Here is a 72089-nt window from a genome sequence, read left to right on the forward strand (position 1 = left end):
TCGACGAGTAGGTGCGTGTTGGGCAGTTTTCCGAGTTTTGTTGCTGGAAATCGGCTAGAATCGTTATCCCAAATTGTTTTGGACTTGTAAAATCTGTTTTTCAAAGTGGTAATGATTATGTTAACCCATTTCAAATAAATATTATCAATTTTCAAGTTTTATATGTGTTAATATGATTTCTTGAAATTGTTTGATATGAATATTTGTTCTTATGAGTTTTAGAAGACCATAGGAATTGTGTGTAACCTAAATGCTTGTTTAATTCATGATCTTTATGCTAATGATGGTATCCATAACTTGTCCTCAAGTTATGGATAACCAAAAGTCACTTCTTTAAAAGTTGTCATTAAAGAATAGGAGGTTTCATAAAATGAAGAGTCTTTAACTTTATGAACCATTAAAACTCATAAGTTACAAATTGAAGAGTCTTGAAATAGTTTCAAAACTTGCCCTCAAGTCTTGGTATTTGTAAAGTCTCACACATTAATACTTTAATTCCAAATAGATCCTTGGAATTTTAAAAGTTTACTTCTATAATATTAAAAGTATAATTATATATATATATATATATATATATATATATATATATATATGAAATTGGTAGGCCTCATTCACGAAGCCGGTCTATAAGGGGAGTATAAGGTTACTGCCTATAAAATGGTGGTTTAATGGGTGTCCACTCTCACCCACCGCTTCCTTGACTGGTGGTGGGTCATTAGCCGTATGGGTAGGATAAGACCTAAATCTTCATTAAAAGTATAATGAAATTATAAAGTAACTAAACCTTTATTAATGCCCAATCTTAGTTACCTTAGGAAAAATGTGAAATTGGTGCTAACCCATGAAAATATGCTTTGTACCTAGCCAAGTCGTTAGTGGAGCACACTAACAAGGACTAGTAAGAGTGACAAAGGGTGACTTAAGTTTTATCATAGATCGATGGAGCGTGTGTGGTTAATCGAAACATCGATTACGTGATAAAATTAAGGGTACCAAGTCAATTTTCATGGTTATTCACACCTTGTTTGTGATCCTCGGCATCCCAGTCACAAAATTGAAAGGGCACAATCGAGATTCAAACATGCCATTGAAAGTTCAATGTATCTCAAAGATCTAGGAGTTTCAAATCCAATTAAAACTTAATAATTCATTTTTTTTCGTGGTGAAAATTGGTAAATCGTCATTTACCTACCTTCAAATATTTTATATCTTGGATTACAGCATCCCTCATCCAAGTTATGAAATACTTTGTAGGATTCATCTAATTAAACTTGTCCTTCTTTCTTTTCAGATGTCAAACAACACTGCTGCTGGCTCAAGCCCTACAGGGTCCTTTTCCCTCATGAACTTATGTGGGAAAGTCACTTTTGATGGGTCTAATTTCAGTGAATGGATTAGAAACATCAGGATGATTACCTGCTATGAGGACAAGGAATATGTCCTTGATAAGGAGCTTAAGGTCATCAATGAGTCCACTGCTACTCCTGAGAAGCTTGCGGAGTACACTACACATGAAAGGGATGCTACCAAAGTGTCCTGCATCATGTTGGCTACCATGACTCCCGAACTCCAGAAATCCTATGAAGATTTCTACCCCTATGAGATGCATTTGGATCTGATGGAAAGGTACCATCAGAGCGCGCGTCAAGAGAGGTATGAAATCATCTCCTCTATGATAACAACAAGGATTAAGGAGGGTGAATCGATCACCGGTCACTTGCAAAAGATGCAAAGGTTTGTGGATCGGTTACTAAAGGTTAATGTGGACTTTCCAGAGGACATGACGATCGATATAATTCTCCATTCCTTACCTCCAGTTTATGATCAGTTTCGCATGACTTATCATATGAACAAGGAGGAAGTTACACTTAGCAAACTCCAAGGACTTTTAAGGACTGTTGAGAGTGAGCTTAAAGGTAAGTCAACTGTTATCTCTACACTTACTCTTACAACAGCCCCTGTTCTGGTAATTGGGCAGGGAAAAGGGAAGAAGAGGAAGACTCCTTCAAAGGTTACTAAGGGAAAGTCTATTGATGTCTCCTCTTCAAGTGGGACCAAGAAAGGTCTCATTCCTCCTTCTTCAAACCCAAAGGAAGCACAGTGCGTCTACTTCCACGAAAAGGGGCACTGGAAGCGAAGCTGCCCTAAATACATGCAGGATGTGAAGGATGGGAAAGTTAAACCCACCCATGCAGGTATTTATACAATATTTTATGGTAACTCATTACATACTAACTCTTGGGTGCTCGATACAAGTTGTGGTATTCACATTTGTACTGATTTTCAGGGCCTAAGAAGTAGTGAAGTAGTGGAGCACAAGAAGATAAACCTAATCATGGGCAATAGGAAAACATCACATCTGACCAAGATTGGGGTTTATTCTTTATTGCTTAATAATGGGTTAACTTTAGATTTGAATAAATGTTGTTACTCGTCAGAAATGGTGAGAAATATTATTTCTCTTCATAGTTTGTACAAACAAGGTTTCACCTTTTCATTTGATAATAAAATTGGTGCTATTGATGCTTTTTATAATAATGTGTTTTATTTTAAAGCATTACCTAGTGATGGTGTATATGAAACTGTGTCGATTGTAGACAATTTAGGAAATAATGTGTATCATATTGATTATTCAATGAGCATAGATAAAGCATCCTTGTGGCATTGTCATCTTGGACATGTTAACAAGAAGCGCATAGGCCAACTCCAGAAGGCTGGAGTTTTTGAGTCATTTGACCTAAAGTCAGATGATAGTTGTAAGTCTTGTTTACTTGGAAAAATGGCGAAGTCACCCTTCACTGGTTCTTGTGAGAGGGGTGAAGGTTTGTTGGACCTCATACACACCGATGTGTGTGGACCCTTCAAGACTGCCACAAGGGATGCTAATCAGTACTATGTGACTTTCACTGATGATTATAGTAGATATGGATATATCTACTTAATCAAGCATAAGTTAGAAACCTTTGAAAAGTTGAAAGAGTTTAAGCAGGAAGTCGATAATCAGTTGGGCAGGAATATCAAGATGCTCCGATCCGATAGGGGAGGAGAGTATCTTAGCATTGAATTCCTTGACTATCTTAAGGAATGTGGGATAGTCTCACAATTGACACCTCCTAGGACACCACAGTTGAATGGTGTTTCTTAGAGGCGCAATCGAACCTTGTTGGACATGGTTCGTTCCATGAAGAGTCGAGCTTCGTTACCAATCTTGTTCTGGGGGTATGCCTTAGAGACTGCCGCCCATATCCTTAATCTAGTCCCTACTAAGAAGGTTGCCAAAAAACCTCACGATACGTGGACTGGGAAAGTTCCCAATTTGGACCACATAAAAATTTGGGGTTGCGAGGCTTTTGTGAGGCGTGAGTGTCATGACAAGCTTGAACCTCGAAGCAAGAGGTGTATTTTCATCGGCTACCCACAGATATCCTTTGGTTACCTCTTCTACAGACCCAGTGATAATGTGGTCTTTGTAGCAAAGAAGAGGAGTCTTTCGTGAGAGAGAATTTATAAGACAAGGAGACTGTGGGAGGCAAATTGACCTGAGGAGGAAACTCATGTTGAGCCGATAGATGAGTCTGTACCTCCAAGGCGTTCCACAAGGGTTAAGAACACACCTGATTTTTATTATGGTTATCACATCACCACTGAAGGTGATACATTTATCAGTGATAGTACACTGATAGATTTGGATGAACCTAATAATTACAGGGAAGCCATGGCAGATCCCGAGTCTGCTAAATGGAAGGAGGCTATGGACAGCGAGATTCAGTCCATGTATGACAATCAAGTTTGGAACTTGGTTAACAATGTACCAGGTCAAAAGAAAGTTGGGTGCAAATGGATCTTCAAGAAGAAGACCAACATGGATGGGAAGGTATACACCTACAAAGCAAGAGTGGTGGCAAAGGGTTTTACTCAAACTCCAGGAGTTGACTATGATGATACCTTTTCACCAGTAGCTAAGATTAAGTCTATTAGAGTTTTGCTGGCCATAGCTGCATTTCATGATTATGAAATATGGCAAATAGATGTCAAAACCGCTTTCCTCAATGGGAAGTTGGCTGAGGATGTTTACATGGCTCGGCCAGAGGGTTTTGTCGTTGCAAAGTACCCTAATAGGATGTGTAAGCTTGAGAAATCCATTTATGGATTAAAACAAGCATCTCACAGATGGAATCTTTGCTTCGATGAGAAAGTCAAAGAGTTTGGCTTTTCGAGGAACGAGGATAAGTCTTGTGTGTATGTTAGGGCTAGTGGGAGTATAGTTAGCTTTCTGGTGATGTATGTAGATGACATACTACTCATAGGAAATGACATCCCAACTTTGTAGGAGGTTAAGTCCTGGCTTGGGAAGTGTTTCGCTATGAAAGACCTTGGAGAAGCTGCCTATATCCTAGGGATAAGGATAATAAGAGACAGAAGTAAGAGACTAATTGGACTTAGTCAGAGTACCTACTTGGATAAGGTGTTGAAAAGATTCAACATGCAGAATTCCAAGAAAGGGGACTTACCGATCCAGCACAATGCCAAACTAAGTAAGACTCAAAGTCCGAGTACAGAGGCTGAGATAGCTGAAATGAGTTGGTTTCCATATGCTTCCGCTGTTGGCTCGATCATGTATGCTATGACTTGTACTCGCCCTGATGTGGATTTTTCTTTGAGCATGGTTAGCAAATTTCAGGGAAATCCTGTCATTGCGCACTGGACTGCGGTAAAGAATATTCTCAAGTATCTACGAAGGACTAAGGAATGGGTCCTTACCCTTGGTAGAAGTGATGACTTGAGAGTGATTAGGTATACTGATGCTGGCTTTCATACTGACATGGATAATTTCCGCTCTCAGTCAGGCTGGGTCTTTACCCTTAATAGAGGAGCAAATACTTGGAAAAGTTCCAAGTAGGAGACAATAGCTGCTTCTTCTTGTGGATCAGAGTACACAGTAGGCTGTGAAGCGGCGAAGGAGGCAATATGGCTGAAGAACTTCATCGGAGATCTTGGAGTCATGCCAGCTATACAAGAGCCTATGGAGATTTTCTGTGACGGCAATAGTATGGTTGCCTTAGCCAAGGAACTGAGAGATCATGGTAGATCCAGACATATTGACAGAAAATACCACTTCATAAGACACAAGATAGAAGAAGGACTCCTCGTGGAAAAGAGGGTATCGTCAGAAGAAAACCCTGCAGATCCCCTCACGAAGGGACCGACTAGGGTTAGGCATTTGCAGCATGCAAGAAGCATCGGGCTGAGGGACGATATTAGTTTTAATAATTAGATTTCTGAAACTTGTAAAATGTAATTGACATTTGATGATTAACTAAAAGTTGTTGTTTATTTATGATTAAAGTGTTACTATCCTATGTTGATCATTTACTGTTGTTTCAATTTGCATGTTTTGACTTCTAGAATGATTATTTTATTCGAACTCTCCACAGTCGGTCATATATCGGAAGTAGATATGAATCAAGATTGTCATGAATTTGGTTAGTAAGATTTGTCAAAGGTGCATTAGACATAGCAATGGTTGCTACAACATTCATGAGTACTTATAAGTTCTTAGTATTTGATTAAACCCACGCTTGCTTGTATCACTTCATGGAATTTATCTCAAGTGATCGCGAGACGATAATATATTATATATCTTCAAACCTAGAGATATGAGTTGTTGACTATGAATTGGTTATCCATTGATTGTACCAAAATGCATCAGTAACCTAATGTCATAAAACGTGCTTTTATGCATAATCTAACAAGTAGTTAGTACAAGCATATGAGTCGAAGTTTATCTATTCCTTCTAGCAATAGAAGCGATATTTGGGCCCCTCGATGATTTGGTTTGACCTATGTGTCGGGCCCGGTCAGAACCTAATTGATGTGTTCAATTTAGTTCTATGTCATACAAATCAGAGATCGAGAAACAAATGTTGGACAATAAGTTAGACCATGTTCCATGTGTTTGTCCAGCTGATATCTTGAGAATAGAGGAGTATATGATCACTTATCTAAAATGACGCTTCATAGTTCAACAGAGTTTTAAAGAGCTATAATTGCTGGTTGGTTCCTGAAGTTATACTTGCAATTATAGTTAACAGATGTAACGCCCGGGTTTCAGGGCTAAGCATATTTGTCAATGTAATAGTCTAGGCCAACTATTGTAACTCTTTTTTGAAGTAATAAAGATGAAATATTTGAGTATTATGTGAACTATGTGTATTTATGTGCTTACAATTTAATTATAAATAAAGAATAAAAGTAAGCGTCAAAATTAAAGTGTTAGATAAGCCCGATATCTTTATATAAAGTTGTAGTGGTCGAAACAAGGATTCTGGGGATATAAGGAATGCCAAAATCCGAATTATAACGAAGAAGTTATGACCCGTCGAAGTTTCGCGACAGAACCGGCACGATACCGGGAAACATAAATAGTGAATTTACGATAGAGCGAGATTTAGCCTTAGCGATCTAAACGAAAGTCGTAGAATATGTTAAACTAAGAACATCGATAAAAAGAACGCCCAAATCTGACTTCGTATGAGGAAGTTATGATTTTTCGAAGTTTCGAATTAGCAGTGTACAGCCCGAAAATCGAATGAGTGCATAGTTACTTTCAACTTACACATAGATATGAAGTATTTTATATAAATTACGTGCTCTGTGTGCATATTACCTGAATACTTGCTATCTATGTTGGATGAACGTTTTATACACATTTTTAATGATTTAAACTGTATATGTATTTTCTATCTACAAAATGTGTTGGGTAAAACATGGGTAGATGTAATAGTTGTTGTGTGATAAAATAAAATAATGAGAGGCCTCGTTATAGATGTTATTGATGATCCAATCATCTAGCGGAGTATAGATGACGACCACGAACTATTCTTGACAGTCCAGTGGAACACTAGCAGGCTCGCAACCTGTAGGTGTTTATTCGAACTGTGTGTTTATTTGAACTGTGTGCTCACCAGATGTACTCCATCCCCCACATGGTTGCCTTAAGGACATTTATTGCTGAGGAATCCCCTTAGCAGTAGTGTCCGTCCCGATGATAATCCTTAGGATAGGTCCCTTATGATAGATGCTTAGGGACGTAATGTGAGGATAACGGGAACGAGTAATCGGGTTATTGTTGATTGATGAAATTAATAAACTTATTTATTGTGGGTTGAAAACCCTATGTGCTCACCAGGCTCCCAAGCCTGACCCACTCAGTTTTATGTATTACAAGTAGTGGCGCTTGAGCATAGATATGATGTTGGACGAGGGATTACGGATATAGGCCTGTAGATATGAAATAATGTAGTAAGGCTTATATTGTACTGTTTATGCTTTTGATCTGTACGAACATGACATCCCAAGTCTTTTAATGAAATACATTTCTATGGAAATGCTTTTGATAAATCTTTATCATATTTTGTTTTGGGACAAATTCCGCAACACTTTCATTTAAAATGTTACTCTGATTTTTAAACAAAGCATAAACAAACCGGTCTTTTCTGGCTGTGATTTTGGGGATTTCACAATTGGTATCAGAGCATTAGTTTAAGCGAACTAGGAATTCGTAGGATTTCAAGACTTAAACTTAGAATGCTAAGCGATGATTGTGAGGTGTGAGCACTAGCTTATTTTAGGAATTATGCCTAAAATGCTTTTATGTGCTAGATGCTTTGTGCCTGGTATGCTGTAAATTGTTCGGATCTATGGTCTGTTGCCGACCGGATCTAGAAACCTTATGTGTTTAGGATTCTAAAAGTACGACTATGATATTAGAACTAGAATGTAAACGTTTCGGAGTGATAAGGACGATTTAAACGTCTATCCTAAATAAAGATCTAAATTCACCTTATTCGGTGTATAGATCAAGATGGCAAGGACCCATAACGGAAATGTGAATGCAAATGGGAACAGAAACCAACCCCCAGTGATTGAGCAAATACCGGTGATGGAAGCCGCTGCTGAGCCAGTCACAATGGCTGGAGTGCAAGCGATGATCCAAGCGATGTTGGATCGTCAAATGGAGGAAACTAGATGTTTGCTCCAGCAAAATTGAGAGGAAGCCACTATTCAGATCGAACAGCCCGAGTTGAACGAAGGGCAGGCTGAGGAAGGAGACTACAGTGGAACTGTTGGTCAAGTCAACCCACCAATAGTTCAACAAAATAACCAAGATGACGGATTCGAGAGAAATGGATGCAAGTACAAGGATTTTCAGACTTGAAAGCCATCGACTTTCACGGGAAAAGAAGATCCAATCGGGGTCATGAATTGGATCTCGGAAATGGAGTTAGCTTTCATGACGTGCGGTTGCAGAGGAAAGCTACAGACCACGTTTGTAGTACGTCAGTTTCGAGGAGGCGCTGTACGTTGGTGGAATACCTTGGGGAAGACTTTAAGCCCCAACAAGCCCCTGGAACTGACATAGGCAGAATTTCTGGTGCAATTCAAACGAAAGTACTGCTCAGCTCAAAACCTACTCGAGCTAGAGAACCAGTTTTTAACCCTGGAGAAGGGAAGCATGTCAATCGATGAATACACGAACAACTTCACAGAAAAGATGGAGTTTGCCTTGCGTCTTGTTCCGGATGAGCTGACGAAAATTGATAAGTACGCAAAGGGATTACCATGGGAGTACGCGGTGCCAGTGCGTCAGGCACAACCTTGGAGGCAGCTATATGGGCTGCCAAGTCTGTGGAGGACATGATTAAGGGAAGAGCTGCCAGCAAAGTCAAGGTTGGCGAGAAGAGGAAATTTGAAGAGTCTACTAAACCCAACAAAAAGAAGAGCAAGTTCGGTTCAAAGAAGTTCAGGGGAGGAAATGAATTTAAATGGTGTGAGAAGTGCAATAAGAAGCACTCGGGGAAATGTGGTGAGGAAGTAACCTGCTACAAGTGTGGGAAAATGGGGCACTATGCCAATGAGTGCACCACCAACAAGAGGGTGTGCTACGAGTGCCGTGAAGAAGGGCATATTGCCAAGGATTGCCCAAAGAAGAAAGATGCAGGAAGGCCCAACATTCCACTGAAGCCGAAGGTGAGAGCCTTCCAGATGACGCTCGAGGCTGCGAAGGAGGCAGCAGACGTCGCTTCAGGTACCTTTCTTGTAAATGGTTTGCCTGCAAATGTACTATTTGATTCCGGAGCTAACTACTCTTTTGTGTCACATAAATTTGGTGGGAAATTAGCATTACCTGTAGAAAAACTAGATAATGCCCTGATTGTAGAAGTTGCCAGTGGCAAATTCGTACGTGTTAGTAATCATATTAAGAACATCGTCATCGACCTAAACAGAAACGAATTCCATGAGGAGCTATTACCCATATAGTTAAACGGTTCTGACATCGTTCACTACAAGAAAAAAGGCCTTTTACGACGCGCAAAATACGACGCTCATTGATCTATGTTACGCAAAGGAGAGTGACATTAGAAAAATGTCATCTCTTCAAAAAATTCAAGGATAGAAGACACGCATTATTGCGCGCCCTTAAATTAGTGTCTAAAAAAAACACGGAGGGCACCTATAATAAAATGCGCGTCGTCTAAGGATGTCGCTTTATAATTTTTAATGGAACGTGCGTTCCATCCTTTAACAGTAGGGGGAAATGAAATTCTGAAAAAATTAAAAATACCGCCTTCCTTTTTTTCTCCTTTCCCTCTTGCCCTGGACGCTCCTTCCTTCCCCCTCCCGACATTGACTGCTGCTTACTTCTTCCCTCACTTCTACCTACTGGAACCACCATATCTCCCACTCGATGTTGAAATTGTTAGAAAAAGCCCTAATTATACTCTCAAGTCTAAATACAGAAAAAATAGAAGATGGTGAAGAAGTAGCAGTAGAGGAAGTGGAGGATGAACAGTCGAAAATGGAAGGAATGGCATCAATAGCGTTGTTACTAGATGGGTCAATCTCGGGTCATTTTGTTCAGCTTCCCGAGTCCGTTTATTACCAGATGGGTCAATCTCGTCTTTTTGTCTCGACTTCATATCTCTCTGTAAAGCAAGCGACGACTTCATATCAAAAGTGGAGGTGGCAGCCTAAAGACTGTAATTTGCCAAAGTAAGCATACCTGAAACGTGAAATTGGCAAATTGGATTGCACAGAAACGCGATTGGGATCGGGAATTTTGGTTTTGGAACGCCGATTTGTGAAATTGGGATCAACACATCCTTTTGAATCGGTTTGTCTTCCTTTACCTCTGTACTCTCACTCACTCACTCTCTCTCTCTCTCTCTCCCTCTCTCTCTCTCTCTAAGCCCTAAGCTGCCACCATCAATAATAAAATAGTTCGATCAAGTTTAGTTCAATTCCTGATCATCGATTTGAAATTCTATTTCTGATATGACCTTTTGTGCAATTCTTTGACCTTTTAATCTTAGGGTTTATCTTCATGAAATCTAATCTCTGTGAACGAACTAATACACTTTAGGATTAGGGTTTAGTAATGGGATTCCTTCATTTTTGTTAGGGCGATGTGAGTAATGAACCAAGGAGAAACACACAACAATGTAATCAAGAAGAAGATGTTCCAGTCTTGGTTGATGCAGTACTTCCATTATCTGCAGCTGCCATGGCTTTGCCACCTTTATCTATTCGAGGTGATTTGGGAGTTGTTTCTACTGCTGGAGTTAGATATGCATATCCACTCCTAAAATCATTTGCAAAAATGGGACCTCAAGGTGTTCTTGGTGCCACAAAGCTTTTACGCCCTTTTTCAGAAATAGTTGATTCATTGGGACTCAAAGATCCTTTCATTAGAAATTGGGTGGATCTTTTGTCTTTCTTACTTGCTGGAGTGAAATCCGATGGTGTTCTTTCAGCAGAAATGGTACATAATCATATCATACATTAAAAAGTTTCTTTTAAGGTAGTTTTACTTTTTGGTATGATGGAATTGAGGAAGGAATGGAATGGGCTATTCCATTACCACATGTCCTCATCCATTCCATTCCAACCAAACAGAATCCATTCTATTCCTTCATATTTTATAGTTCTCTAAATGTCTAATCTTTTGCCTGTATATATATCCACATATTTGCAGATTTATATGTTTGCAGAATGGTATAAACTAGGTTGTAGTTTAGAATACCCTGTTGGTGGAACTGGAGCACTTGTTGAGGCTCTTGTTCTCAGATTTTCCTTCTGATAAACTTCCAAAAATGTCAGAACCTTCACAACTTATGACAGAAAATACACGTTCTGATCTTTATGTTGCACTCCCTGTTCTCAGTCAAGGAAAGAAATGGGTATTACTATACATGTAAAATTTCATCTTCATCATATTTTCAGTTTCACATTATTCTTGAATCTTGATATATCATTATCTTTTTTATATGTTAGTACATGGAGGCATGGCATATCTCTTTCAACCTTATATAGAAGAAGCAATCTTTGCCCTGGGTTAAGTCTACTGGTAATGTCTTGTCTTCAGTAACTATGCAAAATGTCAAGTTTACCCTTTAACTGAAACTTGATTAAACATTTTCAGGTTGTTGGAGATCGTAAAGGTGCAGTTTTTGGTGGTTTAGTTGAGGCACCTTTGAAACCATCAACAAAGAAAAGATACCAGGTTTGTAATTGTTTAATTAAGTTCGTTTCTCTATATGTTGACAAAAGACTTTTCTACCCTTTTTCACTATGATGAGTAAATACTATACAGGGATCGAATGATACATTTGTGTTTACAAATACACCAGGGCGTCCTGTTATATATCGCCCCACAGGTACTGCATTTTCTTGATAATATATAAAAAAATCTTTTATAATTTTAATATTTATTTGGGATTTATTATGTTAATTGTGCATTTATTAGGGGTGAATCGATATTTTACTCTTTGTTCAACTGAGTATTTAGCGCTTGGTGGGGGAAATCATTTTGCATTGTATCTCGATAGTGACTTGTAAGAGTGTTGCACTTGCATCATTCCTATTTTTCTTTTTGAGGGATAATATGGTAATTTGGCAATTTGCATATTTTTTTTCCCCAGATTGAATGGGTCAAGTTTGGCCTCAGAAACTTATGGTAACTCTTGTTTGTCACACACCCAAGAATTTGAAGTGAAGGAAATTGAGGTGCTTTCTCTCACTTATTTGTGCAAAAATTACATTTTTGGTCCTCGAGTATGGCTGATTTTGTTCAATTTGGGTCCTACAAAATTCTCTTGCAAATTTGATCGTTATTTGAGGTTTTTGTAACGTTTTTACTCTTCGTTCCAAGTAAAATGAGTTGGGACTAAAATTGAAAAGATCAGCAATACTCAGGGACCAAAAATGGTCATCTTACTTAGAACAAGGACTAAAACTCTACAAGAAATTTCAAAGGACCAAAATTGTAAGAGAATTTTTGGGGACCAAAATTGAAAAAATGGTTCGGGACCAAAAATAGTCAAATAAGGACTAAAGTTGCAAGAGAAAACTTTTTGGGACCAAAATCAGAAAAATTAGAGATTCTCAGGGACCAAAAGTGTAATTTAATATAAATAGTTTGCATAAGTTGAGTTGATATGAATGTCAATGTGTGCAGCTGTGGGGTTTGTATATGCTTCAGAGTATGAAGAGGCGATATCAATGTTGAGGACAGAAGCACCTGGGATATGTCGATGGTAGATTGACGATTATGCCCTTCATCTTGTATATATTTTAACATGGGTGTTCCATTTCCATTGCTATGTTTGTTGAAACTTGGTTTGTTCGGTTTCAACGTAGATAACTTTTTGGATTTATGATATACGTATAAAAGATTGATAAAGCGAGGGGTTTGTGTTAACAAGTTAACGGAAATATATTTTCTGATTTTGTCAATCTTTTTAAAGAGCTACTCTTTCCACTTTTCATCCTTAACAGATAACACTTTTTATCTTTTTCTTGTTTTCTCTTTCAAATGGTGTACCTTTTAACTTTTATGGATGACCTATATAATAGTGATAACTACAATTAAACAAAGTAGCGTCCACTTCTCAGGTTTATACTGCCCCTGATTCTGCCTGGTATAAAATGCCTAAGTCTACAAGGTGAGCTTTGTGGTTGGACATGCTTTTACATTGGTGTGGCTGCTGTTGCTTTTGGATGCTCTTATTATCACCTCAAACCAAATGATGGTCACCTTGTTTGGGATCGTTTGCCTGTAAGTTATATCATTCCTCATATTTAACAAATTTCAATATATAAATGATTAAATTCTCATGTTTTCTGTACTTTTTTACTAATTTACAATCACAGGGACAACAGATGCAAATGAGGAATCTTCATGATCACATGCCATTCTTCGTTCATAAATCTTGCAGGAAATGACAGAGGTGCAGATACAACTGATAATGATAAGAAAACAAGGTAAAGGTTGGAATATAGAATGGAATGGAATGGAATGAGTCATTCCATTCCATTTCTTCCCTCTCTATTTTCTCTCTCTCTTTTATTCTAATGATCAAAGTTCTTGTTTTTAATATCAGTTTCCTTGTTCTCTTTTATACTTGATGCACCTTTTATTTGCAGGCTTGGCCTGTGCGTACTCCAAGGCCTGTTGCTTTCAAGTTGTTGTTGATACCCCTCTTCTTACTGGACAGGTAAGTTTCAAATCTTTTTGTTGTGGATTTATTATAGTTTCTTTTTGTTGTGGATTTCTTATAGTTTACTTAGCTTCTTAAATCAAAGAGTATAAAGCTTTCCTAATGTGTTCTAATAATTAAGAAAACGATGTTTTTTTGAAAAATACTGATGGACTTTGCTATTTTGTTGTATGGTGTATTACCTTGGATATAATTTGTTTTTACAGTTTTCTCTTTTTATTTAATTTAAATTTGGATATAAGTTTGTAACACATGGGATTTATGATTGCAGCAAACAATCTTTCTTTTCTTTCTAGACATGATTAAAGGCATGTTTTTGGCTGTAGTTATTGGACCACCTGTTGTGGTTGCCATCATTTTAATAGTACAGGTATTATTCTATCTCTGAGAAATTTCATTTGCCATGTCATCAAAAGCTGCCAGATGGACTATTATCTTTCATGTTTGAGTTGGTTCTCAACTTGTAGAAGAATAACATAAAATATTTTGGCATCTGAGTGTAAAAAATAATATTTGAACTCATAAGTTCCTTAATAATACTTTATTGTGTTACATGTACTTTATTACTTACTCATAATATATAATTCAATCTGATTATTGATTATATATTATGAGTAAGGAGAGCATTCTAAACATTCTGGAAACTTTAAAAGAAGAGGGAAATAGGGTCTTGTTCAATGCTTTAGCTGTGTTTGCTCTAAGGGAGATCAACTTATCACAAGTAAGTTACTGTTTCACCCTTTTATTTAATATTTTTGTGATTGAATGAAAGTCTTAATGAAAGTAATTGACAACCTTTCTCTGTAAATGATGTTGTGATTGTGGGAGAGGTGTTGTGTTTTTCTCTGTTTCTAGGTAACCTTCTCAACAACAACATTCTACTTAAGCAGGTGAGTAATCAAGATTAAGGGAGACTTGTAATCATGTTTGACATTCCTTTCCAGTAAGAAAAAGAGTTGTATGATTATTTGTTAGTTTTATAGGAATGTATAACCCATGTTGCAATGTTTATTTTTGTTTAACATTTGAATGATTCTTTGTATGGCATTACAATTTGTGTAATTTATTTTATTTTTTGAGTATGAAATTTTATTTTATATTATGCAATGGATTGTATTTTTGTATATGGTATTTTATTTTTATTATGAGAAATTAAATGCAAATTTAATTTAAAAATTAATAAATATATAAATTTATTTTTTTTAAACATTTAAATTTACGATACGCAAAAATGTGTGTCATCTTCATTTATGACATGACCTTTCTTGACAGGGGCTTTCTTGATACGCATTGCGTGTCATTAACACGCGCGTCGTAAGGTTACGACACGCGAATGCGTGTCATCTTCCTTTATGACAGGGCCTTCCTTGATACGCATTGCGTGTCGTAAACGCGCGTCGTAAATGAGCGTCGTAAATGAGCGTCGTAAATGCGCGTCGTCTATAGACGACGCGCAAAAGCGCGTCGTCTCTCTTTATGACAGGGCCTTCCTTGACACGTATTTGCGCGTCGTCTGAGCCTTTTACGACGCGCAATGAGCGTCGTAAAAGGCCTTTTTTCTTGTAGTGGTTTTGGGTATGGATTGGCTTAGCGCCAACGATGCCGAGATATTATGCCGAAAGAAGATAGTTAGGATAAACCCACCCGGAAAGGAATCATTTATGGTGTATGGGGACAAACGCAGAGTGAATTCTGGAATCATCTCCCTGATGAAAGCCAGGAAATGTTTGTCCAAAGGATGTGCATCGTACTTGGCATTCGTAATCGATGCTAAGAAGGAGAAGAAAGAGGTGCATAATATACCGGTTGTGTGCGATTATCCGGAAGTCTTTCCTGAAGATCTTCCCGGATTACCACCTGATAGACAAGTGGAGTTTCGTATAGACTTGTTACTAGGAACAACACCGATAGCAAAGGCACCATACCGATTAGCACCGACGGAGATGAAGGAGCTTATGACGCAACTTCAGGAGCTGTTGGACAACGGTTTCATTCGACCTAGTTCATCACCCTGGGGAGCTCCGGTGTTATTCGTAAAGAAGAAGGATGGAAGCATGAGAATGTGTATAGACTACCGAGAGCTGAACAAGGCAACAGTGAAAAACAAGTATCCTTTGTCGAGGATTAACGACCTATTCGATCAGCTGCAAGGTTCGAGTTACTTCTCAAAAATCGATCTTAGGTCGGGATATCATCAGCTGAAAGTGAGAGATCAGGATATCGAGAACACTGCGTTCAGAACGAGATATGGACACTACGAGTTCTTGGTTATGTCATTTGGACTAACCAATGCTCCAGCAGCATTCATGGATTTGATGAATAGGGTTTGTAAACCATTCCTCGATAAATCCGTGATAGTGTTCATCGACGACATTCTCATCTAGTCGAAAAGCCAGGAGGAGCATGGCAAGCATCTACGAGAAGTGTTAGAAGTAGTAAAGAAGGAGAAGCTTTACGCTAAGTTCTCCAAATGCGACTTTTGGATACAAGAGGTCCAGTTCTTGGGTCACGTGGTTAACCAGGAAGGGATAATGGTTGATCCCGCAAGGATCGAGGCTGTAATGGAGTGGGAACGTCCAAAGAGTCCCACGGAGATCCAAAGCTTTCTAGGATTAGCCGGATATTATCGACGATTTATCCAAGGCTTTTCTTCAATAGCTGCTCCATTAACAGCTTTGACTCATAAAGGAGCTACGTATACATGGAGTGAGAAACACGATGAGGCATTCGAGAAGCTAAAGAAGAAGTTATGTGAAGCACCGATACTTTCTCTACCTGATGGAGTTGAAGACTTTGCGGTTTATAGTGATGCATCTGGAGTCGGGTTGGGTTGTGTTCTGACCCAAAGAGAAAAGGTGATAGCATACGCATCTCGACAATTGAAAGAGCACGAAAAGAACTACCCCACTCATGATCTGGAGTTGGCAGCGGTAGTATTTTCCTTGAAGATATGGAGGCATTACCTCTACGGCACGAAGTGCAAACTCTTCACATATCATAAGAGTCTCCAGTATCTCTTTAATCAGAAGGAGTTGAACATGAGGCAACGACGCTGGCTAGAACTTCTCAAGGACTACGACAGTGAGATTCTTTACCACCCAGGTAAAGCAAATATTGTTGCTGATGCTCTCAGTCGGAAAGTCAATCTTGAAAGGAAAAGGCCAAGAGCGTTAAGAATTGAAGTCGTCTCGACGATTGTGGAAAGCATCAGGAAAGCTCAAGAAGAAGCTTTAGAGAAGAATGACCGAAAGGAAGAACGTTAGTGTTCGGTACAAATAGTCGAGGACTGAAGGTATTCCAAGATCGAATTTGGGTACCTAAGACGGGAGGAATAAGAGATCTTCTGATGGAAGAAGCACACAAGACCGTGTACTCAATTCATCCCGGTAGCACTAAAATGTATAGGGACCTAAAACCCTACTACTGGTGGCCGACGATGAAGCTCGATGTTACAAAGTATGTGGCCGAGTGTGTGACATGTGCGAGAGTTAAGGCACAACATCAAAAACCGTATGGGAGTTTAGAACCTTTACCTGTACCCATGGGTAAATGGGAAGACATCACCATGGATTTTGTGACTAAACTGCCCAGGACGAAGAATGGACACGACATGATTTGGGTAGTCGTGGATCGTTTCACCAAGAGTGCACACTTCATAGCAGCCAACGAGAAGTGGTCTATGGATAAGCTCGCAAATGCTTACATGAAGGAAATTGTAAGACTTCACGGTATCCCTCTTATGATTGTACCAGATCGTGATAGTCGTTTCACGTCGAGGTTTTGGAGGAGTTTACAAGAGGAATTGGGTACGAAACTATGTCTGAGTACGGCTTACCATCCTCAAACTGATGGTCAGAGCGAAAGAACGATTCAAACATTGGAAGATATGCTAAGAGCATGTACCCTCGAATTCCAAGGGAATTGGGACGAGCACTTACCTTTGGTAGAATTTTCCTACAACAACAGTTTCCACTCGAGCATCAAGATGACACCTTATCAAGCCTTGTATGGACAGAAGTGTCGTACGCCGTCTTGTTGGCTTGAAGCCGGAGAGAAGCAGTTTATGGGCCCCGAGATAGTCCATGAGATTGCTGAGAAACTAAAGGTGATTAGGGAAAGGATGTTAGCGGCTCAGGATCGTCAGAAGAGCTATGCTGACAAGAAAAGACGACCAATGACCTTCGAAGTTGGGGATTCGGTTTTGCTTAAAGTCTCACCGTGGAAGGGACTTATAAGATTCGAGAAACGAGGAAAGTTGAGTCCAAGGTTTATTGGACCATTCAAAGTTCTTCAGAAGATAGGGAACCAAGCTTACAAGTTGGAATTGCCAGAAGAACTCAATGGTATTCATAACACCTTCCATGTGTGTTATTTGAGGAAATTCACGGGAGATGTTCCTGACATAATTCCAATCTCAGAGTTAAGAATGGATGAGAATAAGAGGCTGATCGAAGAGCCCGAGGCAATTGTTGACCGTAAGACTAAGAAGTTACGACGCAAGATGGTTGACTTAGTGCTAGTTCGATGGAAACATTCGAATGGGCCGAATCTCACTTGGGAAACAGAGGATGACATGATGAGTCGCTATCCACATCTGTTTGCTGATGCATGATTCTGGGACAGAATCATCATTAGGGGGAGAGAATTGTAATGCCCGGGTTTCAGGGCTAAGCATATTTGTCAATGTAATAGTCTAGGTCAACTATTGTAACTCTTTTTTGAAGTAATAAAGATGAAATATTTGAGTATTATGTGAATTATGTGTATTTATGTGCTTACAATTTAATTATAAATAAAGAATAAAAGTAAGCATCAAAATTAAAGTGTGAGATAAGCCCGATATCTTTATATAAAGTTGTAGTGGTCGAAACAAGGATTCCGGGGATATAAGGAACGCCAAAATCCGAGTTATAACGAAGAAGTTATGACCCGTCGAAGTTTCGCGACGATTCCGGCACGATACCGGGAAGCGTAAATAGTGAATTTATGATAGAGCGAGATTTAGCCTTAGCGATCTAAACGAAAGTCATAGAATATGTTAAACTAAGAACATCGATAAAAAGAACGCCCAAATCTGACATCGTATGAGGAAGTTATGATTTTTCGAAGTTTCAAGTTAGCAGTGTACAACCCGAAATTCGAATATTAGATCGAGCGGTTTTTAGCCGACACGACCTAAACGAGAATCGAAGATCTCGTTGAGAGTAGCATAACGAGAAAAAGATAGGCGAAAACGGATGTCGGATGAAGAAGTTATAAGGATTTAACGGACCAATCCTGTCCCGACCTGTTAATAATATACAATTTAAAATCAAGCCAAAATTAGCCGACGGAGTCTAAACGAAAGTTGTAGAGTACGTTCCCACCTTCGCGTGGATATAAAGAACGTCGAAAACGGAGGTCGTATGCGAAAGTTACGAATTTTTGAAGTTAGGACTCGAAAATGCGAAACCTGGTGCGAGACTGATGACGTGGCACAATCCCAGCCGTCGCTTGCGGCCCACGGTCCTCGCTTCGGATGATGACACCTGCCCTCGCTGTACGCCCCGCGTCCGAAGTCTATACGCCCCGCGTACCCTCCGGTCTTATCCCTTCCGAATGCGAGACAGCTAGAGTCGATCTGGCAGCCTTATCCGAGCCACTACGCCCAGCGTACCGAGGCCTTGCAGCCTATAAAAGGGTCCGAAGTCAACTCCATTTTTCACACCAAAATCACTTCTCTCTCTAATTTCTTTCTCTCTCTACAACCCCAAACCCCCCCTAAACCCTAGAAAAACCCCCTAGCACCCTAAGGAAGCCCCGAGGCTCTCGGAGTCCCGAGAAAAAAGAGTTTTTCGGTTTCGAAACGCTGCTCCAAATAAGTTCCGATTTTCGATAAAATTCGCTGTAAGTGTGCTATTCTTACGCACTTTTTAATATAGCTTTCAAATAATTATAGGAATATTATTAGGTACTTAAAATAATTATTTGGGCTATTATTATGAGTTATATTGAGTGTTATTAACGCTTATATAATAATAATAATAATAGTCAGACAATTAATTTGTCGCGGTTATCGTTAGACTAAACCCTAGTGGTATCGATACTAGGTTTTATCGAAGGAAAATCGTTTTGAGAGTATCGAAGCGCTGTCCGAGTGCTGAGTCACCACCTTTCAAGTGAGTGCATAGTTACTTTCAGCTTACACATAAATATGAAGTATTTTATATAAATTACGTGCTCTGTGTGCATATTACATGAATACTTGCTATCTATGCTGGATGAACGTTTTATACACATTTTTAATGATTTAATTTGTATATGTATTTTCTATCTACAAAATGTGTTGGGTAAAACATGGGTAGATGTAATAGTTGTTGTGTGATAAAATAAAATAATGAGAGGCCTCGTTATAGATGTTATTGATGATCCAGTCATCTAGCGGAGTATAGATGACGACCACGGACTATTCTTGACAGTCCAGTGGAACACTAGCAGGATCGCAACCTGTAGGTGTTTATTCGAACTGTGTGTTTATTTGAACTGTGTGCTCACCAGATGTACTCCATCCCCCACATGGTTGCCTTAAGGACATTTATTGCTGAGGAATCCCCTTAGCAGTAGTGTCCGTCCCGATGATAATCCTTAGGATAGGTCCCTTATGATAGATGCTTAGGGACGTAATGTGAGGATAACGGGAACGAGTAATCGGGTTATTGTTGATTGATGAAATTAATAAACTTATTTATTGTGGGTTGAAAACCCTATGTGCTCACCAGGCTCCCAAGCCTGACCCACTCAGTTTTATGTATTACAAGTAGTGGCGCTTGAGCATAGATATGATGTTGGACGAGGGATTACGGATATAGGCCTGTAGATATGAAATAATGTAGTAAGGCTTATATTGTACTGTTTATGCTTTTGATCTGTACGAACATGACATCCCAAGTCTTTTAATGAAATACATTTCTATGGAAATGCTTTTGATAAATCTTTATCATATTTTGTTTTGGGACAAATTCCGCAACACTTCCATTTAAAATGTTACTCTGATTTTTAAACAAAGCATAAACAAACCGGTCATTTCTGGCCGTGATTTTGGGGATGTCACAACAGACTTATCCAAGTGGGAGACTTTTGGATAAGGTGTCTAAGTCCATAACTATATTTGGTATCAACTTGACCCGACCCGGCATGGTCCATTTGAGTTGCACTTCACCTAACAATTTGTATGCATATACTTTTGAGAATAAGAGGTTTATGATATATTAATATATTATTAGTTATAATATATTAATTATTTAATTATTTTGATCAAGAATTAATTTAGAACTAATTTGGTGATCAAAATGTGTTAATTAAATATGGACTCTTGTTTATATATATATGGATTGGGCTACGATTTATTTAGGATGGGCTAAGAGTACATGGAGTGGCCAAGAATCGAACTCAAGCCCTCCCATTCATCAACCAAGGCCACGTCCAACTCATCTAGCTTGCTAGATGTTATATCCCTTCTCTTTTTAATTCATAAAGACACCATTTCGCACCTAATTTCGCCAATTTGACACTTTTAACCCCAGAATCAATTTCTTTTTATTTTTAAATTCCATTTTCATCTATAAAAAAAAACAAAAAAAATTCAAATATTATTTTTTAAAATCCTTTTTCAACCCAAAATTTTTTATTTTAATTTTTGACTTTTGACTTTAAAATTTTGACTTTGACTTTCAAATTTGACCTTTGACTTTAAACTTTGACTTTCTCGTTTGACTTTTAATTTCTTAAATTTAGCATTTCGGTTTGACTTTTCAAGTTTGACTTTTGAGTTTGACTTTTTAAGTTTGACTTTTAAAGTTGACTTTCTCGGTTTTTAAGTCAAAGGGAAATTAAAAAATAATAAATAAATAAAATTAAAAAAAAAGAAAAAAAAATGGGTTCCGCATCAATTCCGGTAAATAAAGTTTCATGTACTCCATCTTGTGAAACTACTATTAAATTTCTCCGAGATCAAATCAATTTATTAAAAAAAGAAAATGAGGACCTCAAATACGAAGGCTATACTCTTAGGAAAGGACAAAAACCATTAAGAGCTCAATTAGAAACCAAATTCAAGGATTTCCGGAAATTACAAGAAGATTACAGCAACAAGTGTGAAAATTATGATCACATTAAGAAAAAACTTGATGCTGTAACTGAAGAACTTGACGCTTTGAAAATAAAGTGTGGAAAAACAGATGTTAGTTTCAAAAATTACACTGCGTCAAGTAAGACAGTCGAGTCCTTATATGAAACCCAATTAAAATTCAAAGAAAATCAAAACAAGGGTCTAGGGTATGATAGTGTTCCTCCACCTTTCAATCATAACTACACATCCATCCCTATGACATAGGACGAAATTGACAGGGAGGCACATCTTCGATATGGCAAACCAGCTGGATTTGTGTCAGGAGGTATTCAAGTTAAATATAGTAATGCTTCTAATTTATGTGTAGGTAAAGTAGCAGAGGATGAGAACAAGGAGAACACCATTGAACAAACCAACATCTCCTTGAACTCTGAATCTGTTGCTTCGAACTCAACTGCTTCTGATCAACCTGCCGTTGAGAAATACAGGCCACCAATTCCAACGCAACAGAGTTCTTGTTGCAAGTGTGCATGTGGGAACAACAAGAGACAAGGCATGGATACGCCACCAAGGGTAGGAAGAAACAACTCTACAGTGAAGAAAAAGACATGCTTTCACTGTGGAACACCTGGACACATTGCCAGAAATTGTCCAAATCGCGCATACGTTCCTTACTACGCACATGGCTGGCAGAAAACACCAAGAGGGAGATACCCCAAAAGAAACCCCTCAAGTTCACGTTCAGACAATGGTGACTGGAACGCGCAGAAGGCCAATAATCAAACCCACAAGGCCAAGAATCTAAATCCCAAGTTCAAGAAGGGAATGTCGGCCAAGAAGCCAAATCCAAGAGATGCTCCCCTGAAGCCTAAATCAACGTCATCTCAACGGCCGACATCAAGTTCAAAATCAAGTGCTGAGCCACCCATCAGATCGAAAAAGAAATGGGTTAAACCCAACTTCAAATGGGTTCCGAAGGCGCAATCTCCCAAATCATCTAATGCTTCTAATATTTTTACATCTTCTGTTTTTGATAAGCAGGACATGTCACGGGAGAGAGTACCATGCAAGGATGACAAAGGTCAACCCCGTTTCAAAATGGACTGGGTTCCAAAGACCAACTGATCCCGCTCTGTGTCAGAGCAGCTACGGAGGCATATCATCAGACTTCGGTTTGTTGGTAGTGGCCGTTCCTGACACTTGATAGGGGACATTTCTCAACTATACAACATTCAGACATTTGTTTGAGAGTATGTGTCCTTTGCAGGAAGGGGAGAAAGGAAGGGATCACATGGGGTTTGTGCTTAATGACATGAAGAATTTTCGGATCTGTTCTGAGATTATGCGTGCTGTTCTCAGACCTTCTGGATGCAAATTCAATCAGTGACTTACGGTTTGAGTTTTTTTCTCTATACTCCTGAGTTGTTCTTAAGCTGATTCGCTTTACAGACAAATTTTTGTTTTAGGATAGTTTAAATTTGCGCATTTACTTTCATTTCTCTCCTATGCACAAATTTAGGGGGAGAAATAAAAACAAAACAAAAATTAGAAAATTTTTAAAAAATAAAAAAATAAATTAGAAAATCAAAATAATAATATGTTGGTTATGGAATGTGCTTGAGGGAGATGTTTTGGGAAGTGAGTGATAACAGGCAACCTGAGTCTGCGTAACGTACCCAAAGTTGAAGGGTCTATGCTCTGGTTTGATGCATCGGTAGGCACGAAAGATTCTAAATGGACTTGACTAGGCAGAGTTGAACTTAAGAAATTCTTAATCTTGACAAATTTTGACCTAGTTAGATCTGTTTAGCCTGACAATACGACGCTTGGATAGGTTGAGCATGGAGATATATATGGGAATCTACTCGTTACATTAATTGAACCCGTATCTGGAACAGTGGTTTAACTTTTCCTCCATGTGCGGATTCTGTCCTTAATTCCGGTATTGATGGGGCAACTGGTAAATTCCGATAAATTAGGTCTGTAGAAAATCATTTTCTTTCTTTCTGTCTGTTAGTCATATGTTACCTCCTCTGCGTGATCGGAAGAGATCCAACCTGGATTGTAACATATGCAACTCTATTTCTCTGCATATTATACATACATACATACATACATACATACATATATATATATATATATATATGAAATTCCTCTCATCTGTTAGCCATATGCTGTCTCCTTTGCGTGACTAACAATCCGACCTGGTACACATCATATGCACTATAAGTGATAATACTCTGAATCTGTCTTCTCCCCTAATGATGGTCTGCTCATCCGATGTAAGGAGTACTCTGGAAGTCCTTGATTATCGGGGCATATATGGAAGTGGGAAACATGTTCCAGTACAATTAAAATTGAACACTCAAAGATTGTCTATAGATCTCGCTGCTCAATTTAGGTGGATAACAATATCCCTGGTCGTCGTTAGCTGAATGGTCCTTAATATATAGTATCTAGAAACTTAGGATCATATATAATATCTAGGAACTTAGGATCACATTGTCTTGTCACTTATAGTATGTCCTAATTTTGTCACAATTTTTCGTGTTTAAGTGGACAACAATATCGGCGATCGACCAGACAAAGACGTGAAGATGGAAGGTACCGACAAGCGGATAAAGGCTGTCTAAAAACTTTGATCCCAAATCATTCTTAAAGTTAGATATCATTTTATTTTTGTTAAATTTGTGCATAGAGGAAGGGGGAGAATTAAAAATAATTCAAAAATCAAACAAAAATCAGAAAATTAAAAATCCAAAAATAGTGTTATTTCTTGTTCAGAAAATCCAAAAATCCAAAAAATATTTTTGTTTCTGTTTTTATTTTTCCAGAAAGTATAAAAAAATCCATAAATATTTTTTTTTGTGTGCTAATTTTTCTTTTAGTTTTGTTTTGTCTTGAAAAGTGATTTCAAGCGTAGATGAGACTCGTGGAGACTGTATTGAAGATCTTCTGAGCCAAGGCTTCATTCGTGAGCATCGAAGAGTTCGCATTCGAAAGAGCAAGAAATGAAGATTATTCTTTCGACATTCAATCTGTCAACCCCAGAAGCATGGTGAAGCTGTACTTGAAGATTATGTGACAGATTGCATTGAAGCCTCCTCAATCAATTTGCTGCTATCTATGAACCTGCTGAAGTGATCCAGAAGATTATTTCTCTCTGATGTTCTACCTGAAGATTCTCAAGCTGAAAGAGCTATCTTTCAAGAATCTTTTCAAGAAGCCTCCTCACCCAACGTGCGTTTAATGCTGAAGCCAAGCTCCCAATGAAGATTAACAAGAAAAAGCCAGCTACTTTTTAGGGGGAGTTTGTTGGGCCAATTAGAAAAGAAAGCTATAAACCAAGGGGGAGATTATTGGGTCAAAAATATGGTTTATACTTTGCTTTTCTAGGAAAATATTTTTTTTAAGTAATGTTGTATGTGTTTGCGGTTTGTGTGTACGGCCGTACACATGTGTGCGGCCATACACATGTGTATGGCTGGAGGTCCATATAAATAGAGGAGTGTATGTGGGAGTGTACGGTTAAGAAGAGAAGGCTAGAGAAGAGAGAGAAAGTTAGAGAGAAGAAGTGTGTGAGAGAGAGAATCTATTGTAAGGAGCATCACTCAATTTCATTAATACATCATTAGATTCATCTTAATTCTTCTTCTCTTTCTCTTCTATTGATCTGACATCATCCAATTGATTGGGATTCTGCACCATCAATTGGATCTGATTGATACACAAGCAATTTTGGGGACTTACATTTGGGTTATATTAAAAATGAAATTTTTACCCCTAATTTTTGGGTCATTACAGAAACAAGGGAGGTTGATCTCCTGATTTAAGGCATAGAAACTATGGGGACGACAAGTCGTCCCTATAGCCTTCCCCAAAACTCGCCTAATCTAGTTTCCTTCCCGCTTAACACGTTGAGACTGTTGTAGCTGTAAAAGTAAAAAAAGTTGTCAACTATATGGAGCATCTTGTCCCTATAGGGTGTCTATACTCTATAGCGACTACATATGTCGTCCATGTAGACCTCGTCTCTATAGCTACTTATTGTTGTATTTGCAACTATATAGTACATGCAAGTCCATGTTAAAAAATTATACTCTAAGATCGCATCCATTCATTCTTTTAATCTAATGAGCAGAATTTGATCATACATTCGCACAATATTTATGATTCATATTTGATCCTAACCATATATATATATATATATATATATATATATATATATATATATATATATATATATATATTGAGAGAGAGAGAGAGAGAAAGAGAAATCGTTCTCTATTACTAATTAAAGAATCAAGGTTATATGATTCAACAGGTAAATTTTGTTCAAAATTCAAATCGAGATTTGCTAGGCTTCAAGGTTTTATATATATATATATATATATATATATATATATATATATATATACATGTTTCATATTCACCGTGTATAGGCTCATATACAAACACTACTAGAAAACTGGTGCAATAGCTACAACACAATCCGTAGCTATTCCGTAGCTATAAGAGGCTAGCTACGGAATTGCTATTGAAAAATGTCTGTAGCATAATGGCCTGTGGCTAAATTATAGCTATGGAATAACTACGGATTTTTCCGTAACTACCATAGCTACGGAATAACTACGGAAATATATAGCTACGGATTTCCTACATAATAGCTACGGAAATGGATAGCTATAGAATAGCTACCAAACTAAATAGCTACGGATCCAATTAGCTACGGAATAGCTACGAAACTAAATAGCTATGGAAATCTGTAGCTATTCTGTAGCTAACTTCGTTTTATCTAAAAAACAATTTAATTTCCAATTTTTTGTCAAATACCACATTCAATTCACATTTGTCCCAAATACCATATAAAATACACCAAAAAAACGTCCCTAATACCATTTTTGACACATTCCATTCCATTGTCCAAAATACCATACAAAAGTAACCACTAACAAAACAAACAAATAATACCAAGAGTTTACAAATTCAATTGTTTCAAATACCATAGAAACTAAGCACTAACAAAACAAACTAACAATATCAACTACAAATTCAATTGTTCTAAAATACTTATCAATTGTCCTCGGGCGGATTTTCTGGGGACCACGAGGTAGACATATTCATCATCCTCATAACCATTTCCATTTGTTGTTGCTCCATGGTCGAAACTTGCACATGCAAACTATCAACCTATAAAATTGTAACACAATTCAATACTTAAACAATAATAGCAATGTACTTTAGTTTATTATAATTTATAACAATGTATTTTAGTTTATAATTATAGCAGTACACTTAACTTTAAATCCATAATTGCAATGTACTTTTGGTTAATATCAATTTAATATATAAAAACAACATACAACTTAACTTTAAATCCATAATAGCAAGGAGATTATGCTAACCTTACAACCTAGTGAGCAAAATCTAAGTACATCCAATAAGCTTCTTTCACAAACTTCACAAATGTGTGAATCTACTTTTTGGGATTTAGGTTGTGGCGGTAATTCTTGTTCCATCTCTTAAACACTCAAAACAGCCAAGTCTCGTTCTATTGTAACAGTTAATTGATTAGTCCCTACTCAAACATAATCAACTTATCAATATAAACCAAAACAAAAACCAAATATCAATAATCACATAATCAAGAAGCCAATAATCAAGATGCAATAATCATATAAACCATTTTCCAGCCAAGCCTCATTCTAATTTACAACCGATAATCAAGAAGCAAATTACAAAAACCAACAATCAATCATATGTTGAATTATATCATCAAATTGAAACCAAAATCAAAATAAACCCTAAATACAAATAAAGCCTAAATCGAAATTAATCCTAACACAAAACAAAAACCAAAGTCAAATTAAACCAAAAAAAACTTACTTGAAACACAGATGATGATGGTGATGATGATGATGATTATGATGGTGATGATGATGGTGATAATGGTGGTGATGATGATGATGATGATATATGGTGATGGTGATGTTGGTGATGGTGATGATGTGAACGTATTCATAAACATTATAGTGTTAAACCATTAAACGAGTAATGGATCCTGTATGTGCACACGACTAATTAGCTACGGATTTTTCTTATTTTCGATTTTTCGGGCACCAAACGTCGTTTTTTCGCTTCGTTTTTTTCACACTTCTAGTATACATGATTATCAATATTTTCAAAAACATTTAGCTATTAAAATCATTCATAAAGTCGTGTGCACATACGGGATCCATTACTCGTTTAATGGTTTAACACTATAATGCTAATGAATACGTTCACATACATCTCACAAACACATATACATACACATATACACATACACATATACCACAACTCATTTATGTATATAAATATACATATAAAAACATAACCTATCACAAGTTGGTGAAAAGTATAGGCATTACAATGTTAAACTGTGAAACGAGTACTAGATCTCGAAGGGAGCACGACTTTATGAACGATATTAATAGCTATAAGTTGGTGAAAATATAGAGAATTATGTATAATATAGGTGTAAGAAAAACAAAACGAAAAAAAACGACATATGGCGCCCGAAAAACCAAAAATAAGAAAAATCTGTAGCTAATTAGATACAGATGTTTCTTGTTTTCGGTTTTTCGGGTACCAAACGTCGTTTTTTTTTGTTTAGTTTTTTTTCACACCTTTATTATACATGATTATTTATATTTTCAGCAAATTATAGCTATTAATATCATTCATAAAGTCGTGTGCACATAAGTGATTCATTAATCGTTTAATGGTTTAACATTATATAGCTTATGAATATGTTCACATACATCTCACAAACATGTGTATATACACATATATACATACACATATACCACAACTCATTCATGTGTATAAATATACATATATAAACATAAACCCATCACAAGTTGGTGAAAAGTATAAGACATTACAATGTAAAACTATGAAACAAGTACTTGATCCCGAAGGGGCAAATGACTTTATAAACGATATTAATAGCTATAAGCTGGTGAAAATATAGATAATCATGTACAGTAGAGGTGTGAAAAAACGAAGCGAAAAAACGACGTTTGGTGCCCGGAAAACCAAAAATAAGAAAAATCCACAGCTAATTAGCTACAGATTAGCTACGGAATTCTAACGAAAAACATATTCAGTAGCTAATCCGTAGGTAATTAGCATCCGTAGCTATTCCGTAGCTATTTCGTTACTAAACTACGGCGTCCCATTTTATAGCTGATCTGTAACGATTCCGTAGCTAATTAGCTACATAAATTTTCCGCATCTACTTTCTGTAGGAAAACCCCATGCTTTCTAGTAGTGAAATTAATTTCTTAATATAAGAAAGGTTGTTATAATAAACAAACAAATTGAATAAAATTCCCTTGCTGTTTTTTTAATGTAGTAAATTCTTAAAAAATACAAATATAATTACTTACAACATTTTCTACACGCAAAAGTGATACAAATGACATTTATTAATGAATAAGTCAACTGAATTTTTACAACATTAACACCGTAACAACGGTTCCTTTATTTCACAATGATAAAAGCCGAATCGAGTCAAAGAAGAATATAACCTTATTCCAACACAATCCTGACTTGAGACTCTTTTGTCCTTCCGTTCCATTACCATATAACCGAGTAAGGACATAATAATAAGTAGCGATAGATCATAATATAAATTGTCCTTTATTAGGTTTTTACATCAAATTTACCACCGTTACAAAGATGCCATTATTTCGCAACGATAACAAGTAAAAAAAAAAAAAAAACTAAATCACATTCCAACACAATATTTACACAATATTTACTCAGAACTATTGTTTAGGATGTTCTTGTTTACAGATTAATATCCTTTACCTTCTAACTTAAGAAGTGCAGCTTCTTCAATTCCTTTTGCTGTTCTTTCTCCTGTGTATACGAATGCTCCCTTTCCTTTATCTGCAGCAAATACAATAATCGTCGGGAACCCTTGTATCTTATACTTTACATATAAATCCTGAGAAAAAAATAATAATAGATTAGTAATAATATGGAATAATATTAGTTTGAATTTCAAAAAAAATTTAAAAAATCAGGAATTAATACATAGTTCGCTTGACAGTCCACTTCACCAAACTTGACCTTTCCTTCCAATTTCTTTGAAACCTTCTCCCATTCAGGGTTAAGCGCTTTAACAGCTCCACACCTACAAGAAAACGTACATATATAGATACAAACTTTTATAATTTGTTATGAGAAAGTAAAAAGAATAACTATATGTAGAAATTAATAATTAATTACTTAGGTACTCCGAACATGATAAACCAAATATCTTTGCTTTTCATAACCTTTTCATCAAAATTACTTTGAGTCAATGGTTCAGCATCAACGCTATTTAAATTTGTGGTGAATGATAAAAAGAAGAAAGAGATCAAGATCAACACATTTGCCGATGGATTCATGGTTGCGTTGTTTTGTTTGATTTATAGGTGATACGTGTTTTAAATAGTAAAGATATCATGCCATGCATGCACGTAATTTGTGGAAACATGGATGGACTAGCAAATTATTTGCTGGGTCTTTATTAGCAATTGATTTGATCACGTTAATTAAGCCTATGTTAATGGAGTAACAAAGGAATGGATAGTCATTTGAAAACCGTAAATTTTTATATCAAATAAAACTAATGATGAAACAAATATATTAATTTGAGAGTATGGTTGCTTGTGCTAAATGGTTTTTCAAAGAAAAGATTTATAAACGAGTGCCATCACCCTTTTCTAAGGTTGGAAACATGGAACATATTTGCAGCAATAATGTTTGCATTCAACATTCACAGGAACAAGACGAATCCAAAACAATATCAAAAGGGGTAAATTAAATCACATTATTACATCATTACAAATCATGATTGCATATATCATGTTATTATAGCACTTAAGACAATTGCTTATGTGATGCCACATATCGTATTCTAACATATCTTAAAAATAACGATTCTAACTCTAACAAAGCATTTGGTAAACATTATATGATGAGATATAATTGTTAGTGGCTATACACATTTTTTGATAAATTCAAGTGAAGACCAATCCAATCAGTGAAGAAGATGTGTTATTACTTAATCGAAGCTTCAACTGAACAATTAGAGCTTCACACTTGGAGCACGATTCTGAAGTGAACAAGGAGAAAGTGGTGGCCGTGATGTGGTGGCAGCGCAGACCAAATGCAGCGCCGATGGAAGACGGAGGCAAGGTCTGTGCGTATGGAGACAAGACTTCAAATGTAATTAATTTAAGGGTATTATTGTTAACTTACATATGTATTAAATAAAAAGCCTTAAAAGTTTAATATTGTATTTGTATTCAAATAGACAAAGTACAAAACTTTAAAAAGACTAAGGGCATCCACAATCCATTGAACCCTAAAAAGTTTAATGGATTGCCATATCAGTGCAACATCAACATTTCATTTTTTATTCAACTATACTCTTTAACATCCACACTCTATTAAACCCTACAAAGTTTAATGAATTTATATATTTGGTTTGAAATTTAATTGAAAAAGAAAAGGTTAAATTTATTGAACTACTCAATAATCATGTAGCTCTCTCATTCAACTCTCACCCATGTCATCACTTACACTCTATTAAACTTCTATTTAATTATAGTAATTATCTATTCAAACTCTTATTAAACCCATTGTGAATGCTATAAGCAATGGCGATCTTATGGTTTAAAATTAATACGAGTCCTCAATCGGGTAGAATGAGGCTTATGCCCTTTCCTTGGTTTAAAATTAATACGAGTCCTCAATAGGGTAGAATGAGGCTTATGCCCTTTCCTTGGTCTGTAACTTTATTCAAAATTTGTTGCTTTGCTCTTACTACTTCTTTGGCTAGCTGCCGGCTAGTCCAAGTATGGCGGTGTAATTTTTATTTTAATTATATATAGTTTTCGTTGGCTAGTTCCAATATATATATATATATATATATATATATATATATATATATATATATATATATATATATATATATATATATATATATATATATATATATATATATATATATGGGAAAAGTGAATATACCCTTAAGGGTATATAAGCTTAGGTACCCAAGTACACTATACTACGTCATTTTTTATCATATAATACGTTGTAATTGTCCGATGTTCTTATAATTTAACTTCTAATTTGATTTACGTTCATAATTTTTACAAATTACACATTTATCTTCCTCTTACATAGTTTTCATTTTCAACTACAATATATATAGCCTAGTAGGTGTTCGACAAAAAAAATGTGATGTAAGAGAAAGATAATCGTGAAATTTCAAAAATCTTGAAAGTAACTCAAGTTATAGGTTGAAGTTAAAGAACATTAAAACGAATATATCAAACAAAACAACGTATTATGGTGTCTTTGGGTACCTAAGCTTATATACCCTTAAGGGTATATTCACTTTTCCCTATATATATATATATATATATATATATATATATATATATATATATATATATAGGGTTAGGTTATTTTGTTTTCACTATCTATTGTATGCATGTATGACTGATTCTGTACCAATCATTTTAGTTATTTTAAAAAAGTAATTAATACATATTACATGTTGAAGATATAATAGATATTAATTACATCTTCAGCATTTAATATGCATTAATTACTTTCTTAAAATAACTAAAATAATTGGTCCAGAATCAGTCATACATGCACACAATAAATAGTGAAAACATTTGAACCTAACTCCCTCTCTCTCTCTCTCTCTATATATATATATATATATATATATATATATATATATATATATATATATATATATATATTGGCTGCAGCTTATCCCAAATTATGGGAGTTATTTTAAGTTTTTAAAATGTAATTAACATCTCCTTAAATTTATTAATGAGACATTTAATGCACTGACCATAATTAATAGATTTGTCTGGTCGTAAATATTTTTTCATTTTCAACTAACATCTACAAGGAGAGAGTTGGATGATGTGAGATTAAACTTTATTATACTGAGATGTCATGTTGACATTCAATTGATTTGGAGTTTGATGTCTATTAAATTCTTTAATGGGAAAAAAGAAAATTTTTAATTCTTAAATATATACTATAAATTAGCTTTTGTAATTTTTAAATTAATTTTATAAAGTTCAATGCCTTGTACAAAAAAATTGATAGAGATGTATGAAATGTAAAAAAAATTATTTGGCAATCCATTGAATTGTATATAGTTCAATACATTGTGAATGTTCACAAGGCGGGTCTTATGACCTACTTTTTTTTCACAACAAGTATATATAGAAAAATTTTAAGACCTATCTTATTTTTTCTAAAAGACGTACACCTTGTGAAAAAATAAGATAGTTCTTAAATTTTTTCTATATATATATACTTGTTGTAAAAAAAAAGTAGGTCATGACCCACCTTGTGAACATTCACAATGCATTGAACTTTATAAATATTTTTTTTTTACATTTCATACAACTCTATTAATTTTTTTGTACAAGGCATTGAACTTTATAAAATTAAATTAAAAATTATAAAAGCTAATTTATAGTATATATTTGAGAATTAAAAATTTTCTTTTTTCTCATTAAAGAATTCAATACTCATTGAACTCCAAATCAATTGAATGTCAAGATGACATCTCAGTATGATAAAGTTTAATCTCACATCATCCAACTCTCTCCTTATAGATGTTAGTTGAAAATGAAAAAATATTTACGACCATAAAAATCTGTTAATTATGGTCGGTGCATTAAATGTCGCATTAATAAATTTAAAGAAATGTTAATTACATTTCATATATATATATATATATATATATATATATATATATATATATATATAGAGAGAGAGATAGGTTCAAATGTTTTTGATAACTATTGTGTACCTGTGTGCACCAATGAGAATTCAGGAAATAATAAATTATTTAAGGGCATTATAGTAATCTTGACATATTTAAATATGGTAGATAATTAATATATTTATCATCCCTTTAAATATGGGATATCAAAGTCAAGTCCAAAAAACTCTACGTTTGAAAATTACAATTGCCGTCAATCCCTTCACCCATTTTCCATTCTCTCCGACTTTCACCCAACACCGATCGACTCCGCCACCACCGTCAAACGCTGCCACCGATCAAGAATATAGTCATGCTTTCTTTCTCTACAGTTCATAGCACATGGAATTTGACTCTGGTTTTTCTCTCTTCCACTTATTTCTGTTGATTGTGATGATATAGCGATGGATCTATTTCATGTTGTCTGGATGAATCTGACCCCTTTTATGAATGATTGAAAGAGTTTGAATTTGACAATTGATTTCAATTATATTTATTCGAAACTGCAGTTGGGAATGCGACTGTACAAAGGAGAATACAACATGTTTCAGTGGCGAAAGAAAGAAGAGAAGCAATATTCAGAACCAAGCGATTATGTACGGAAGGAGTTATCAACTTCATGGATGTTTCCATCAATGACGACATGATTATTGGTAAGACTCAATAATTTTTTTTGAAGAAACTTAAGAAGCACACCACGTGTTCGATAAATTGCCTGAAAGAGTATTTCTTTTATTTTCTTCATTAAACCTTTTGATATGTTTTTTTTGTTGCTATTAACTCCTTATTTGTTAATTACTTTGTTGATTTACTTGGTTCTAATCTACTTGCTAATGTGTTGATTTTCTTTATTGCCATATACCTTCAAGGGTTCCATGTTGTTTTGCCTGTGAGATCTAAGAATGCTTGTGGGCAACAAGGGTCTTACCCGATTAAGATGTTTTACACTTCCAACATGCTTATTATTCTCCAGTCTGCACTTGTTTCCAACCTTTATTTCATCTATCAGGTATTAAACTTTTATTTATTCTTTATTTCTTTACTTGTTGAATTGAATAATTACTTATATTGTTGTTGTTGTTTCTTTTTTCAATTGTTGCACAGATAGTACTGTGGGAATTTCTTGGTTAATATGTTGGGAAAATGGAAGGAATTTGAATACTCTGTTCAATCTGTTCCAGTTGGTGGTCTTGCTTATTATGTTGCTGCACCTTCTCAAGGTAATGACTGACTCCATTCCATATTTCCATTCCATTCCATTCACGTTCCTTGATTTGTGATGATTTATTATTTGTTTGCAACGTGAATATCATCATCAGCTTGGCTGATATGGCAGCAAATCCCTTCCATGCTCTCTCTTTCTCTTTTTTTATTTTTTTTTATTTTAGTTAATTGAGTAATACTTAAAGGTTTTCAAACTTTAGCTTTAAATGGTTTCAAACATTATAATTTTTGATTTTCACCTATAGTAATATAACTTGTTTGCTTTACCAAATAAATGTTAACCTGAAAGTTCTTGGTTCCTTGGTTAATTATGATTCTCTATTGAACCTCACCCTATATATATATATATATATATATATATATATATATATATATATATATATATATATATATATATAAGCTTAGGTTATTATATTTAAACTAATTATTGTGTTATTGTATGCATAAATGTGGACCAATTATTTTACTTATTTTAAGAAAGTGATTAATATATATTAAATTAAAGATAATTGAAAAATACCATCCAATTTCATTCTAAGGGTATTCTTGACAATTAAGATATATTTAAAAAAAAAAAGAAAATTCCATATTTTTTGGGATAATTAACTCTCTTGATTTTAAAATTCTAATTTTTTTAATTACTATAATTTTAATTATAACGTAATTTTTATAATTAAAATTCTAAATTTACGAATTATAAGGTTTTTAATTCGGATATTCTAACATAATATGTTTGAGTATGTTCAAAAAGAAAAATATTCTAGAACCATAAAATAATAAAAATATTCTTGAACATATTTCTTGTAGAATAACAAATTTTCGAACCAGCAATTGCAGAATGAAAACAAAAATTATATTAATTCTTATAGAATACATATAACAATTGCTAAGAATTACATTTATTGTTAAAGGATAAAACTAAAAAACTTTCAAATCGGGAAAAAAACATCAAAGTTTAACAAATACACTAATTTATTCTAAAAGAATAATGTTACTAAGAGGCGTTGTTGAAATTTCGTGGTCCGTTCTTCAAGTATCAGCTTCTTTGGAAAGAAATCCAATGAATAAATTAGTGAGAAAATGTTCATATTCCAATCCCAGCATAATTAGAATTCATGATTCCATTCTAATAGAATTGGAATTCATTTACCAATAATTATATTAATTCGGTGTGCATTCTAACAGAATATGTTCATGACTTGATGTAATTACGATTTCAATCATAATGAGTAAACATGTAAACATGTAGATGTATAACCAGTAATGACGTGATGAAAGTAGTATACCATAAGTCCTAAGTGTCCGATCGTCTTTGAGAACTGAGAAGGCGACCTATATAGATCTTACTACAACAAAAGAGGTATAAATATGATATCAAATGAAATTCATCCCCCCACAAAAATGCAAACAAAAATCTTCCAAATAGCCATTCAGACTAGCATATTATTATCTAATCCAAAAGGATCACACAACAAAGTAGACCCATTAGGCAATCGCTCACCATCCTCTAACCAGTAAGAGCAAAGTTAAGAGCCCTATGAACATCCACCCCGATTAGGGCTTCAGCTTTCTCCAAGTTAGTTGTGGCTGAACTCAGTTTCTGAGTGAACTCATTTAGGCCTTTTTGTACCTGGGCTGGGTCGACTCGGTCAAGGGGGACAGTTTCAACAGCCAATATGTCTGCATAAGAGTTTGGGTGAATGAAAGGAAAGCCACTGCTGAAGAATAGTGAATATACTTGATCACTTATTGAGTTTGAAAACCAATTTCAAGGTGAAGGTCTACAGATTGACTGGTTCAAACACAAATTGAATTGGAACCAAATTGAGAACAAAGCAGCTGCCAAGACTAATAATATTATCTAGCAACCAATTAGTAACTTCATGGTGAGAAGTGAGATGATAACATATAACACCCCAAATCAAACAAGCTTCATTAGTGTATCTACCCATTTGAAACTTCAAATAGAACTAGCACGTTCGATGAAGTTTCAAATCAAGGCTAGATAAGGGTTGGTGATATGGAAAAGGATGAAGACAGAGTGCAAACATCTAGATGAAGTTTCAAATCACAGACTTCAAGGATTCAACAGATGAACAATCAAAATCAGAAGAATAAAAACCTGTTATAAATCGGAGCTACACTTCGCTTCTTCTTCCCGTCGAACTTCACAGCCTCCGTTTCCCATTCGCAACCGGCCAAAGACCGACGATCTCCTTTGCCCTCACTCTCTTTTCTCTTCTGTTCCTATTAATCAAAGAACTACGAAGATCTTGTCTCGTCGATTACCACCACCGGAAACAAAACCTCGGCTTCCACCAATCGACAACACCCCAAATGATTCCAGCACCCGATTTCTTGAGTCTCCGTGACATGCACTCGTTGATCTGCCTTCGTCCATCCTTGCCCGATCAAAAGGAACATGAGTTTAAAAGCCCTAATCATTTAAGTGGATCCATGATTATAGGGATTATTTTTGGTAGTTACAAAACAAATTAATATATTACCCTTATTTATTTATTTAATTATTTAACTTTTTATTTAATTTTTATTGGCCTACATTTATGCATGCATACAATAACACAAGAATTAGTTTAAACAAATGAACCTAGCTCTCTCTCTCTCTCTCTCTCTCTCTATATATATATATATATATATATATATATATATATATATACAGAGAGAGAGAGAGAGTCAAGATCAAATAAGAAGGAAAATTTTGGTACGAAGGTAAGAAGTTTTTTTTTCTACATACTTTTTTAGCGAACATACTAAATTAATCATTAGATGATTCAAGAGTAAGATGATTGACAAAAAAAAAATTCCCAAAAAAACATCTCCATGATTCATTTTTAAGTAAATTAAGAAAAAAATCACTTTTATGACAATTTTAGTGAATAACAACGAAATCATTGTATAACCGAATCATCGGTGTGTTTTTTTGAGATTTTTTTTTAGTGAATCATGTTATTTTTTATTCATCTAGTGATTCATTTCTTTTGTTCGCCAATAAAGTATGTAGAAAAAAAACTTCTTACCTTCCTACCAAAAAAAATTTCTTACCGGATCTATATATATATATATATATATATATATATATATATATATATGGAAAAGTTCAATAGAGAACTATAATTATTAGTTGTCTAAGGAACCGATTTTTTTTTAAAGTTCTAGAGCTTATTTTTTATCGAAAAAAAAACTTAAAATATCTAAATTCATAACTTAATACTGTGAATGTTAAATATATTTTTTGGATTCACCGTGTGAATTGTCAAAGATTCACATTGTGAATTTGATGAATTTTTTTTATCGAATTTGTATCATTAGAAAAATGATAAAAAATTATGAATTTTTGAATTTTTAGTTTGATTTTTTTGATAAAAAAATATGTTCTAAAAGTTGAAAAAAAAAATTGGTTCCTTGGTTAATTATGATTCTCTATTGAACCTCATCATATATATATATATATATATATATATATATATATATATATATATATATATATATAGAGAGAGAGAGAGAGAGAGAGAGAGAGAGAAAGAGAGACAGAGCTAGGTTCAAATGTTTCTAGCAAATAGTGTGTGTGCCTAAATGCACCAATGAGAATTCAAGAATAATAAATCATTAAATAAATTAAAAAAATGGTATAATGGTAAACTTACTATATCTAATTATGGTAAAATAATAATTCAATTAATCTCTCCTTAATTATCTCCTTAATTAATTTAACCCTACAAAGCCAACATCTTTAACATTAAAGAGTACGACGACTTCCTTAAATCATCGATACCTCTGTTCCTCCTTTCCACCAGAAATCGATCCTTACATTCGAGCACCACCGTTGGCCTATTATCCGCCATCATGACAACAACTTCTAGATCCTCTATTCGACTACTCTTCTTCCTCATCTTCATGTTCGTCGGCCTCTTGCTTTCCATACGCTTGCTAGACGCTAACAGAAAGGTCCCGGATTTGGATCTCATGTTTGACTGCGTTGAGTGGCCAGTCATCTTGAAGAAGTACTATTATGGCCCTAATGCAGTTGCTCGATTGTATTCCCCAATCTACCAGGTATTTAATACTTTCCCTCTTCGAATACGAATATCTGAATATTGCTATGCTCTTGTACTAATCATAACATGTTTTTTTAGTTGTATCTCCAGTTCCCGACCACCAAGAAACTGAATTGATAAGACTCTCACTATATTTTTTTTTGAAGAAACTAAAGAAGCACACCACATGTTCAATAAAATGCATAGTTGAAATCTAAGTTTTTTTTAATGCATCTTGATGTCGATCATTTTGCTAGAATGGAATTAGGTAATGGTGCTCAAGGCATCTTTATTTTTAAATATATTTGATGTTGGTGCATTTAGTTGTTCATTTCATTAGTAATATTCTACAAAGCGTGATGATTTGTGTGTGCCCTGAAGGTGTTTGACGAAATGTCTAGTAAAAATCTGTTAGAATTCATCAATGCCCACCATGTGTTTGATGTAATTACTGAACTAGGAGTACAACAAATTATCTCTATTAATATTATTATTTGTGTACTATGATGTTATTACTTAGTGATCAACTAATTGAAATATTAGAATAGCTATCTTACCTCATCATCGGGTGTTATTCTCATCTTTAACTGTTTCATTCTTTAAGAATATTTTTGCATCTAATGTATCTTTCTATTTGAATAATGTGTAAAAAGTATTATATTCTTGCAGAATCACATAGGAATGATTCTGCAGAATTGTAGTTCTAATATAATCACATAAGAATGATAATGGTAAAATTACACAAGAATGATTTTTCTAGGGTTTTATTGCAACTTGATTAATCTTTTATCATGCTTTCTTCCATAATTTATAGTTTTAATCTTTTAGAATGCACAAAATTTAGCAGGCTCATGGTGAATATATAAAATGTTACTCTTACATATTCAATTTCATGGCAGTTATTCTCATCGAATACTCGATTTGAAAGAAGTTATTCTCAAAGAATGTGTGAAAGGAACCCGATGATCAAGTGTTGGAATGTTGGATGATGGCATGTGGAATGAAGATGAACAATGGTCAATGATCTTCACAAAAAAAACCACTGACATAATAATTTACAATATAATGATATGACTATATATATATATATATATATATATATATATATATATATATATATATATATATATATATATATATATATATATATATATATTGGTAGAACATTCAGTTAGAATAATCTACCAATTGTGTTTGTTTTGTTATTAATGAGTGTTTCATTGTGATAGAATAATATATTATAATTTTTATTTTTTAAGAATGTGATGACAAAAATTTAACTTGTATCAAAAAATTTGTTATTCTTAAAAAGATCATTCAATAAAAAAATGTTGTTATTTCGTTTGAAGAATGTTATGATCTGATATTCATTCTATAAGAATATGTATTCTGTCATTCAATTAAAACATGTATTCTATAAGTCTGACATTCTCATAGAATATAACATTCTAAAAAAATATCATTCTGACAGAATAAATTCGATCATTATAAAAATACGTTGGAATTAATATTGAATGAGATTTTCAGATTTTTAAAATTACGAGATCTAATTATTCCTAAATTTTCGAAAATTTCATTTTTTTTAAGTATAGTTAATTGTCCAAAATATCTTTATAGTGAAATTTGTATGAATAAATTAATTATTTTTAATTAGTTAATAAATATAGAACCCTTACTTAAATTATCCCAAATGATTGGCTCATAATCAATTTAAGAATATTTTGCATCTAACCTAACAACAACGGTTCTATTGTTTCACAATGATAAAAGCCAAATCGAGTCAAAGAAAAATCTTATTGCAACATAGTGTTGACTCAAGACTCTTTTCTCTCTTCAATTCCATTACCATCTAACCGAGGGACATAATAATAAGTAGCAATAAGTCATAGTTTAATTCATGGTAGATACTCCAAGAGTGAAATAATTTGGAATGTAAATAATATCATACGCTTAAAATATAAATTGTCCTTTATTAGGTTTTAACACCCAATTTACCACCGTTACAAAGGTGCCATTATTTCGCAACAATAACAAGTAAGAAAAAAAAAACTAAATATTATTCCAACACGATCTTCACTCAAAACTCTTGTTTAGAGATTAATATCCTTTTCCTTCTAACTTAAGATTTGCAGCTTCTTCCATTTTTTGTGCTGTTCTTGTTCCTGTGTATTCGAAAGCTCCCTTTGATTTATCAGCAGCAAATGTTATAATAGTCGGGTAACTTTTTATCTTATACTGTACGTATAAATCCTGAGAAAAAAATAATAGATTAGTAATAATACTATTTTAAATTAAAAAAAAAGTCTAAAAAGTCAAGAATTAATACATAGTTCTCTGCAACGTTCACTTCACCAAGCTTGATCTTTCCATCCACTAACTTTGAAAAAGCCTCCCATTCAGGAAGAAACGCTTTTTGTGTTCCACACCTGAGAGAAAACATATATATACAATGTTTATAATTTGTTATGAGAAAGTAAAAAAGAATAAGTATACGTAGAAAAAGAATTAATTACGTTGGTAGGCCGAACATGATAAACCAAACATCTTTGCTTTTCATAACCTTTTCATCAAAATTTTTTTGATTCAATTGTTCAGGAGCAGCATCAACGAGATTTAAGTTTGAGGTGAATGATAAAAAGAAGAAAGAGATCAAGATCAACACATTTGTAGAGCGATTCATGGTTGCTAATGTAGAAATGGAAAACCAAAAAAGCCGTTCTTGTGTTTGATTGACAGGAGATACCTGTTTTAAATAGTAGAAATGCACGTAATTTGTGGAGACATGGACGGATTAGCGAATTATTTGCAGAGTCTATATTAGGAATTGATTTGGTCACATTAAGCCTACATTAATGGAATACCAATATAAGTATCGTAGACTTATTTTGACGCTAAATTTTTATATTAAATAATCAAATTAATCTGAAATTTTTATTCATTAACTCTACTATATTAATATAAACCTTTTAATTACTTATTAATTTTTAATATATATTCACTACAAGATATCTGCACAATAAAACCTTTTAATTGCTGCTAATGTTGACAATTGGTGGTCATGATTTGTTGTTCCAAACCAATAGCAACGATATGAATAGTGGCGACTATTTATCGCCGGAAAATTCCCTCAATATGTCGTAACTGATGGACTTATTTGCTTTGATTTGAACAAGGTTAATTTTGTGATGATTTTTTTTGTTGACTAATAAGCTACTAATTTCATGTGTATAATGCGTGACCGTGCTTAATGTTGTGTTAGGTTCCGTTTGATAGTTTTTGTCTGGGAAAGTGCTGTCTGGTAAAGTGTTGTCTGAGAAATTTTTTTGACTAGGAAAGAAACCATGCTGTTTGATTGTACATCTGATTGATTGTGCTGAATGATGAAAAAAAAAATAATAATTCAATAAAAAATAAATTTAAAAAAATTAATAATCCAATAAAGAAAGAAAGAGACGGGGTTTGGTGTATAATTGTCTTTCCAGCCCATTCAGCCAGAAAAATATGATTTTGGGGCTTTCTGGGAAAGACATAACTTACCGGGAAATAACCCTTCTTTTGTGCAAATCAAACAGTGTTTCCGGTCCATTCATCCATAAAGATCTATTTGGACCTGGAAAGATGCGTATCAAACGGGGTCTTAGTTTGCTCGGATTTTTTTTTAATTTTTTTTTATTTTTAAAATTTATGTATGTATCATCCACAATAGTTATATGTTTTTTTTTCTACAATTTTTTTAATTTATTATAGGGGAAGTACACAAAAGTCCTACAATGTTTCCAGACTTAATTGCTTTATAGAAGTATAAGGTGGGCTTTTACCTTCTTATTTAGTCTCTCTGACCTATAATAACTAATTTGGTACCACATAATCAAATTAATTAAATCCAAAATAAAGAGATGCTTCTTGATTATACGAGACTGCAAAATAAAAGAAGACGTTGTGAGCCGTTATTATACCATCGAGTAATCCCACAACTTTTTGAATTGTTTTTGAGCCAACTCTTGGAACCAAAAGACCTGCAGATTGTAATTGGTTTTAAGCCAGACAATTTACCGAACAGTTGGGTTGCAAAGTGCTGTTGAGATTTAAATTAATTAGTGTAGTTATCTTCATTTTCTTATTCAACAAGTATTAGTATCCTTATCAAATTAGCATCCTTATCGGATTCGTGTGTAAACGATTCCATTCAATACATAAAATTTCAATTACAAATATATTATGGTATTAGAGCAAAACTTGGAAGATCAATCTTAGAGTTCATTCACAATGACTGGCGGAGAAAAGCCAGAATCGTCCAAAGGTGGAGAAAAATCCGTCCTTTAAATATCTTCACCTTATTTTCTCACAAGTTCCGATCATCCCGGACAAAATTTCGTAGGAGAAAACCTCCTACGTGATGCGAACTATGGTGACTGGAAAAACGAGATGACAAACGCTCTTTATGCGAAGAACAAAATAGGGTTCGTTGATGGAACCCTACTTATGCCGGAAGAAGATTCAACCGAGTTGACCAACAGGAAAAGGTGTAATGCGATGGTATGAGGATGGCTCGTTAGTTCTATGGAGAAAGAGATAAAAGGTAGCGTGAAGTATGCTACTACCGCTCGCGACATGTGGCTGGATCTTAAAGAAAGGTTTGGGAAAGAAAATGCACCATAGGCATATGAGTTGCGTCGACCCGTCACCGATATACAACAAAACAATTTAACCGTGTCTTCCTACTACATGAAGATAAGAAGTGTGTGGGACGAAATCCATTCTATAAGTCAAATACTTACATGCTCGTGCACCGGATGTACATGTGGAATTAATAAGAAGATTGCAAAGCTTTGTGATAAGGAACGACTGTATGATTTCCTCATGGGTTTGAAGAAGAATTCAATGCAGTGAAAACTCAAATACTTAGTAGCAGTCCCCTTCCTACCCTAAATGCAGTGTATCATCTTGTCAGTCAAGACGAGCAACAACGACAAATCGGTGTGGCACGTAACGTCAACTCAGAATCATTAGCCTTCCAAGCGACTGGAAAATTCCTTCCATGGTAATCAGGTAAAACAGGTGGGCAATCAAACAACAAACAAGACAATCACAACAAATCTGTCAAATCTGAAGACAAATGGTGCACTCACTGTCAAAAGACTGGACATATGGTCGACGGTTGTTTTGAGTTAATAGGTTACCTAGAATGGTGAAACACAAAGAACACTCATGTGAAAAACCAAACAGGAAGACAAAGGACGCAAGCCAAGGTAGCTACTATTACTAAAGATATAGTTCCTCAATTGATCACTAAAGAAGATTACGAAAAGCTAATGAGAATGCTAAAGTCTGCTAAAGTCAATGAAGAAAACCGTAAAGCAAATATGAGTGGTAAGAGTAATCCCAAAGCATACATGACTGATAAGACGAAAATTCAAAAATATTGGATTATTGATTCAAGAGCCAGTGAACACGTCACCCCAAATACGAAATTATTAAAAAATGCCAAAACTGATCCGAATAACTCCTCAGTTACCATCCCTAATGGTGCTTCTATTCCTATTAAACATATGGGAGATGTTCATGTTCCTAATGGTTTCAAACTCAAGAATGTTTTAAACGTTCTAGGTTTTAATTGCAACTTATTATCTGTAAGTTGTCTTGCAAATGATCTGAACTGTTCTCTAACTTTCTTGCCCAAAACATGTTATATACAGGACTTATGTTCGAGGAACCTGATTGGGACGGGTAAGGAATGTGGTGAATTGTACTACTTGGATGCGTTCAAGGAGAGTAAGGTGGCAATGGCAGTTTTGAGTAAAGAGATGGTATGACATAGAAGCTTGCGTCACGCTTTAGAGGGAGTTTTACGAAAGTTACCACAAGTAGATGTAGGTAGTTGTAATCAATTTTGTGATTCTTGCCTTAGAGCAAAGCAAAGCAAGCTTCCTTTTCCTATTAGTTTTTCCAATACAATTGAAAGTTTTGATTTAATACACGTAGATATTTGGGGATCATATCGAAATGCTACTTTAAATGGTGAACATTATTTTCTATCTATAGCAGATGATTATAGTAGAGGAGTTTGGGTTTATCTAATGAAAACCAAGTTTCAAGCTAGTTATTTTTTTGACATTTTTTGCAACATGGTTAATACACAATTCGACAAGAAAGTGAAAAGAATAAGAGTTGATAATGGTTCAGAGTTCAAATCAAAACTTATGCTTGAATTTTTTAAAGAAAGAGGGATACTCTTAGAAATGTCTTGTCCCTATACGCCACAAAAATGGTGTGGTTGAGCAAAAACATAGGCATATTTTGGAAATGGGTCAGGCCTTACGTTTTTAAGCTTCACTACCCATTGCATTTTGGGGAGACTGTGTATTAACTACAACATACATTATCAACCGACTACCCACAAAGGTTCTCGAAAACAAAACTCCACATGAGATGTTGCTTGGAAAATTTCCTGATTATAATAATCATAAGGTGTTTGGATGTCTAGCTTATGTTCATGACATCACAGTAAAGAAAGAAAATTTCAGTGAAAGATGTAAGCCATGCGTATTCTTGGGCTATCCGATGGGTAAAAAGGGATACAAGTTTTTTGATTTAAAGGAAGAAAAGATCTATATTAGTAGAAATGCAACATTCGTTGAAGATGTATTCCCATTTAAAAGGAATTATGAAGGGGTTAAAAACCTGGATGATACAAGTTTTGCTCAAAATCTTAATGAAATACAAAAGAATGTAGTTGATTGGGATGAACGATGGCTAAAAACGGAAAATTGTTGTGTCACTAAAGCTCAAATTGAAACAAAAGAAACATTGCCAAATTTCAAGTATGGACCAGATCCAGACTAGGAACATGATTACACTGGTGAAACGAGAACAAATCAAGAAGAAAGAAATTCATCCTTTCATCCTGATATTAGAAGTCAGGTCAACCAGACTCCGCAGCAAGAAAGTCGACACATCACTAGAACCAAGACGAAACCAACACATCTCAATGATTTTGTTACAGATATGCCACCTTCTCTTGAACATTCCGACACCGTTCCTACGTTAGGTTCCTCAATGGTACATCCGATATCACAATTGGTTTCATATGATAAATTTTCAACATCTAACAAAGTTTTTCTTACGGCCATCACATCCCATGATGAGCATAAAAGTTTTTCTCAAGTTGTCACAAAATCCAAATTGGTGTGAAGAAAATGTGTAAAGAAATCAAAGCACTTAAGATAATGGTACTTGGACCATCACCTCGTTGCCACCAAGAAAGAAACCCTTTGACTCAAAATGGGTATACAAAATTAAGTATAAAATAGATGGTCAAGCCGAGCGCTACAAAGCACGTCTAGTAGCAAAGGGGTACACGCAAATTAAAGCGGTGGATTTTCACGAAACATTTGCTACGGTTGCAAAGTTGGTGACAGTTCGGTGTGCTTTAGCCATGGCATCTAAAACACAATGGTTCGTGCATCAAATGGATGTAGATAATGCATTCTTACATGAAGATTTGGATGAGGAGATCTACATGAAGATTCCTCAAGGATTTATGAAAGTATATGAGGGTCGTGTTTGTAAACTACAAAAGTCAATTTATTGTTTACATCAAGCTTCCAATAATTTGTACCAGAAGTTCACAAAAGCACTCGTTAGGAATGGTTTTCAACAATCCAAGGTTGATCATTCTATGTTCGTTTTTAGAAAAGGACACACACATCTTATTGCTCTTATTTACGTTGATGTATTCTTTTAATGGGAAACGATGATAAGAAAATTGAAGAGGTGAAAGCTTACTTACAGACTCATTCAGTATTAAGGATTTGGGAACCTTAAAATATTTCCTTGGGATAGAAGTAGCTCGATCCTCGGAAGGTTTTGTTATCAGTCAATGAAAGTATACACTTGACATACTGAAAGATTGTGGGATTCAAGGAAGTCGTCCTAGTCCCTTTCACATGGAGCAAAATTGTAACACCCCAAAAATTCGAGACCAAAATTTTTTGTTTTTAATTATAATACGTGTAAAACCGTTTGGGAACCTTAAAATATTTCAGAAGAGGTGAAAGCTTACTTACAGACTCATTCAGTATTAAGGATTTGGGAACCTTAAAATATTTCCTTGGGATAGAAGTAGCTCGATCCTCGGAAGGTTTTGTTATCAATCAATGAAAGTATACACTTGACATACTGAAAGATTGTGGGATTCAAGGAAGTCGTCCTAGTCCCTTTCACATGGAGCAAAATTGTAACACCCCAAAAATTCGAGACCAAAATTTTTTGTTTTTAATTATAATACGTGTAAAACCGTTTGAGTAAAGCATTACTGATATCACATCAAACCGCAAAAACCATAGTTAAATGTTTTCAAAAACCATCATGTCTAATAATATAGTGTCAGAGTACAATCACATGGTTCTTAAATGTGGAATCATGTGTGTGCGATGCGCTGCTGCCCTGCCGACTCCTTCCCCTTAGATGAAGAGGTACGTGAAACCAAAACTAAAAACCGTAAGCACAAAGCTTAGTGAGTTCCCCCATCATACCACATACCAATCAACATACATACTACCAGACAATTCTGGGGTGCCCAACCTACCCATGTCAATCCATTCTGGGGTGCTGACCTACCCATGTAAAGCCATTATAGGGTGCTGACCTACCCATGTCAGGCCATTCTGGGGTGCCTGCCTACCCTCCGGTCTATCTCACCCAGTAATGGGGACTATTTCATCCCTACTACTAGCACATAATAACATACCATAATCATGTTGTTAGACATATCCAGGGTGTCCGACCTACCCATCGGTCCTAACGACTGAACTGGGGGACTAATCCCCTCCTACTACCACTACCACATAGAACATATCATACTGGCACATAAAACACATCAAGTAATAGCAAACCAGACAATTATCACAAAGACAATCATCTCAACCGTAATCAGCTACTAGTGGGTCGGCCTTGGTGCCTTAGACCCACTCTACTAGAAGGTAACTCACCTCAATGTCGTGTAGTGCCTGCATTGTCCTCGATGAGAAAATCGACTCTCCTCGACTCCTCAATCGCTATACGAAAACTTTTCGTAGTTATCAATTAATACTCATAACCCTTACAAGGGTCACTCAAGTCCAAGTCAAAGTCAAGGTCAACATTAGTCAAAGTCAAGGTCAACATTAGTCAAAGTCAAACATCTGGTTGACTCGACTCGCCGAGTTGGTCCACCAACTCGCCGAGTCCCCATGTTCACAAAATGCCATAATCCCGTCCCTACTCATCGAGTCTAACAAGAGCTTGACGAGTTCGCCTTCAACAACACATCAGACCATCTTCAACCGACTTGCCGAGTTCGTCCTTGAACTTGTCGAGTTCATCTTCATCCATATGAAGGTGTTCAGTCTATGACTCGTCGAGTTCATCCTTGAACTCGTCGAGTCCGTCTTCATGTGGTTGGGACATTGCCTTGAACTCGCCAAGTTCCTCATTGAACTCATTGAGCCCTTCGATCTTCAAGTTCATAACAAACCCCTAACAGTCTGAGTGTAACATCCGGATTCCCAGGTATTATTTTCTTTTATTTTTTGGGTGTTGTGAGGAGACTCGGCGAGTTGGAGTCTAAACTCACCGAGTAGGATCGCCCACCGAGATCAGGAGTTTTCTGGGAATGGTCGGCTATTATCAAAGATTTATTAAGGATTTCTCCAAGATCGCTGTGCCACTCACCAAGTTGACTCGGAAGGGTGTTGCGTTTTCTTGGGGTCCGGAGTAGCAGACCTCGTTCAAGACACTTCGTAGGAAGTTATGCGAAGCCCCAGTGTTAGCCCTTCTGGAAGGGATGGAGGATTTTATGGTTTATTGTGACACATCGATATCCGGATTGGGAGCGGTGCTTATGCAGAGGGGGCATGTGATAGCATATGCATCGAGGCAGCTTAAGCCTCATGAGTCGAGATATCCTACTCACGATTTGGAGCTGGGAGCAGTAGTGTTCGCTCTCAAGATCTGGCGACACTACCTGTACGTGGTTCGGTGTATGATATACACGGACCACAAAAGCTTGAAGCGTTTGATGGATCATCCCAAACTAAATATGCGACAGAGGAGGTGGTTGGACGTGGTCAAGGATTATGATTGTGAGATCCTGTACCACCCGGGCAAGGCTAATGTTGTAGCCGATGCACTGAGTCGTAGGGCGGAGAGCCCCCCTTTGCGAGATGTATGTTTGAGATTGATAGTGATGACCCCAGTTTTGGATGCTATTTGTGGGGCCCAAGCTGAGGCTGTGCAGCCTGAGAGCCAGAAGAGGGAACGAGTTGACGGGCTGGTATCGGAGTTCGTTACCGATAACCAGGGGATTATGATATTTCAGGGTCGGATTTGGGTACCGTCCGTGGGCGGGATGCGTACCATTTTGATGGAGGAGGCTCATCGATCGAAATTCTCGATCCATCCCGGGACCACGAAGATGTTTTTGGACCTGAAAAAGGATTATTGGTGGCCCTGTATGAAGAGGGATGTCGCATGGTTTATAGAGAGACGCTTGACTTGTCGCAGGGTTAAGGCCGAGCATCAGCGTCCACATGGTAAGTTGCAGCCATTGGAGATTCCCGAGTGGAAATGCGAACAGATTGCCATGGACTTCATCACCAAATTGCCAAGAACCGCGAGGGGTGTTGATGCAATTTGGGTGATTGTGAATAGGTTGAGAAAGAGTGCTCACTTCCTGGCCATCAATGAGAGCTCCTCTGCGGAGAAGTTGGCGGAGATGTACGTGAGAGAGGTGGTATCGCGTTATGGAGTACCGATTTCGATTGTCTCAGATCGAGATGTACGTTTCACTTCCAGATTCTGGAAGAAGTTTCATGAGGAATTAGGTACGAAACTGCATTTTAGCACTGCATTCCACCCGCAGACCGACGGGCAGAATGAGCGGACAATTCAGACGCTCGAGGACATGCTCCGAGCATCTGTGCTGGATTTCGGTGAAAGTTGGGACATGTATTTTCCCTTGGCAAAGTTCTCTTACAACAAAAGCCATCATTAGAGCATTGGCATGCCGCCCTTTGAGCTGTTGTATGGCAGGAGGTGTCGGACCCCTATTTGCTGGGGAGAGGTAGGGCAGCGTGTGATGGGTAGTACCGAGATTGTGCTTCAGACGACAGAGCAGATCCAGCAGGTCAGACAGACGTTGTTGACGGCTCAGAGTCGTCAGAAGAGTTATGCGGACAGACGTCGGTCCGAGCTTGAGTTTCAGGTCGGCGACTTTGTGCTCCTGAAGGTCTCTCCTTGGAAAGGAGTGATTCGATTCAGGAAGAGGGGCAAGTTGGGGCCCCGATATATTGGTCCTTTCAGGGTGATCGCGAGGGTAGGCAGGGTAGCCAATCGTTTCGAGTTGCCAGCAGAGTTGGGTCAGATTCACGACACTTTCTATGTGTCGCAGTTGCGAAAGTGCATAGCCGACGAGTCGGCAGTAGTGCCACTAGAAGATATTCAGGTGGATGCGAGCCTGAATTATGCTAAGAGACCAGTGGCGATTAGAGATCGGAAGATCAAGGTCCTGAGGAATATAGAGGTGCCACTGGTGCAGGTCCAGTGGCAGCATCGGAAAGGGTCAGAGTTAACTTGGGAGCCGGAGCGTGACATGCGTGAGCAGCATCCGAAGTTATTTGCAGAGTGAGACTTCGAGGGCGAAGTCTGATTCTAGTGGGGGAGAATTGTAACATCCAGATTCCCAGGTATTATTTTTTATTCTTTTATTTTTTGGCTGTTGTGAGGAGACTCGGCGAGTTGGAGTCTAAACTCGCCGAGTAGGATTGCGGTTTTTGCACGCGGGTTCGCGTCTGGACTTGGCGAGTCCACGCTGTTTAAGGAAACCCTAATTTCTAGGGTTTGAGACCTATTTAAAGGGGCTTATGGCCGTCCTTTTCTGCCACCAACCCCAGAGAGAAACCCTTAAGAGATCTTGAGCGTTTTAGGAGAGAGAGGAGGCCATTGTTAACCTTTGAAGCATTGTTTGGCAAGGCAAAGGAGGTTCTAGCTAAGAGGAAGCAGGGGAGGTGGACATTCTTCGAATTTGGAGCTCAGAGCATCACTTTGGAGGTAATATTTTGGCTCCCTTTCTGTTGTTATGATGAACATGGAGGTTTAGGGTTTCTTGACCTCTTTCTTGGTTAGATTTGATGTCCATCTCGTCCCTATTTGTGATGAGTCTTGGAATGGGATCCATAGAGGTCCAGAGAAGCTTTATTCCTTAAGCTTTTTTTAGGATTCATGGGAGTTTTGACCATGGGTTATTAAATATGGGGCTAAAACATCATATAGGATCAAATTGATGTTGTTTGAGCATCAAGGTTTGGACTTTACGTGATCATCATGCTTGGGGAGGCCAGATCTATAATTGAATGGAACATATCTGACCTCAGAAGTGGTTTTGAGTTTATGCATGGCATGAACTCGCCGAGTCTGAAGAACAGACTCGGCGAGTAGTATGAAGTTTGCCCGTGATCACTTAGTGAGTGGACTTGTCGAGTTGAGGGAACGACTCAGTGAGTCAGGGGGACTGAGTTCAAGTCGGAACTCGCCGAGTTGTTCTTGAGACTCGGCGAGTTGAGTCGTGGTGGCCCCGCGATTCATGCCAGGTGGAACTCGTCGAGTCAGGGAGGTACTCGGCGTGTCAAGAGAGGATCTAAGAGAGTCAGTGGACACGTGTAGACTCGTCGAGTTGCCCTAGTGCACTCGCCGAGTCCGGTCAAAGTTGACCGTTGACCTTGTTGACTTTGAGGGTTGAGTACAGTTGTATTTATGAGTGTATTACTTTGTGTGATTAGGCGGAGGCTAGATCACATTTATTCCGAGTTAGATATTTACCGAGACATCGAGGTGAGTCTTCTCACTATACACTACCTAGAGTGGTATATTGTGTAGACCAGAGGGTCTTATGTGTTATGTATGAGATTATGTGCTATGTGTTATGTGTATGTTGTATGTTGTTATAGACCGGACCGAAGGGTCCAACGGTACAGACCGGGCCGGAGGGCCCAAAGAGCTATAACCGGACCAGAGGTTCCAACGAGCTACGGGACTGGAGGGTCCCGCTGAGACACATCGACCTGAGAGTCGTATTATAGCCTTGAGTGGCGTATGTGTTGTATGCGGTATTTTGGGGAACTCACTAAGCATTTATGCTTACAGTTGTTGTGTGATGTGTTTCAGGTACTAGTGATGAGTACGGGAAGGCGCCGACATGATCCGTACACACTTGAGGAGTTTATGTTTTGGATTCTGGGGAGATGTTTTTGTGAAAAATACATTTGATACAATATTTTTGGTGTTATTTTGTGAGTAAATGAATGTTTTGAAAACGAAAAATTGTTTTGAAAATTTACGTTGTTACAAGTTGGTATCAGAGCCTTGGTTTGAGGGATTCGGATGCATCTTCGGGCGTATCTGAACTCAAAGTGAGGAATTGAGGAAAATTTTTATAATGAAGTAAATTTTTTTGAAAATAGTAAAAGAGTTTTGAGACAAACAGAGCAGAGCCGTGTGTACGATCAGCCAGCGCCCGAACGACGAATTCCCCAAAAGTACCCTTACTTTATGTGTTACGAGATATGTTATATTATGCATGCTAGAGTAGGCTAAGTATACATATTAGGACTAGAGTGGCCTGATTTGTGATGCCTTAGCCTAGGAGTTTTCTGCTACTTTGAGGGCGAGTGATAGCAGTTAGGAGCTCATGAGAATATAGTACTTGTAATCCAAGATCCAAGGAGGAGGACTTGAAGTGAATGCGAATGCGGTGTGGTCAGTAGTATTGGGCCCGTACTACTGAAGACACCAGATCAATGGGCATTTCAAGTAAGAATCTTTTGGATGATGGAGGACAAGTAGGGTTGCGTCATCGAGTATGAGCATGTTCGATCGAATATCTGATAATTTTTGTTGTATTTCAGAGGCATCATGGTTGGGACTCGACACACCCCTGAGATCAGTGGTGTCAGCGACGAGGAGATCTGTCGGTTGATTCACGACGAGGTGGTTGCTGCCAGACCGCAGGGAGGTGACTCGTTGTTGTTCCGGGAGTTCAGCAACACGAAGCCACCAGAGTTCGACAAGACACAAGACCCGATTGCCGCTATGAGACGGATCTCTGACATCGAGGGATGTTTCTATATGTGCTCTTGTCCAGAGCATTTGAGGGTTCGGTTCGCCTTGAACCAGCTCCGCCTGGGAGCGAAGGATTGGTGGAAGTTCGTGACGGAGAACTTTACTTTGGCTGAGATTTCTGAGGTGACCTGGGAGAGGTTCACCGCTATGTTCCGAGAGGAGTATGTTCCCCCGGTAGAGAGGGAACGGTTGATCGAGGAGTTTTTGACCCTCAAGCAGGGTACTGATTCGGTGACAGTCATCACCAGGAAGTTCCATGAGAGGGCGATGTTTTGCCCTGAGCAGGTGTCGACTGAGCAGGCTTGTATGAGCCGTTATCTGGGTGTTCTAAGGAGACATATTCGGGAGTTCTTGGCGAACTCGACTTACTGGACATTTGCTGAGCTCCAGGCAAATGCCCGGAAGAGGGAGATCGAGCTGGAGAATCAGGCTAGGGAGGAGGCCGAGTCTTAGAGGATGGATCAGCGGCCGACTCAGTCTCAGCCGGCAGCCAAGCGGGCTAGACCCGCTGATTCGAGATCTGGGGGCACAAAGCGCCGCACTTGTGGGAAGTACGGTAAGAACCATGAGGGGTCGTGCAGGGTTGGGGTATGCTGCAAGTGTGGGAAGGAGGGGCATATCGCGAGGGATTGCCCCAAGGGATTCTTGGTTTGCTTTCATTGCAACCAGACCGGCCATCGGAAGGCCGAGTGCCCGCAGCTTCTTCAGGGATCAGCGCAGGGATCTGAGCCTGCTGCTAGGGTTATGAGGTTCGACCGGTGAAGGCCAAGGCCCTGAGCGCTCGTGGGAGAGCATTTCAGTTGACCGCGGAGGAGGTCCGCGCGGCGCCCTATGTTTTGGCTGGTATGTATTTTCTTTTCATCTTTTAATTGAGTTGAGATTTTATGCTTATATGATGATATACGTAGGTATTTTTCTTGTGAGTTTTGTGCCTGCGTTGGTATTATTTGACTCGGGTGCGAGTCGGTCGTTTGTTTCCGTAGCATTTAGTCGGCATATGAGTCTTCATCGAGAGGCATTGGATTGGCCTCTGCGAGTTTCCATAGCTGATGAGCGAGCAATGTATGCTTCGGATGTGATTCGAGGATGTGTCCTTGAGATCTTCGGGGTGGAGTTTCCGATAGATTTGATTCCGATTGTGACGGGGGATGCGTGTGTCATAGTAGGTATGGATTGGTTGAGCCGATATGGAGCTGTGATAGACTGCGAGCGTGAATTGGTGAAGATTCGAGACCCTAGTGGGGGAGTTCTTACGGTGTACGGCGAGGGTACACGTATGGGGTCAGCATTTTGTTCGGCCGCCAGAGCGAGACAAAGTCTACAGCAGGGCTTTAGGGGTTTTGTGCTTCCCGATACTGAGAGACCAAAGTCAGTTGATGAGGTCCCGATAGTGCGTGAGTTTCCGGATGTGCTTCCAGAGGACTTGCCGGGTGTGCCTCCGGAGAGGCAGGTAGAGTTCGGTATTGAGTTGGTTCCAGGAGCTGCGCCTATCGCTAAGGCGCTGTATCGCCTTGCGCCTCCGGAGATGCAGGAGTTATCCTCGCAGCTTGAAGAGCTGCTAGGGAAGGGGTTTATCAGGCCGAGAAGTTCGCCTTGGGGAGCGCCTATCCTTTTTGTCAAGAAAAAGGATGGCTCACTCCAGATGTGCATCGATTATCGTGAGCTGAATAAGCTAACGGTCAAGAACCGTTACCCGTTGCCAAGGATCGATGATTTGTTTGATCAGTTGCAGGGAGCATCTTGGTTCTCCAAGATCGATTTGAGGTTCGGGTATCATCAGGTGAGGGTGCGGGAGGAGGACGTCCAAAAGACAGCCTTCCGGACTCGTTATGGGCATTACAAATTCATGGTGATGCCTTTCGGACTCACCAACGCACTAGCGGTGTTCATGGATCTCATGAACAGGGTGTGCAGACCAATGTTGGACCGCTCGGTGATCGTGTTCATCGACGACATTCTGGTGTATTCTAGATCCAGAGAGCAGCATGAGGAGCATTTGAGGGAGATCCTCTGAGGTCTGAGATCGGAGAGGCTTTATGCCAAGTTCTCCAAATAGGAGTTCTGGTTACGAGAGGTCCAGTTTTTGGGGCATCTTGTTAACCAGAAGGGGATATTGGTCGACCCGGCCAAGATTGAGGCGGTTATGAGGTGGGAGGTGCCGAGATCACCCACCGAGATCAGGAGTTTTCTGGGATTGGTCGGCTATTATCGGAGATTTATTAAGGATTTCTCCAAGATCGCTGTGCCACTTACCAAGTTGACCCGGAAGGGTGTTGCGTTTTCTTGGGGTCCGGAGCAGCAGACCTCGTTCGAGACACTTCGCAGGAAGTTATGCGAAGCCCCAGTGTTAGCCCTTCCGGAAGGGATGGAGGATTTTGTGGTTTATTGTGACACATCGATATCCGGATTGGGAGCGGTGCTTATGCAGAGGGGGGCATGTGATAGCATATGCATCGAGGCAGCTTAAGCCTCATGAGTCGAGATATCCCACTCACGATTTGGAGCTGGGAGCGGTAGTGTTCGCTCTCAAGATCTGGCGACACTACCTGTACGTGGTTCAGTGTACGATATACACGGACCACAAGAGCTTGAAGCGTTTGATGGATCATCCCAACCTAAATATGCGACAGAGGAGGTGGTTGGACGTGGTCAAGGATTATGATTGTGGGATCCTGTACCACCCGGGCAAGGCTAATGTTGTAGCCGATGCACTGAGCCGTAGGGCGGAGAGCGCCCCTTTGCGAGATGTATGTTTGAGATTGATAGTGATGACCCCGGTTTTGGATGCTATTTGTGGGGCCCAGGATGAGGCTGTGCAGCCTGAGAGCCAGAAGAGGGAACGGGTTGTCGGGCTTGTATCGGAGTTCGTTACCGATAGCCGGGGGCTTATGACATTTCAGGGTCGGATTTGGGTACCGTCCGTGGGCGGGATGCATACCATTTTGATGGAGGAGGCTCATCGATCGAAATTCTCGATCCATCCCGGGGCCACTAAGATGTTTTTGGACCTAAAAAAGGATTAATGGTGGCCCTGTATGAAGAGGGATGTCGCATGGTTTATAGAGAGACGCTTGACTTGTCGCATGGTTAAAGCCAAGCATCAGCGTCCACATGGTAAGTTGCAGCCATTGGAGATTCCCGAGTGGAAATGGGAACAGATTGCCATGGACTTCATCACCAAATTGCCAAGAACCGCGAGGGGTGTCGATGCAATTTGGGTGATTGTGGATAGGTTGACAAAGAGTGCTCACCTCCTGGCCATCAATGAGAGCTCTTCCGCGGAGAAGTTGGCGGAGATGTACGTGAGAGAGGTGGTATCGCAGCATGGAGTACCGATTTCGATTGTCTCAGATCGAGATGTACGTTTCACTTCCAGATTCTGGAAGAAGTTTCATGATGAATTAGGTACGAAACTGCATTTTAGTACTGCATACCACCTGCAGACCGACGAGCAGAATGAGCAGACGATTCAGACGCTCGAGGACATGCTCCGAGCATGTGTGTTGGATTTCAGCGGAAGTTGGGACATGTATTTTCCCTTGGCAGAGTTCTCTTACAACAACAACCATCATTCGAGCATTGGCATGCCGCCCTTTGAGCTGTTGTATGGAAGGAGGTGTCGGACCCCTATTTGTTGGGGAGAGGTAGGGCAGCGTGTGATGGGTAGTACCGAGATTGTGCTTCAGACGACAGAACAGATCCAGCAGGTCAGACAGAGGTTGTTGACGGCTCAGAGTCGTCAGAAGAGTTATGCGGACAGACGCCGACCCGAGCTTGAGTTTCAGGTCGGCGACTTTGTGCTCCTGAAGGTCTCTCCTTGGAAAGGAGTGATTCGATTCAGGAAGAGGGGCAAGTTGGGGCCCCGATATATTGGTCCTTTCAGGGTGATCGCGAGGGTAGGCAGGGTAGCCAATCGTTTGGAGTTGCCAGCAGAGTTGGGTCAGATTCACGACACTTTCTACGTGTCGCAGTTGCAAAAGTGCATAGCCGACGAGTCGGCAGTAGTGCCACTAGAAGATATTCAGGTGGATGTGAGCCACTACCTCTCTGATATAGATGTCGGCCAACTTCTCGGCCGAAATACTCTCCTAAATCGGAATGAAACGGGCGCTCTTGGTCAACCGATGCACGATGACCCAAATTGAATCTACTCCTTGTGCGATCCTGGGAAGCTTCGTGATGAAATCCATAGTGATATCTTCCCATTGCCACAGCGGAATATCCAACGACCAGGTTTTTTCATGAGGCCTCTAGTGCTCGGCCTTGACCTTCCTGCAGGTCAGGCATCTCTCAACGAACCAAGCTACATCCCTCTTCATGCAGGGCCACCAATAATCAGAACGAAGATCCCTGTACATCTTCGTTGCCCCGGGATGGATTGAAAACCTTGATTTATGCGCCTCCTCCATCAATAGTTGGGGAACACCTCCATGATATGGGACCCACACTCTACGGTGTAGAGTCAACAATCCACAACTGTCATAATCGAAGGAGGAAACCCGACCCACAATATGCTCACTCCTGCGGTGTTCCTCTTTCATAGCCTCCTGCTGGGCCTCTCGAATCCGCTCCAACAATAGGGTCACCATCGTTATCCTCAAAAAATATCTCTGATCGGCGCTGCCTTGCAGCTAAGCGCATCGACCACGACATTGGCCTTTCCCGAGTGGTAGAGGATCTCACAATCATAATCCCTCACCACATCAAGCCACAGACGTTGCCTCATGTTTAGATTCGGCTGATCCTTAAGGTACCTCAAACTCTTATGGTCCTTGTAAATAGTACAACGAACCCCATAGTGGTAATGACGCCAAATCTTGAGGGCGAAAACAATTATTCCCAACTCTAAGTCACGCGTCAAATAGTTCGCCTCATGAGGCTTCAGCTGCCTCGAAGCGTACGCGATAACATGTCCCCTCTGCATCAATAACGCGCCTAAACCCGAGATGGACGCATCACAATACACCACAAAATCATCCACGTCCTCCGGCAGGACTAAGATTGGCGCCTCGCACAATCTCTGTCTCAGCGTCTCAAATGCGGCCTGCTGCTCAGGCCCCGAGCGAAAGACCACGACTTTCCTTGTCAACTGGGTCAAAGGCACGGCTATCTTGGTGAAGTCCCGAATGAATCTCCAATAGTAACCTGCCAATCCTAGGAAGCTTTGAATCTCAGATGGAGACCTCGAAACCTCCCACCTCATCACGACCTCCACTTTGGCTAGGTCGACTGAAATCCCATTCTGGTTGACAAGGTGCCCAAGAAACTTCACCTCGCGCAACCAGAAATCACACTTCGAGAACTTGGCATACAAGCTATCCCTCCTAAGAGTATCCAATACCTCCCGCAAGTGCTCCTCATGCTGCTCCCGAGTCTTGTAATAGACCAAGATGTCATCAATGAAAATTATCACAGACCGATCCAACATCGGTCTACACACGCAGTTCATGAGATCCATGAACGTGGCAGGAGCGTTGGTGACCCCAAAAGGCATCACCACGAACTCATAGTGGCCATATTATGTCCGAAAAGCAGTCTTCTGCACATCTTCCTCTCTAACCCTCATCTGATGATAAATTAAACTCAGATCGATCTTGGAGAACCAAGATGCTCCCTGAAGTTGGTCAAAGAGATCATCAATCCTCGGGAGTGGGCAACGGTTCTTCACCGTTACCTTATTCAGCTCCCGACAATCAATACACATTTGATGCGACCCATCCTTCTTTTTCACAAATAGTATCAGGGCTCCCTAGGGTGAAATGCTTGGTCTAATGAATCCTTTGTCTAACAGCTCATGCAGCTATGTAGACAACTCCTGCATCTCAGGAGGAGCCAACCGATACGGTGACTTGGCTATAGGAGCCACACCAGAGACTCGGTCGATCCTTAACTCTACCTGCCTCTCCGGAGGTATTCAAGGCAGATCCTTTGGAAATACATCTGCATACTCTCGTACCACCGACACGCCACTCACCGTCATCTCGCCCGTCTCGTGGGTATCCAAGACATAGGCGACATACCATACGCCCCCTACTGGAGGTAGCGTCTAAATCTCGCTGCTGAAAATAAAGGTATTCCACATTGTCGCCTCTCGCCCTAAATCACCAGCTCTCCCCCACTAGGGGTCCTGATTCGGACCAACTGCTGCGAGCAGTCGATCACCTCCCCATTGGGGCTCAACCAATCCATGCCTATAATAACCTTGGTCCCCCACAATGGTATGCGAACCAAGTCTACCAAGTAGCACTCCTCGAACAGCCTCAAAACACAATGCCTGAAAACCTCTGATGCTCGCACTGACCGGTCGTCCGCAATCTCGACCTCTAGAGGGTAATCTAACATGCCCAACGACTCAGGAAACCTCTTGCTAAGCGCAAGAGAGACAAATGATCGTGTAGCACTTCAATCAAACAACACCTGAACTAGGATACCGTTCACATGGAACGACCCTAAACAATACATATAGTATAATACATCAATATCACAAGCGACATATAATAAAAGTTAGAAGGAAGAAACCACCCGTCAATACATCGGGTGTGGCACATGCCTCTTCGGCTATCAACTGGAAAGATCGGCTCCTCACCACTTGAGCCTCTAACTTGACCTTCCGGCCATCCGTAACCCGTGTAGTCGTTGGAGTTGGCACCACCACTGACGCTGCTGCTGCTGTTGTCAACCTGGGACAGTTGGCTTTTTTATGGCCCCTCTGATCACAATGAAAGAAAATTAGGTCTGACATCTGAATAGTGGGGACAGGAGCAGTACAATCCCTACCAAAGTGCCCCGTCTTGCCGCACTTGTTGCAGCCTGATGATCCCGCTCTACAAGCTCCCACATGCGGCCTGACGCATTTCCTACAGCGGCTCTGGCCCGACTGGCCCTTCGACCTAGTGTCGTATCCCTTGGGTTTCTTCCCCGAAACCCCAGTAACCTGCTCTCCCTCTGTCTTCCTCTTCCTGAGGTGCTCCAAATCAATCTCCCTCCCCCTTGCCCTGACAATCATGGACTCCAGGGTCGGGCAGGCTGAGTAGCTGACATGCTCCCGAATATCAGCCTCAACATATCATGATAGCGAGTCTTCCGCATCTCCTCATCCCCCGCATACTGAGGTACTAACAAGGCCCTCTCTCGGAACTTCGCGGTAATCTCTGCCACTGACTCCATAGTCTGTCTCATGTCAAGAAACTCTCTAGCCAGATGCTGAATCTCCACAGTTAGTGTAAATTTAGCCCTGAACATGGTGACAAAGTCTGACCAAGTCATAGCCTCAATGTCTGGGGATCCCATTGAGTCACTAACTTACTCCAACCAATCCCTATCTCTATCCCTTAAACAACCCGTAGCAAAGCGGATCTTCGACCCCTCCGGGCAGAAGCTCGTCAACTGCGCATAATCGATGTTTGCGATCCATCTCCTGGCAGCAATGGGGTCCTTTGCCCCATGAAAGTCTGGCGCACCACTCCCCCTGAAGTCATTGAAGGACAGTGTGTGCGGACCCGACTAGCTGTTCGCCAAGTCACTCCTGAATGTCCGGAGGCAATTCTCCATCAGATCAATAATCCCCTCCTTGATCGACCCAAAAATGATCCGGGTTACCTCAAGGATACCTCTAGCAATCTCAGGCGCGATGAACTCTCGTAGCCCGTCATCAACCTGCTCGGATCCCGCACCCGAGCCTGATCCTGATCCTGATCCAGACCCTAAACCTCCTGCTCCATGTCGCCTAATCGCCATACTAAAATAAAACACATAAACATCAGGGTCATCCATACTCTCGAGAGGTCTCACACACTCTCCAAGTTTGCTGGTTCCATCTTAGCCCTCCTTGATTCAAGTACGGATCCTCTGCTTCCAGTAGTACGAGCCCATACTACCTTCCACATATATCCATACTTACCTCAAGGATTGCTTCGACTTCACCAAGTCCATTCTACTAATACTACTTTCCAAGCTAATCTCACCCTATGGTTGTCCTAGGGCACTCTCCGACCTACTCTCTGCCATCACCTGCACAAGGAGTCCCTGCCATCTTCCCCTAACTAGCTTGCGAATACTATTACATATTCGCTTACTAGTTAGTTAAAGCTAGCTGGAACCACTATCAACATAAAGCAAGCAGCATTCGTGCATTGCGTAACCATTACCAAGCGTAACCTAATCAGACTACCATACTGTTGACTAACCAAACCTAGCATATAGCTCATTAAACTCATACAACAAGCATGTAAGGCATCCTTCCTAGATCCTTAGCCCTAATCTAGGATGCAGTTCCCATAATCACAGAACATGCATACAAGGCATCCTCCCTAGATCCTTAGCCCAAGTCTAGCATGCAGTTCTCATAATCATATCATATAACATAAAATAACATGTATGGGTATCTTGGGGAAAACTTACTTGAGCTCGGTCGGTCGCACACATCACACACCTTGTTCTTTCTCAAAACTCTTTATTTTTAAATTTTAGAAACTATTTTCCTGTAAAAATCCTTCAAGCCCTCGGTTTGAGTCCAGACACCCCCGATGGTATGCCAGAATCCCTCAAACCAAGGCTCTAATACCAACTTATAACACCCTAAAAATCGAAACCAAAATTTTTTGTTTTTAATTATAATACTTGTAAAACCGTTTGAGTAAAACATTACTGATATCACATCAAACCGCAAAAACCACAGTTACATGTTTTCAAAAACCATCATTTCTAACATTATAGTGTCAGAGTATAATCCTAGGTTTCTTAAATGCGGAATCATGTGTGTGCGATGCGCTGCTACCCTTCCGACTCCTTCCCTTTAGATAAAGAGGTATCTGAAACCAAAACTGAAAACCGTAAGCACAAAGCTTAGTGAGTTCCCCCCATCATACCACATACCAGTCAACATACATACTACCAGAAAATTCTGGGGTGCCTGACCTACCCATGTCAAGCCATTCTGGGGTGCTGACCTACCCATGTCAAGCCATTATGGGGTGCTGACCTACCCATGTCAGGCCATTCTGGGGTGCCTGCTTACCCTCCGGTCTATCTCACCCAATCACGGAGACTATTTCACCCCTACTACTAGCACATAATAACATACCATAATCATGTTGTTAGACACATCTGGAGTGTTCGACCTACCCTTCGGTCCTAACGACCGAACTGTGGACTAATCCCCTCCTACTACCACTACCACATAGAACATATCATATTGACACATAAAACACATCAAGTAATAGCAAACCAGACAATTATCACAAAGACAATCATCTCAACTGTAATCAACTACTAGTGGGTCGGCCTTGGTGCCTTAGACCCACTCTACTGGAAGGTAACTCACCTCAATGTCGTGTAGTGCCTGCGTTGTCCTCGATGTGAAAATCGACTCTCCTCGACTCCTCAATCCCTTTACTGAAGGGTTTTGAGCCTTCTAGCACTCCTTTGGTGTACATGCAACCCTAGAAACCTTGGACCTATGTTTTCTCTAATATACATGCAAATTTGATTTTTCGAAGGTTCACATCCTAACTAGCATGGTATGGGGTACTTGTAACAAAAAATCTAGTAGAATGACATACCTTCTTCTTATGGTTGATTGCTTGGAGTTTTGAGAGCCTAGCACCAATAATGTGGATGCCTCAAGTGGAATCACGAATCACCAAAACAACTTGGAAAACTTGAGAGAATAGTAATGCACACTAGAATTGGCCTACTCTTGTTATCTCACACTCTAGTGACATTTCATGTGCCAAAGACCTGTTTATATAGTATGGTGGATTAGGGTTACATCCATGTAAACCCTAATAACCATGACCTTTCATTTCCATAGGATCCATGGGTTAAAAGCTCCATGAACTATCCATGGACTTCCATGCAAGCTTAGCCCATCCTAAATGAACATTGGCCCATTATATATATATATATATATATATATATATATATATATATATATAAGAGTCCATATTTAATTAGTTTCTTTTTTATCACTAAATTAATTCCAAATTAATTCTTGATCAATACTAATTAAATAATATGATTTCATATTAATATATTATAACTTATAATATATTAACAAATCATAAATATACTATTCTCAAAAGATTATCCATACAAATTGTTTCGGTGAAGTGCAACCCAAATTGACCATGCCGGGTCGGGTCAAGTACATACCAAATATAGTTACGGACTTCGACACCTTGTCCAACAGTCTCCTACTTGGATAAGTCTGATAACTATAGCTGCAAGTATGACTTCAGGAACCGACCATCAATCGTAGCTCTTAAAACTCTGTTGAACTATGAAGTGCCATTTTAGATAAGTGATCAAATAATCCTGCGTTCTAGATATCAGCCGGGCAAATACATGGAAGAATGTCGTACTTATTGTCCAGCAGTTTGTTTCCCGATTTTCGATTTGTTTGACATAGAACTATACTGAACACATCAATTTGGTTCTGACCGGGCTCGACACATAGGTCAAAACAAAATCATCAAGGGCCCAGATATCGCTTTTAATCCTCCAAGGACCAAAAGGAACAGATAAACTTCGACTCATATGATTGTACTAACCACTTGTTGAATCATACACAAAGGCACATTTTATAATATCAAGTTACTGATGCGTTTTCATACAATCAATGTACAACCAACTCATAGTCAACAACTCATATCTCTAGGTTTGAATACTTATATGATATTACCATCTCACGATCACTTGAGATAAATTCCATGAAGTGATACAAGTGAGCGTGGGTTTAATCCAATAATCAGAACTTATGAGCACTCATGAATATTGCAGCAACTTTTGCTATGTCTAACCACCTTAGACATCTACAAGCCCAATTCATGACAATCTTGATTCATACCTCACTACAAGAAAAAGACCCTTTTACGACGCGCAAACAATGACACTCGGAGATTTATGTTACGCAAAAGAGAGTGACGTTAAAAAAGTGCCATCTCTTCAAAAAATTTAAGGATTTAGGTCACGCATTATTGCGTGCCCTTGAATTAGTTTCTGAAGAAAAAAAAATTAAAAACACGGAGGGTGCTTTATCTTAAACGTGCGTCGTCTGTGGCTGTCGCTTTATAATTTTAATGAAACGCACGTTTTAATAGCTAAGGGGGGAAATGGAATCCATAAAAATCAAAACCCCCGCCTGTTCGATCCTTTCTCAGCCATCAACCCTAATCTTTGAATTAGCAAGAAAAAAGCCTTAGGGATCAACTTCATCTTCACCCACCTCCAACGCCTCCAACCCTAGTCCTTCATCCAACACAACTCGGGATTTCTCTGGATGAAAACCTCCAACTACATCCTCCACATGAAAAAAAAAACCCTAATTGGCGGCCACGTTTTGACATCAGGTATCCTTTGGATGAAAGCCTTCTGTTGAAACCAGGGTCCCTTTGAGATCTTCTATTAGGGACGATTGCTCATATTTAGTTCATACATCCCCTCTAACCAAACCACTAGCATCGCAAAACAACCCTAATCTTCTATTCGTTCGTCTTGGCGGCTAGAGAGGGAATTGTTCAAGGTTTTTGTGTGGGTCTGTCGGATTTATGAGTCACCGTCGAGGGTAGAAGGGGAAAAGGACTTCGAGACAAAATTTTCTCCAACCTAAGCTATCGATTCCTATTATTTTCTTCTCATTCTTTTCTGTTTTCCCCGCCAAGCACCATCTACCGCCATGGTCGGCAGCCTAGGCTGTCAGCGTGTTTCTATGTCGCCACCCTCCACAATTAGACAGTTACATTTATAAAAAGATTTTGTTTTTTACATTAAAAAAGGATTAAAATCTTTTTCTTTCCTACTTAATCTCATTTTCTTAGAAATGCAGCTTAGCAAAATGATGCTTCTGAAGTATTGGGAGTGACATTTGACTGTTTACACCAATCGTTCAAATCATCTGGTTCTGGTTGTGGTGGAGAGAACCTAGAGTGGAGGGCTTCAGCAACAATATCTCCTTGCCATGTCACAGTATTTTATTCCTTTATATTACAAATAACTATAATCTTTTTAATGGTACAATTTATTCAGTTTTCTTAGTATAATTATAATTATAATTTATTGATGGCTTGTTATTGTCTTGAACATTATTTTATTCCTTTATATTGCAAATAACTATAATCCTTTTAATGCTTCGATGATATTTGGGTGAATATGTCCATGGATTTTCATCAGGGGCCTTAAGAATCGGTTTCTGGAAAGGTTTGTTAATAATTTCTGCACATTTTCTTAATAATCTCTAAGGATGGAGGATGAGGTTGCCTAAAAATCAGCTTCTCAGTCCATATTTCTTCATTTGCCTGATTTGAACAATGTTTTTTTGTTCAGCAATCCAGGACATCCTTTTGCTATTGGTCTTACTCTGGCAAAGCTTCCTGCTTTTATAGTGGATGAAAAGGGGAATGAAACATTTGACACCAGTGGTGCACTAGATAAATTACGAAAGGTCAGTCCCATTTTCCATCTTTTGTATCCTGCTTTTCCATTTAAATATTTAGTCATTGACACCTTTTTAGGTCTTAGAAACAGGAAATGAATTCTTAACAAAGTTCAGTTCTTTATGTCCTAGTCATGATATATGTCTTCTACTTTTTCATCATTTACCAAAAAATATTAAGTTTATGTCTTTTTGATATCTCACATGTTTTTTTTTCCAGTCATTGCAACTTGAAAGGCTTGCTATGTATCACGATTCCAGCCAACCTCCTTGGATGGTGGATAAGAAATGGGAAGATCTCAGTTCTAAGGATTGGGTTGAGGTATGATCCTTGTTCCTTGCATATTTAAACAGTTGTAATGGAAGTAGTAAGTACCCTTTGATGTGCAAGATTTCTAAGCTTCAATTTTCACAAATGATAGATATTTGAAGATGGAATAAATGAACCTGCCAAGGGTCATGCAGTTTCTGCATGGGCTCGAGATCGCCACTACTTAGTTTCACTATAGGTTATCTTGGAGCCAAATTTAGCACTTCTGTCATCTTCGTAGGTGATATATTAAGTTATATGCTGGTATACTCCAACAAACGATGGATTCTGATGACCCAGAAGGTAGAAGTATTTAGAGAGATCTTGATCCAAAAGTTATTCTTCTATGGAGGTTTGTGTTCTGGTTACACAAGCACGTGTTACTTTTTTTTTTGGTTTAATAATTACTTGTATCTTTTGTAATATCTGATTGTGACCTTTTAGAGATTTTGCGTTCATCTTTCAGGTTCTTTGCGCGTCGTCTCTCTTTATGACAGGGCCTTCCTTGACACGCATTTGCGCGTCGTCTGAGCGTTTTACGACACGCAATGAGCGTCGTAAAAGGCCTTTTTTCTAGTAGGCCTACTTCCAAAGTATGATTGAATGTGGTGAGTTTGAATAAAGTAATTATTCTGGAAGTCAAAACATGCAAAGTTGAAACAATAGTAACTGATTAACACAAAATAGTAACACTTTACTCATATATAAACAACAAATTTTATTTAATCATCAAATGTCAATTACATTTTATAAGTTTCAGAAATAGCTATCTAATCAGTAAAACTAATATCATCTTTCTGCCCGATGCGCCTCGCATGCTGCAAATGTCTAACCCTAGTCAGTCCCTTCGTAAGGGGATCTGTTGGGTTCTCTTCTAACGATACCCTCTTTGCCACGAGGAGTCCTTCTATCTTGTGTCTTATGAAGTGATATTTTCTGTCAATGTGTTTGTATTTGTCATGATCTCTCGGTTCCTTGGCTAAGGAAACCGCATTATTGTTGTCATATAAAATCTCCATAGGCTCATTTATAGATAGTATAACTCCAAGGTCTCCGATGAAGTTCCTCATCTATATCGCCTCCTTCGCTGCTTCACTCGTTGCTATTTACTCTGATTCACATGTCGAATAAGCTATTGTCTCCTGCTTGGAACTTTTCCAAGTAATTTCTCCTCCATTCATGGTAAAGACCCAACCCGATTGAGAACGTAAATTATCCCTATCAGTCTGAAAGCTAGCGTCACTATACCCCACTACTCTCAACTCATCACTCCCACCAAGGTTAAGGACCTAGGGATGTCAACGGGGGCAAACGGGACTGGGATTGCATCCCCCGCCCCCGCCCCCGCCCCTGCCCCCGCCCCCGGAATCTCCATCCTCTCCACCCCCGCCCCTGCTCTCGAATTCCCCTTCTGACCCCCGCCCCCGCCCCCGATTAATTTTGGGCTACCTTATTTAGGCTAAAAGAATTTTTTGTTTGGGCTAACAGAAACTATTTTTTGGGTAACAAATAGATATTTATAACATAACTTTACATGTTACAAACAACTTAAAAACATGTTTTTTTGTAGAATTTTTGTATGTAAAAATCATTTTATTGTTTATTATATTTATATAATTAATATATGTCAATTTGTATAATTTATTAACGGGGCCCCCACGGGGGTTTCGGGACGGGACTACCAACCCCCGTCCCCGCCCCCGAAATCAAAACGGGGGTTAACCTTGCCGCCGCCCCCGCCCCCGTCCATGATTTTTTTCAACAAATGCCCCCGTACGGGACGGGGCCCCCACGGGATCGAGGTCCCACGGGATTTTTGACATCCCTATAAGGACCCAATCCTTAGTCCTCCGTAGGTACTTGAGAATGTTCTTCACCGCAGTCCAGTGAACCTTTCCAGGATTATCCTGATATTTGCTGACCATGCTCAAAGCAAAGGCTGCATCAGGACGGGTACAATTCATAGCATACATGATCGAGCCAACATCGGAAGCCTATCGTAATCGACTCATCTCAGCTATCTCAACCTCAGTACTCGGACTCTGAGCCTTGCTCAGTTTGGCATTGCTTTGGATTGGTAAATTACCTTTCTTGGAATTCTGCATGTTCAACCTCTTCAACACCTTGTCCAAGTAGGTAATCTGACTAAGTCCAATTAGTCTTTTACTCCTATCTCTCAATATCCTTATCCCTAGGATATAGGTAGCTTCTCCAAGATCCTTCATAGCGGAACACTTCCCAAGCCAGGACTTAATCTCCTACAAAGTTGGGATGTCATTTCCTATGAGTAGCATGTCATCCACATACAGTACCAAAAATCTAACTATACTCCCACTAGCTCTGACATATACACATGACTCATCTTCACTTCTTGAAAAACCAAACTCTTTGACTTTCTCATCAAAACAAAGATTCCAGCTGTGAGATGCTTGTTTCAATCTATAATGGGATTTCTCAAGCTTACACACTTTATCAAGGTACTTTGCATTGACAAAACCCTCTGGCTGACTCATGTAAACATCCTCATCCAACTTTCCATTAAGGAAAACGGTTTTGACATCCATTTTCCATATTTCATAATCATGAAATGCAGAAATGTCTAGCATAACCCTAATAGACTTAATTTTCGCTATGGGTGAGAAGGTTTCATCATAGTCAACTCCCTGAGTTTGGGTGAAGCCCTTCGTAACCAGTTGCACCATATAAGTGTGCACTTTCCCATCCATATCGGTCTTCTTAATGAAGATCCATTGGCACCCGACTGTCTTATGATTCGGTACATTGTCAACCAAGTTCCAAACTTGATTCTCATACATGGACTGAATGTCGCTATCCATAGCCTCTTTCCATTTAGCAGACTTAGGGCCTGCCATGGCTTCCTTATAGCTATTAGGCTCATCCAGATTTACCAATGTACTATCACTGATAAATGTATCACCTTCCGTAGTAATATGGAAACCATAATAATGCTCAGGCGGATTTCTAACTCTAGTGGAACGCCTCAGAGGTACAGACTTGTCAGTTGGTTCAACAGGAGTTTCCTCCTCAGGTTGATTGCTTGGGTTTGAGGTTCCTTCACCACTTGACTCCTGAAGCTCTTGAAGGTGAATTTTTCTCCCACTGTTTTCTTGGCTTATGAATTGTCTCTCATGAAAGACTCCTCTCCTTGCCACAAAGACCACATTATCATTGGTTATGTAGAAGAGGTAACAAAAGGATTTCTATGGGTAGCCGATGAAAATACATCGCTCATTTCGAGGTTCGAGCTTGTCGTAACTCTCGTGCTTCACGAAAGCCTCGCAACCCCAAACCTTGATGTGGTCTAAAGTTAGAACTTTCCCAGTCCACAACTCGTGAGGTGTTTTCGCAACCTTTTTGGCAGGGACTATATTAAGGATATGGGCGGCAGGCTCTAAGGCATACCCTCTAGAATGAGATTGGTGACAAAGCTCGACTCATCATGTAACGAACCATATCCAACAAGGCTCGATTACGCCTCTCAGCCACACCATTAAGTTGTGGTGTTCTAGGAGGTGTCAATTGTAAAACAATTCCACATTCCTTACGATAGTCAAGGAACTATGTACTAAGATACTCTCTACCTCAATTGGATTGAAGCATCTTAATGTTCCAGCCTAACTGATTCTCCACTTCCTGTTTAAACTCTTTGAACTTTTCAAAGGTTTCTGACTTATGCTTGATTAAGTAGACACAACCATATCTACTGTAATCATTAGTAAAAGTCACATAGAAGTGGTTAGCATCCCTTATGGCGGTTCTGAAGGGTCCACACACATTTGTGTGCATGAACTCCAACAAACCTTCACCCCTAGCACAAGTACCAGTGAAGGGTGACTTAGTCATTTTTCCAAGTAAACAAGATTCGCAACTATCATCTGACCTTAGTTCAAATGACTCCAAGACTCCAGCCTTTTGGAGTTGGCCTAGGCGCTTCTTGTTGACATGTCCAAGATGACAATGCCACAAGGATGCCTTATCCAAAATATTGAAAGAATCGATATGCAACACATTATTTCCTAAGTTGTCTACAATCGACATAGTTTCATATACACCATCACAAGGTAATGATTTAAAATAAAGAACATTATTATAAAAAGCATATGTACCACAACATTCATTATCAAATGAAAAGTAAATCCTTGTTTGTAAAAACCGTGAAAAGAAATAATATTTCTCGCCATTTCAGACGAGTAACAATAGTTATTCAAATCTAATATTAACCCACTACTCAACAATAAAGAATAAACTCCAATCTTGGTGATAGGTGAAGCTTTCATATTCCCCATGATCAAGTTTATCTTCCTGTGCTCCACATCCTCACTTCTTCTTAGGCCCTGCAAATCAGAACATATGTGAATACCACAACCAGTATCAAGGACCCAAGAATTAGTATGTGGTGAGTTATTAGACAATATAGTGTAAATACTTGCATGGGTAGGTTTCACCTTCCCATCCTTAACATCTTGCAGGTACTTGAGGCAGATTCGTTTCAAGTGCCCCTTATCATGACAATAGAAGCATTCAACTTCTTTTGGGTTGGAAGAGGGAGTGACAGAACCACCTTTGGTTCCACTCGAAGAGGAGCCATTAAGCGACTTTCCCTTGGTACCCTTCGAAGGGGTCTTCCTCTTTTTCACTTTACCTTGCCCGATTGCGTGAACATGGGCGGTGTTAGGAGTAGTAGTGGTAACAACCAATTTACCTTTGAGACCACTTTCGACGGTCTTCAAAAGTCCTTGAATCTTGCTGAGTGTGACCTCCTCCTTGTTCATATGATAGGTCATTCGGAACTGATCATAACATGGAGGTAAGGAGTGCAGTATGATGTCAATAGCCAACTCCTCAGGGAAGTTCACATTCAATTTCAGCAAACAGTCTACAAACCTTTGCATTTTCTGCATGTGGCCCGTGATGGGTTCACCATCCTTCATTCGGGTTGTTATCATGGAAGAGATGATTTCATACCTCTCTTGACGAACACTCTTATGGTATTTATCCATCAGGTACTTGTGCATCTAAAAAGGGTAAAAGTACTCATAGTACTTCTGGAGTTCAGCTATCATTGTGGCCAACATGATACATGCCACCTTGGTGGCATCTCTCTCATGATTCCTAAAGTCAACGATCTCGTGTGGAGTAGCAGAAGACTCATCAATTTCCTTCAGCTCCTTATCAAGGACATATTCCTTGTCCTCGTAACGTGTGACCATCCTGATGTTCCTGATCCAATCATTAAAGTTTGAACCATCAAAGATGACTCTCCCACAAAGATTCATGAGAGAGAAGGAGCCGGTAGGGTTTGAGCCAGAAGCATTGTTGGAAGACATCTGAAAAGAAGAAAGACAAGTTTAGATTAGATAAAGAGTCCTTAATAAGACACCCAAATGTAATATTAAGGCTAGGAGCCAACACAATACTTTATAACTTGGAAGAGGGAGGTCATAATCCAAGCTATAAAATATTTGAAGGTAGGCGAATGATGATTCACCAAATTCCACCATGAAAAACGAAATAAATTATTAGGTTTCAATTGGATTCAAACTCCTAGATTCCTTTGAGATTCATTGAACTTTTCAATGGCATGCTTAAATCTCGATTGTGCCCTCTAAAGTTTGTGACTGGGATACCGAGGATCACAAACAAGGTGTGAATAGCCATGCAAATTAACTTTGTACCCTTACTTTTTTTATCACCTAATCAATGTGTAGGTTAACCACACGCGCTCCACCGATCTATGATAAACATTAAGTTACCCTTTGCCTGTAACATATGGATTCCCAGGTATTCTATGTTATTCATTTATTTTATTTTAAAGAGAAGGACTCGACGAATCGACGCCTAGACTCGTCGAGTAGGATCGTGAATCGCTGACTGGATTAATGAATGGACTCGACAAGTCCGCGATGAGGTCAGAAACCCTAAATATGCAAGCCTGAGTCCTATTTAAAGGACCTTGCAGCCCTCATTTACAGCTACAAGTACAGAGAGAGAAACCCTTGAGAGCTTGGGCGAGTTGTGTGTGAGAGCTAGCCTTTTTTTTTATCCTTTTTGGTGTTATTTTGCAAAGAAGAAGGTGCTTCCAGCTTGAGGAGGTCAAGAGGGTTGCTAATCCGTGGTTTCCAAGCCTAGATCTACAGTATTGAGGTAGCAAACCGAAATCTCCTTCTGTTTTGGTTAAGATCTATGAATCTAGGGTTTTCTATACCCTTTTTATGGCTTGAATTGATGAGTTTATGGTCCCTTTATATGTTAGACTTCAAATCTGGACTCATAGAGGTCCAGAGACCCTTATCCATCTTGCTTTATGGAGTGTTATGGAAGGAATGAACTTAGGTTGCCATTTTTGGGGCTATTTCCTCAAAAGGAGCCATATATGCGTTGCAT

General features: G+C 38.5%; 3 protein-coding genes and 1 long non-coding RNA gene across 4 annotated transcripts; 2 read left to right on the forward strand and 2 right to left on the reverse strand.

Moving 5' to 3' along the window:
- The first annotated feature begins 9859 nt into the window (after positions 1-9859).
- On the forward strand, positions 9860-11235 carry LOC145076389 (uncharacterized). The gene is made up of 3 exons (XM_079022277.1): positions 9860-9988; positions 10463-10822; positions 11036-11235. The coding sequence occupies exons 1-3, from the start codon at positions 9860-9862 to the stop codon at positions 11138-11140; spliced, it is 594 nt and encodes a 197-aa protein (XP_078878403.1). The 3' UTR covers positions 11141-11235.
- A 1286-nt stretch (positions 11236-12521) lies between these two features.
- On the forward strand, positions 12522-13240 carry LOC145077243 (uncharacterized). The gene is made up of 3 exons (XR_013693041.1): positions 12522-12596; positions 12955-13117; positions 13213-13240. It is a non-coding gene; the product is annotated as an uncharacterized LOC145077243 (long non-coding RNA).
- A 16113-nt stretch (positions 13241-29353) lies between these two features.
- On the reverse strand, positions 29354-30107 carry LOC145076390 (protein disulfide isomerase-like 2-3). Its single transcript, XM_079022278.1, has 3 exons — positions 29947-30107; positions 29752-29851; positions 29354-29662 (listed from the first exon to the last, which is right to left on the reverse strand). The coding sequence occupies exons 1-3, from the start codon at positions 30105-30107 to the stop codon at positions 29510-29512; spliced, it is 414 nt and encodes a 137-aa protein (XP_078878404.1). The 3' UTR covers positions 29354-29509.
- Positions 30108-40720: 10613 nt separating this feature from the next.
- LOC145074238 (protein disulfide isomerase-like 2-3) lies at positions 40721-41523 on the reverse strand. Its single transcript, XM_079020652.1, has 3 exons — positions 41304-41523; positions 41117-41216; positions 40721-41040 (listed from the first exon to the last, which is right to left on the reverse strand). Exons 1-3 carry the CDS (start codon positions 41468-41470, stop codon positions 40888-40890), a joined length of 420 nt encoding a protein of 139 aa, XP_078876778.1. The 5' UTR covers positions 41471-41523; the 3' UTR covers positions 40721-40887.
- Positions 41524-72089: the final 30566 nt, after the last annotated feature.

Source organism: Lactuca serriola, chromosome 9 (assembly GCF_051521515.1).
Source record: "Lactuca serriola cultivar US96UC23 chromosome 9, Lser_US96UC23_V15, whole genome shotgun sequence".
Classification (NCBI taxonomy): domain Eukaryota; kingdom Viridiplantae; phylum Streptophyta; class Magnoliopsida; order Asterales; family Asteraceae; genus Lactuca; species Lactuca serriola.

What these genes read in the sequence shown, in the direction of transcription:
- LOC145076389 (XM_079022277.1), top strand. Translation starts at nt 9,860, where the DNA reads ATGGAAGGAATGGCATCAATAGCGTTGTTACTAGATGGGTCAATCTCG. An exon ending in TCTCGACTTCATATCTCTCT is followed by an intron (nt 9,989 to 10,462) that starts GTAAAGCAAGCG and finishes CATTTTTGTTAG; the next exon opens with GGCGATGTGAGTAATGAACC. An exon ending in GTGTTCTTTCAGCAGAAATG is followed by an intron (nt 10,823 to 11,035) that starts GTACATAATCAT and finishes ACATATTTGCAG; the next exon opens with ATTTATATGTTTGCAGAATG.
- LOC145074238 (XM_079020652.1), bottom strand. Translation starts at nt 41,470, where the DNA reads ATGAATCGCTCTACAAATGTGTTGATCTTGATCTCTTTCTTCTTTTTA. An exon ending in ATCATGTTCGGCCTACCAAC is followed by an intron (nt 41,217 to 41,303) that starts GTAATTAATTCT and finishes GTTTTCTCTCAG; the next exon opens with GTGTGGAACACAAAAAGCGT. An exon ending in TGAACGTTGCAGAGAACTAT is followed by an intron (nt 41,041 to 41,116) that starts GTATTAATTCTT and finishes TTTTTTTCTCAG; the next exon opens with GATTTATACGTACAGTATAA.
- LOC145076390 (XM_079022278.1), bottom strand. Translation starts at nt 30,107, where the DNA reads ATGAATCCATCGGCAAATGTGTTGATCTTGATCTCTTTCTTCTTTTTA. An exon ending in ATCATGTTCGGAGTACCTAA is followed by an intron (nt 29,852 to 29,946) that starts GTAATTAATTAT and finishes GTTTTCTTGTAG; the next exon opens with GTGTGGAGCTGTTAAAGCGC. An exon ending in TGGACTGTCAAGCGAACTAT is followed by an intron (nt 29,663 to 29,751) that starts GTATTAATTCCT and finishes TTTTTTTCTCAG; the next exon opens with GATTTATATGTAAAGTATAA.